We start from the raw sequence: 72089 nt of genomic DNA on the forward strand, positions 1-72089 counted from the left end.
CGTAGGCGCTCCACCTTGAGGCAAAAAATGTGATATTTTCTCTTTAAATCGCACTATTTTGTGGTAATAGAATAGAAATAAAGGGTGCAGTGCGCCTCACCCATTATTTACGTTTTTACTGCCTCGGACACATTATTTTCGTGTAAAGGATCATGCATTACCCTTTATTTCTTAAATATAATTTCGGTAGAGCCATTAATGATATTACCTGCAATAAAAATACGAAGCCAGCGTGGATCATTATAGAACGCACCCAATCACTGCCAGCATACGTTTTTGAGGAGATGATGCCGGCAACACTGCCAGCCACACATGATAAGCAAACGGATCAGACGAAACATTGCATTAATCAACATGATTCAACTTATGTTCCAGCACTGTATAAGTGCATTGAGCATACATATCAGGCAAAATTAGGAAAAGCAGTTTGATACGTACTTTGCCTGCACTTTCAATCATGATAGGAATACTTACTTTAAATGTATTGCTACACATTTTAGGACATATGTGTGCTTTTTCTACAACAAGTAATATCAGCATGGCAAGAAATATCGATAAAATTACAACATCTCCTACTGGATTGGAATACGAAGTTACACCATCAAACCTAACCAATGCAAATGGGACCAAGATTCCACTTTACCTCGGTGGATATTTCAGCTTGGGTGGTTTCTGGTATGGCAGTGATATTCTTATAGCTGTAGAGATGGCTTTGGACCACATCAATGACAGAACTGATGTTCTTGACGGCTACGAATTAAAAATGATTTGGAATGACACACAGGTTGGTTATCTTTGTTATTATTATTTTTTTTAAATTTAAAATCATATTTATACATGAAACTACATTTGGTAGAGACCGCTGACAGGTTAGCGCCAATATAACTATGAAGCTCCTTGTTGAAGCTGACCCGAGGTCTGATAGAGATATGCGCATTAGGAAGAGCATTCCACATGCTGGCTGTAGATGGTAGAATAAGATCTTTGATGGCAGACAATGCTTGATCGTGGTATGTCTACAGCAAGGTCATAAAAAAGCTTTGTCTCTCAAACAGTTTGCAAAAACGTTAAGTGTTACACGGGATTTGACTGTGGTGTCATAATAATGGTTCCGCCTGGAACAACATTTTAAACAAAGAATAGTTTGCAATAGCTCATATGTTTTATTATCTCGGTAATATCACAAAATAGGGAAAGGTTAACATGATTCAACAGATATAATACAAATTTTTATGGCAAATTATTACAAATTGATATTTTTGACATTTTAACAGTCCTCAAAGTAAAATTTATAAATCTAATGATATTTTCCTAAAGTGTATGTTGCTGGGAGTAAAAGCTGACGATCATTTGAAAATTTGATCTTTCGTATTGAAGATCTAGATTTGTTCTCCAAAACACCTAAAACATTTAGGTTTTTTTCGAAAAATAAATGTGTAGGGTCTATCCGCAACGTGAAATGCCGAAATTTTCAAATGATCGTCGGCTTTTCCTCCCAGCTTTAAGTACATATCATTAGACTGTTAAATAACAAAAAATATCGATTTTTGATACTTTGCCATACAATTTGTATTATATCGCCAATTTAAAAGAATCTAAATTATTTGATATCAGAAGGATATTCCTCGAATTTAGAATACAATTCGATATGTCTGATGTGCTCTCGTGTCCCACAAAAATAATGAGGCTGTTACCAGAGCCCTTTAACAGCTGAGTGATTTCTACAATCATTTGTACAATTTCTAAAATAATACATTGAACTGGTAATTTCCTTAATTGAACGGTCTTGGTGCCTAATGAAACAAAACTAATGGAAATATTTATTATTTTAATCAATAAAACTATAATTTATTCAACTGGATTTACAATTTTTGAACCTGCGACAATTTTCACCGATGGAACAAACCATGTGTAAATGCTGTTTGTTTTCATAAATATGGAAAACTTAGCTAATTGGAATGAAACCACTATCACACATTAAAGGAGACATACAGGGTGTCTGAATAAAATTGAACGTAAGTCGAGAAATGTACAATAGAATCAAAAAATTAAAAATGTAGCGCATAGCCTATTTTATTGTGCATCACATACGAAAATTTTATTTGATTCGGTTGACTGGTTGCGAAGAAATTAACTATTACATAATGCCCGCATCAATGCAGTTCATTCCAAGTTTGATCAGCAGGCGTTTTTTCATACTCGCACACCGCTTCCTAAAGTTTGTGTATCTCATTAAATTTAGTCCACATTATCTATTCTATAATCCGTCGGTGTTATATTTTTCATGCTTTCACTGAAGATCAATAACATTTTGTCCGAGAAAACTTTGATTTCTACAATTGGAAGCTTTCTAACTTGAATTCTTTAGGTTGTGCAAATATGTAACGTGTCATGTCAAAAGGAGACACTTTTGGGCAGGTTATCAATTTTGAGGTTTTTACATATCTTAAATATAGAGATATTTTGCTCCACAACGCCGTTTTCCCCAATGAAATCGGACATTCCTAAGCGAAGATATTGAGTTCGTAAGTTATGGTATTATAAACTTGGAAATTGAGATATCGGCCTTTAAAAATATTATTGACAATGTTGAGTGTAGGAATTACCTTGGGAAATGTCTCAAAAAATACAAGATGCCAGTTATATTCCGGTCGGAAACTATCAGACAATATTTTAAACATTAATAACATCACAAATTCGCAACAAACCCAAATTGTGAAAAAATTATCCCTGGGCAGATTTTTGGCTATATCTCCGTTTACGACTCTGCCCAAAAGTGTCTCCTTTTGACATGACAGGTCACATATGTTATATTTTAACTTTCCAAAAAACATTTGTGCCAAGAATGACAATGATCAAGTGCTTGCAGTTTTACGTGTGATTTTTGATACCATGCAACATTAATGTTTTGCAATACAATTTCTTGGAAATATTCCAAAAACATTCATGTGTGTGAGAAATTTTTTAAGCCAGCTAGAATTCTTTTTACAATTATTCTTTATGCAACATTAATATCAACATTAACGAAAAAAGGATATTTACAAGTATCGAGCATCATCGTACATGCAAGCTTTCATATTCAATATCGTGCAGGTTTTCAAATTTGAACCAAAAAATTAGATGCTTTGAAAGAAACAGATTGTTTAAAAAGAACGAAAAGGATTTCACCGAACAAAATATGAAGCCCAATGACAGTTTTAACCACTAGTGCGCATTGTGTTGAATGATCTCTCTTTCAAACTTGGAATGAAGTGAATTGAGGCATGCGTTATGTAATCGCTCATTTCTTCGCAATCAGGCAACCGATTCCAGTAAAATTAGTGTACAAGATGCGGAATAAGATGGGCTACACGCTGATTTTTAGATTTTTGGATTTTGGTGTCTATTTCTCGACTTACGTCCAAATTCATTCGCCCGGTAATTTTTTCTGGGACACCCTGTATTGTTGAGCTATTTGCAATTCTCGCGTTTCACAATATGATGCGCCTCCAACGGTCGCTGGGTCGATGCCAAAATACGCAGTGCATCATGGGAAAATGAGTCGACATCCAAAGCCCGCGTAATACGAATACAATACAAGAACATGCATCATTGTGGGTTTAAATGTCATATAAACATAAACATATTTATTATCACACTCGCGTGAAAATTCAATAGCAGCTAGAACGGCGATGTCGACACTAGAGTCGAAAATTTGACTGCCAAAAGCAACCGCTGGCGGCGCATCGTATTGTGAAACGCGAGAATTTAAGCAGGTTTAAATTTAACATGTTTAAGTCGTTTTTAGTCTTTCAATTTCCAAGAACAGTGAGGTAGATTGCTTTTTTACATTGGGGGTTGAGCTTTGGGAAAATTTCTTGAAGTTTAGTGAATGCAGAACCTTTTGGCGAGAGAATAATTTTGTGGTACAAATGCGCGCCAAGCGCGTGAAAGTTTTTTGCATCAAAATTGCAAAACATCACTGGGTTTCCTTATGCTATTTCAGTTTTAAATTTTGATGTACAGATTTTTAGATATTATCTCATATTAAAGGGGTAGGGGTAATTAATTTTTAGCAGATGTTTTGTAGTTCTTCTGTGGGAAGCAAAGGTGGGAAACAAATGGAAGTGGGAAGCAAATGAAGAGAATGAGTAGGGAAAAAGATCGTCGAGCATTTGATCTTTGCCGTTTTATTCGTTAATGTGACTACTCCGTGATTCACGGTTTAACAAAGTAGTCTAATAAACGTTTGGGATCTTTCAGTGCACTTCTGGATTTGGCACTCGAATATTTATCAACCAAGTCTTCAATAAGCCTACTAAGTTATTGTTAATAGGACCGCCGTGCTCTATTAATGCTGAACCTGTTGCAGAGATGGGTCATTACTGGAATCTAATAACGGTAACTATGAATACATTAGGGTATACACTGGTATACTTTGATATGATCTTCTATCCAATAATAGGTCGTGTATTTATAATTGGGTACTTATATATAATTACCATCAGAAGATCCTATTATCAATTACAGGGTGTCCCCCCCCCCAAAAGAGGCCCCTCATTGCGCCCTCTTTTTCGCCTATTTCTGACAAGTTGATCAAATATATTTTGGTATGTAAAGAAACCTTTAATTGTTAGCTTTAAGGGGATACTACACCCCTCGATAAATTTGTGTCTATTTTAGCATTTTTCTCAAAAACTAATCACACACTGGTAACAAAATCTTATGTACCTGAAATATTATAACTTGAATGCGCCATTTACTCCAGAAAATGTGTGTTACGATTATTGTAAATAGATGCCCTGCTATGCCAATGAAAGAAGCGAGAAATGTTGTGGTCATTCTTTCATACTATGACATATAAAAACAGTTCAAATATTTTATATAATATCTACATTTTCATAATACATTTAAGATATTTTAATAGTTATGAAATTAATGTTAATGTCAAAAATTTATGTTACCATCCGGGGTTATGTTATGAAAGTAGATGCAAAAGCGTGCTGACTTCAGATGTTTACATTCATCCAATTTGGCTTCTTCTATCGAAGGGATGATTTCAGCACAGGGAATCAAACAGTACCTTAAGTATCGGTCCGTATGTGTGGCTTTTCTGTATACTGATGTTGAAAGTGTGCAGTCTGCCTGATTTTTTGACGAAACAATCCATAAAGGATAACTTATCATCGTCCGTACTTTCTTGGGTGAACTGGATGTTAGTGTGCACTAAGTTAATGTGATCAAACACGGTTCTAGTTCGCTCTTTTTGATCTTACCGAAAAGTGTCATCAACATAACGGATCCAATATGACGGTAGAATACCACTGAGTCTAGTGCAAATAATGTTGTACTCTGGTGGCACATTATGTGGCAATGCTGAATTGTTACACTTGAGTGTGGAATATTCAATGTTTTACCCTAATTTATCCATGTATAGTTAAACCGTCATACTTTTCCTGTTTAGGTCTCTTATGGTGCCGGAACCCCAGCTCTTTCAAATAGAGATAAATACCCTTACTTTTACCGGACTAATCCCTCTACGGTGGCATTCCAACCACCAATTATTAGTCTGATGAAACGAATTGGTTGGAAAAAGATCGCTACTATTAATGAGAACAGTGAATCATATAAATCTACAGAGGTACGTTCTGATTCGCTGTTTCTTAATATTATCATGTAATGTATAGGTTTTGCGTAATAACACCAACTTTTACACCAATGCTTGCATTTATTAAAAACACATTACAAAGTACATACTATCAAAAACAGCGTTTATAGTGCAGAGCCGCGTTAAGACAAGAATTAGACATGTTTAAATAAATTGTACAATAAAAAACAACATTTTGAAAATATTTGACGACGGAAAATATATTCAATGACGGAAACGTTTACAATATAAGCTGAACAAAATAGACAATTTTGCTGCACAAAGGTCTCATGTTGTACCGCCTTTGCATTCAAATGTATAGGAAGACCACCCGCTATGTCACTTCGAGACTCACTGTCTAAAAGCTGTTATGGTAGCGCGGAGATGGTCACGTGCGTATTTATAAATATAGTCGAAGCATACTGTCTAAGATAATTGTGTCTTGCAACGCTTAAGAGTTACGCACCCACGAGCTCCTCCCGCCAAAAACTAACACATACACACGACACTGCCCGGGCATAGCAATATGATTATGAATATTTTTGAATTTATTTTCAAGGAGTTCGAGGACTTCATATCGCTCGCTGAAGCCTCCGATTTAACCATTGTTGCATCAGAACTGATTTTTAATGATTTAGATCCTCACATACCAGTGGCGAAGGTCAAGGTAATTTAGATGTACAAATATTACTGTAATACGGTTTATACTACCCTGTCTCATATATATTGGCGAAACTGAGACTTTGCTACCAAACGTTTCAGAAATTAATGGGCTTTCCAGTGACAACAATGGACAACAAAGACTTGTGTTATATTTAAAAGGCCATTGCAAGTTGCTAGTGCAATAATAGGCCAGTAAAATAAGCAAAATCAACCTCTGCGAAAGATAGATAAATCGACTTTTTCAAAATGGCCTCCAAAATGATTAAAATGATTGACAAAATAATAGAAACAGACTCACTATGTCACTTTTTAGTAAAGGTAACACGATGTCCCAAACCATGCTAAGAGAGTGTGCAATATGAGGCATCAACATTTACAACAAAAATAGATTTCCTTTTGTTATTTCAATTTTTTATTTTGATACATAGATTTTAAGTTATTATCTCACAATAAAGGGGGTAATCAAAACAGGGAGAAGTTTATGATTTCAAGATTGTCATTTATTTCTCTTTCAGCAATTGGATGCAAAGATACTCTTTCTATTGATGCAGAAACATATGGCGAGAAAAATATTTTGTGAAGTAAGACATGATCTTAATGTATGCTCCATTAAAGTATAATAATAGTACTTGATAAACATTATCATAAGAAAATGAAAATAAAAAATTATAACAAGAAACAAGCTGAAGCGAGTTTGTGAACAAGCTGTGAAATGTTTTTATCCCTTTTGTTTGTATTTGATTTATTAATTTTTGGTCAGATATCTATACTACCTACCTATACCAGTCAGCTTCATGCAATTCTGCGCATGCAGCCTGGCTCAAGAGATGCTTCCAATTCCTACGGTTCAGAGCTGCAACCTCAGCCTCCTTTACAGTCCACCCTAGGTCCAGCCTTGAGATCAGACTGAGATGTCTCTGCAGATGACGTCTCTCCATGATGTCTTAGGTCGACCAGGTTTGCGTTTCCCATGGGTTGGCTTCCAAAGATAGAGCCTCTTGGGGGTGCGGTGTTCATCCATTGGTTGCAAATGGCCAAACCACTGTAGACGGCGCTTCCTGATAACTGATGTGAGTTGGGGCTGTTTGGTTTTGGATCGTATACAGCTATTTGATATATGTTGAGACCATATCACTCGAAGAATTTTGCGTTGACAGCGCATGTCAAAAGCATCCAGTCTAGCCTCGTCCCTCTCTGTGAGTGTCCAGCACTCAGCAGCATAAAGGAGTGTGGAGAGTACACAAGCATTGTAAAACTTCAGCTTGGTCTCCAGGTTGATGTTACGATCCTTCCACACCTTGTCCAGCTCTATGAAGGCTCCTCCTGTGGCTCTACCAATTCTGTTGTTCAGTTCTTTGACATTAGACCCGTCAGCACTGCAGTAGGCACAAAGGTACTTGAAATGGTCGACTACTTTGATGAGACCTTCATTGCCTAGGGGGACAGCTGGTTTTGTAACATTGGCTCGACTGATGGACATGATCTCTGTCTCATCTGGAGTCCTAGTTTACCGGCAATAACACGGATAGCTTCGGTTGTCTCTGCCATCTTGACATCAGTCTCTTCAAAGAGAGCTGTATCATCAGCATAATCCAGATCAGCTAACTTTTCTTCTGGATATCTTGAACTCCTCCGTGGCAGTATGGTTAATCCTCTGTTGATATCACCCTGTCTGACTCCAGTGATGATCTTGAACCAGCTAGAAAGATTCCCTTCTGCTTTCACTGCACAGGTTGTGTCCCGATATGAACTCCTTATGATGTTGATTATCTTGGAATCCACAGGGAAGGCTTGTGCACTGAGTCAAAAGCAGACTTGAATTCAATTAAATTAATGAGGCAGGGTAGCTGTTGGTCCAAGCACTTCTCAATGATCTGGTTTAGGCTGAAAATTTGGTTTTGACAGGAACGTATAGTATGTTAGAAAAAAATGAACAAAAGATAATGATACATTCCATAAGCACTCAGGTGAACAAATTTTACGTCGTATTTGCAAAATGAACTTGTTTGGTTTGTTTTACCTGGTTCACTTTCTTTGTATATACAATATTATTTGTTTTTCTATGACTTTGTATAGGCATACAGGCTGAGTCAAAAATAAGTAAACTCATGTTTGAGGGGCTGTAACTCGAGATCTGTAAGGAATCTGCTAAAAATGAAAATACCACTGGAAAGAGCAAATTCTACACGTCTAAATAAAAGAAAGAATTGTTGCAATTGCTCACAGCAAACTCAAGTTATACTCATTTGAATACAACCACCCATTTTTGTAGCTGCACACGGTTTCACTTCCCAAGTAGGGGGTCTACCTATTATATTGATTGGTAAGGCGCGATATTCAAATGCAAATAAAGTTCTGTGGCAGGTGTGGTTTCGATCAATAATATTTACATGTTAAAGGGCTCTTTTCAATATGAATTTTACCTTATTGCACTACATTATAATAAAACGGGCCAAATGACAACATGACACCACAATTTACCGCACGTGTCTGTCGACGAAGTATCATGAAACTAAGAGTCCCACTGAAGTTCAGTGTCTTTTTCTTCTCCTATTTCCTACAGCTAACCGGGTTTTATGTAAGGAGCAGACGAGCAGTATAAATAAGAATATGAACAAGCTCAATGTGCATGGGACACTAGGGAACAGATAGCAGGAAGCTTCAAGCAGACCACGAACTGCTAGATCACAAGTGAACATTGCTAGAGTTAGACATGCGTTACAGCAAGACCAAAGATCAGCTCAATTCTTTACCTAACATTCCCCAATCAAGCTTCTGCCGGATCGTTCGTAAAGACTTGAATTGGTATCCCTACAAACTATAGTACTGTCATGGACTTTGTTAAATATTAATTAAAAGCAAAAGTTGTCTTTTCAACAATAAATCCTTTTAGCACTTTGCTGATTCGTCGAAATTGAAATGGATGAAAATCAATCAGCCGTGTGCAGCTACAAAATGGGTGGTTGTATTTAAATGAGTATAACTTTAGTTTGCTGTAAGCAATTGCAACAATTCTTTTATTTATTTAGACGTGTAGAATTTGCTCTTTTCAGTGGTATTTTTATTTTTAGCAGATTTCTTGCAGATCTCGAGTTACAGCTCCTGAAACATGAGTTTACTTCTTTTTGACTCAGCCTGTATAAACAAGACATGACAGGTCCGGGATATGTATGGATTATATACGATTGGTTCGATAAACTCTGGTGGCTAGAAAAAGACAATACAATTGACTGCACAGTGATGGAAATGGATGTAGCTATATCTTCTGCGACAATCCTCACAATTGGCGTGTTTCCTTTCAGTTCTGAAGAAGGACCTACTATTTCAGGACTGGTAGGTCTCTATAATTATTTAATAATAATTATTATTTGATTTACCTATTACGAATTTTACCTTACCTAATCTATCCTCTTCGGGCTCTTTTAACCTGCACCCTTTGTTTTTCCTTTGTTCTTGCTCTATTGTTTAGTAGCTCTTGAGGTACAGGGAATCATTTTGACCACCATATCTCTACTTTTGATTCCCTATTGTCATTCTGTTCATTGACCATGTCAATATATGTTGAGTTGAGCTATATCTAATCTAAAGAGCTGGATGGCTGTTACACCCGTATGCTTAGGGCAGTGACAACATCTACTGGAAACAGCACATAAATAAAGAGCTGTACGAAATCCTTCCAAGACTTTGAGACTGGACATTACTTCAGGAGTAAGAACGAACCTATCCCCAATCTGAACAATGAATACAAAACCCACCCAAGTCCATGGGAAGTGATTTTGAGAGAAAAACCTGTGTATCATTTTAATTCCTTCAGTTAGATTTACCTGGTCAATATGGTAAGTTTTACGTGCAAATGAGTGGATTAACCTGTATTAGGTATGACGATTAGCATTTCAGGGACTTCGTGGGGTTCATTTTAAATTTTGGACTTGGGTGGTTTTTTAATCATATACAAAGACAACAATGTTAGAATGAGATTACCACTAGTAAGATAATACAAAATAAAGCACACAGGTATGTATAATGTTGATAAGCATTCTGCAATGTAATATAAACCACACACCTCCCTTTATTAAACCCATTTTTTTTTTTCAAAAGTCACTCTCCCGCAATGAATGTGTTACAGGTGGACTTTTATACATACTGGATTTCAATCAATGTGTTACAAGACTAAAATCCTGGACTTGGGTGGTTCTTTCATACATGCTATTTTACACATGCTCAATAGACACAGAGGATGAATTTGAGTTGTTCTTTCATACATATGACAAGCCTATGTATAGCAACAATTGCCCATGCTTAAGGGGAAGCTGCACCAGGATTGTTGTGAAATAGGGGTATTTTAGTCTTTTTATGTTTTTCTAAATTAAAAATCTATAGAATTTGGGCCTTTATTTGCTTTTTTATTTGATTCAAATCGGACATTTGGTTCAGAAGTTGCAAGTAATCAAAGGGAACAACGTGAAGCGAAAAAGTCGCGAATTGAATTCTGTCCTATACTAATACACGTAATGTATTTCTTATGTATTGTATTGTTTTCAAGGGGCGATATTTAAGGAATTTCCAGCTAAAAATTAATTTCTGAATAATGTAATATGTTTATTGTCTATAAAGAGTGCTAATAATTAGTATAAATGTTATTGTTGTCAGAAACATGATTTTATAACATTTGATATGCATAATTGCTGCCTAATTAACATATTAAGTGTTTCTAGACTTAAAATGCCATTTTCTGCCAGATGTTGTTTAGCGTCATTTTTTACCTTATGCGTCACTTTTCTTGGTAATGGTGTATCTGTTTGAGCTTATTTTTGGCAAGTATGTTGGACATACCTGTATCTAAATATTTATAGAAGGAAATTTTGATAAACATCTGGTAACCATGGAAACGACCCGTTTTTGTAAATTTTCCGCCAAAATGCGCAAATTTACCAATTTTAATGCACCGTAGCGTAACCGTACAACCTTTTTTTGAAAATTCCCTCTATACATTTTTTAATTAGACCTAAATTTGTCAAATAAAACAAATTTCAGAAAAAAATACCAAAGAACGACTGAGAAAAATGACGCGCAACAACATCATGTGAAAATCCAACATGGCCGCCGTTACCATGGCAACCGTTATAACGACGATCATTTTGTTGGCTGGAATCGCTAAGTTTGATCAGCACACACATTCCCACCAATTTACAAGTGCACAGGTCAAATACTTTAGAAAATCACTTTTTTCAGTGCAGCTTCCCCTTAACTCAATTTAGCCAACGTATGGACTTGGTGGGGTTTGTATTCATATATTCAATTGGAAACCCAAACGTAGAGCACGAAACCCTGGTAGACCGCCCGTCCCAAGTAATCAATCCATATATAGGTGGTTTAACAGATTACTAATAATTTACTAATAATTAAATGTTGTCACTCTTTAATACTTCAAACAGACGCCACAAGAGTTGCAATCTCAGTTAACCTTGACCCCAGAAGCATCTTTAACGTCTTACAGTCCTTACGGATACGATGCAGCTTGGCTTATTGCATTAATGTTGAACAAATCTGTAGAGGTTCTGAAAGAAAAAGTATTTTCTAATGGTAAGAAACGCCAACTGGAGAATTTTACTTACCAAGACGGGGAGATGGCTCAAATGTTTCTTGATCTTATGAATGAAATAGAGTTTGATGGAGCGTCGGTAAGTCATAGATTTCTCTCAAAATTGTATTTGAATTTGAAGATAACGGTGCTCACTGTACTGCCCACGGTACTCGGTACTCGGGCAACAGAATAAAATAATTTAAGAATAGTTTCTCATTGATCTTTTATATGTTAATTATTTACTGCTTTATAGGCTCACGCTAACTTCATTACAGGTTCTTTAATATTTGTCTGTTCGTTTGTTTCTTGTAGGGGTATGTTACTTTTAAGAACGGAGACCGTTTAGGAGATCTTGTTATTTCCCAAATGCAAGGTTTGATATTTTTTCTCCAAACAAACTCTTAAACAGCAGCGTATAGTTTGCAGACAAGCCGTTTACAAACATTGTTTTTTTACTGTGAAATGCAATAACAGGGTCTCACTTCAAAATACCAAATATTTTCACATTATTTTCACAACGGAATAGAGTGGATGGCATATAAAACAGATACATTTTGTTCCGCAAATAAGTTCATCAGGATTGTCAATGAAATATATAGCAATATTTTTCTTAGCAAATCCAGAAATAGATGTTACATAGCTCGATCATTGACAGTTTCGTGCTAACACTTAGAAGGAAGAAGGGGCCAAAACACTCAACAGAGACCAAGGGAACTACTTTCTTCCGCATATTTATGACCATGTCCTAAAACAAACAGCGCCACCAACGTCAGTTCCGCCAGGAAGCTGCCGTCGTCGAGGTGCAGGGATTGGTCATTCAATTGGAGAAAGTGCTAAGTGTCAGCACGAAACTGTCATTGATCGAGCTATGTAACCCTGTAACATCTATTTCTGTTCTGGATTTGCTATGAAGAATTTAGCTATAGATATAATTTGTTTTTCAATATCTAACAGGGAATTCAACGCGACGCATTGCACTCTATTCAACTCGGAACGAACGCCTTAAGTGGATCAACAATATTACATGGAATGGTAAGATTTCCCCGGTTATATTACAACAGGACTATTATGTTTGGTAATGATCAATTTTATTTTATTGCACTACTAGGCTTTTTATACACTCTAGTTGTCATTAGCTTGTATTATATGTGAGTGGACGCGGCGAATCAGCCGTAAACTCGGCAAATTGTATTCTGAGTTAAAGTGTAAAATGTCGTATTCATAGGTGTATCAATTCGTTGCGACAAGTATCTTATCAAACGCTGTTTAAATCAATCAATAATACTACTGCTGAAGAGGATAATAAGCTTCTACCTATTTCTATAGAATAGTTCTTGTCTTTGTTTGCTTTGGCTAAATCCTGTTCAAGTGGTAGATAACAAAGCATTGTATTTTGTCTATATAGGTATGTATAATCAACAATGAACAATGAGAGGATATTTCTGAACCTCGTTGACTTGGAGATGATTTGAAATGACCGCCAATTATGACTGCTGGATATTTATTACCAGAAATGTAGAAAAAGAGACACATGTAGAACCGATAAAAAATACCATTTTGTCGAAGGAACAAAATTCAACAAATCATAACCCCGCTTTTGGATATCGTTTGAAGTCAAATGATATACCATTTTAAAGCTTATGGTATATATTTTCTAAACACGAAATAAAACAAAATTGACCGGGGCCGACTTAACGGCTGATTCGCCGCGTCCAGTCACATATTGTAGTACATGTGTAGTATCGAATGGTAGATAATAGGGTATGTCTAGATCATTGCACAGCCGCCATCGGCGCTGTGCATTGTTTTTACCGCGTTCTTCTTCTGGTTTCTTCTGGCAACATCATAATCAGCCATCGTAGCCACATGCTTTCAGGCATGATGACCATACTTGGTCAGTAGAACCGTTTGGTGGTGCCACAGATGTCACATGATCAACTTCCGGTAAAATGTCATCCACTTCCGGTCAATGGCCAAAACTTGGATTTTCACTAAAAATGCTACTCCTCCCACATATTACATAGCATCGTGACATCACTTACACACATGCATCATCTATATCCAGTGTCTAAAAGTTGTTCACAGAATTGGGATCAAAGGTCATTAAGGGGTCACTTCCGGTAAAAGTCTGAAAAATTTGTAAAAAATATTCAAAAAATCACTGTCTTTACAAATTACATAGCAGAGAGTCGCCATTAGCACACATGCATCGCTACTAGCTAGGGTCTTTAGGATGCCTACAGTTTTGGGGTCAAAGGTCATTAAGGGCTTACTTCCGGTCAAAAACCAAAATTATCAAAAAAGTTTAAAAAAATTTTATCTCAAAATATAAACAGACCAGAGTAATATAATCATCATACATGAGTCAAAGTTACATGATGTATGCATGGTATTTTTATTTTGGGGGTCAAAGGTCATTAAGGGGGTCACTTCCTGTTTTTAGCTAAATACCTTTAAGAATTTTTATCTCGACAAATAAACATAGTAGAATTTTTAAATTAAAATTGGAACAATGCATTTTGTCGGTGTACATGTGGGTTTTTTTTTCATTGAGGTCAAAGGTCAATCATAAATTTTTAAAAAATCAAAATCCATGTATAAGTTCCGATTAAGCTGAAATTCACCAGGAATATTCCTTATGACATCCTAAGCACTATGTAATATTTTTGCGGGGTCAAAGGTAATTAAGGGATCACTTCCGGTTCTCAGAGATTCGGGGTCATAACTCATTTGTCACTGCTGGCTGTGCATCCTCGCGGTCGCAGGCGAACGCAATCAGATCTCGTTATTGTATTGTTTTGTGTTTAAATCTTTTCAGCCTGACAAATGACATTGTGTATCTTTTTATTGTAATTTCATCTTCACTATTCAATATGATATAAGTTACTTTAATTCTATATCAGGCGGATCCATTCCTTCTGACCACACAGAGATTATTCGATTACGTCATGGAATCGGTTGGCGTTTGTACACAACAATGTGCGTTTTGGCGGGAATTGGTTTCATATTAGCTTGTTTCTTTTGGGGCTTTAACATCAAATTTAGGAAACATGGGTATGTGCTAAAATGTATGAACAGATTAAATATATTACAGAAATGATGATATCGTTCGAATGTAACGTCGTGTCAACAAAAATTCCAGTATTTGATTCAAGTCTAATATTTTTCTTTTCAGTATTGTTAAGATGTCAAGTCCTAATCTAAACAGCATCATTATTATCGGGAGCACTTTGGGCTACCTCAGCGTGATCGTAGGAGGACTTAATGGCAGCTTTCTTTTTCTTGAAACCTCCTTAACGTCTTGCCAGGTTAGTTCTCTTTTGTACGGCTATGTTTCTTCTTTTCAATCCCCGTATTTTCGATGTATCTAACCTTTTCTTCATAATCATGATAATGATCCAAGGTCAAGTGGTATGATATATGAACAAACCCACTTTCTTGAATTAAAATCTCAATAAAGGTAAATTTACACTCGCCACTTCACTTCAACTGATTATTGATGGTTCAATACCACCATTTCTCTATCACACAATTTGCAATGGAAAAATATAACTTCAAACACGATTTCCTCATACATGAAACTCTCACAGGGAAGAAACATATTATCAATTGAAAGTAGAAAGTAGAATCCCAACATAAACAACATTTTATCTTACAATTACCCGAAATGTTTCTAATTTTAAACCACTGCACTGATGGCCAAAAATAGTCCCTCTTTTTTCGTCAAGCATTGCCCTGCAATTAATGGCATTTCACTATATATTGTTTTTTAATTTTTACTCTTTGTTAGGGGTATGCATGCACTGTTAGAAAAAAACCTGTATTTTACCGGTAAAAACCTGTATTTTACCGGTAAAATACAGCAACCATAAACAAGAATTGACCGTTAATTGAACAATTCGTTTGTTTAACGGATGCTGTATTTTACCGGTAAAATACTGGCAGCTGGGACGCCGGTATTTTACCGGTAAAATACAGCAACCATAAACAAGAATTGACCGTTAATTGAACAATTCGTTTGATTTTTTAACGGTTGTACGTTTTCTCCTAAAAAACCGTTTTTTTTTTCCTTCGTGCCCGTTACTGGTAAATTAACAGTGGAATAATGCAATAATACGACTTTTAACGTTTTTAAGAGGTCCTTAAATTCTAATAACAACGTTAATTAACGATAACAGTGTTATTTTATGGTACTTTCTACATAAATGACCCGTTATTTGGAGTATCTGGGCAGTATAAATGCCATCTTCAGCCGTAATATAACACTATACTATCTCTTAATTAACAACATTTTAGGTAAAATGACGCTTGACAATGTCAACAAACGATGTTTTAATGTTATTTAACAGTTGGCGTGAACATACATGATAGATGTTATTTTACTGAGATCGTGTATAATTTCAGTTCTACTGTAAATAAACGTGGCAGAATGTTATTCCATAGTAAAATTGTATATTTCAGGGAGTAACGTAAACAAACTATTGTACTGTAAAATAGCGTTGAAGGCGGTTATTTTACAGTCACTTTGTATATTCCACGTCAGGTCGTTATTTCACAGTCAATTTGTATATTCTAGGTAGCAACGTAAATAAACTTTTGTTCTGTAAAAAAATAGCATTGAAGACGTTATTTCAGGGAGTAACGTAAATAAACTATTGTACTGTAAAATAGCGTTGAAGGCGGTTATTTCAGTCAATTTGTATATTCCACGTGAGGCCGTTATTTCGCATTCAATTTGTATATTCCAGGTAGTAACGTAAACACAGGTTTGTACTGCAAAATTTACAATACAAACTAGTTTATTTACGTTTAATTGCAGACGTTGCTACAGGTAACGTAAATAAACATCTGAAAATTAAAGTTGTTGACTGATCATTAATTGTTATAAATCATGCCTTCGTAACACATTCATGCTGTGAGTACTCAGCAAACTAATTTGAAAAGGAATAAACAACAAATCACACGAAGGTGTTTTCACAATCTGTTTATTAATCAGCACAGCTGAGATAAACAACAACAAACAGATGAACAAGATCAGTAAAATCTTATAAACATTGGTTTCCTCAAAATGCAGAGAGCCCTTTGTTGAACTAAACCCTCGAAACTTACTACATGCAACAAATACAATGTATCAATATACATGTAAATCTGTCAGTCTATATCAAAACGACTTTTGGTACAATAATACAGAGTATGAAAAATGAAATTAAAAAGATTAGTCGTGTCCACACAGTAAGGTTTAAGACATTTAAACCCAGGTTTAAATTCAGATGGATTTAGCGGCGGGTTTAAATTGCTGTCTGAACGATCATCGGATTTAAGTCTAGCCCCGGAGTCTAGCAGATTTATCGAGCCCTAAATCCGCCAATTTAACCCTGCTTTTGACCAGGGTTAGTAGCGGGTTTAAGCTTAAATCCGCTGTGTATGAACGGTGTTCGTAGAGCTGTCGGGTTTAAGGGGGTAAAAAACTAACATAATGCCCATTGAACTACGCAGTTTAGATAGAAGCGAACTCTATTACATGTATTATGCCTATAGGGTGCCGATTTCATGATGGAAGCAGGTATTACGAGTTGAGTTATAAATTTTAGAATTTCATGTTTCATATTTTGATCGCGTTAGGCCCCTACTATATAAAAGTCACGGTCAACGTTTTTAGCTATTCGGGGCAGCAGAGGAAAGGGCAAATTTTCATCATGCTGTAGGCCTATATCATTCGAATTTCAACAACGGGTATTTTCGTGCCAAAGTATTGCTTTGAACTTGAAGATAAAACATCGAAAATTGTCATGTGCACACTTGTACATTTCGTATAATCGAAAGTTCTAAGGAAATATGCTCAAATAGCACATAGTCTAAACCCGGGTTTAAGCTTATTGGATTTAGGCACTAAACCTGACTGTCTGGACGTGCAGAGATTATATCGGATTTATTTTAATTGCAGCGGATTTATAGGTGATAAGATAAACCTGGATTTAAATACATGTGAGAACGCAGCTTAAGTTGACTTATTTCCTGTGTAACTAAGTAAATAAGCATTTAATTATTACAAATTTGGTAGCATTTTTAGGAAGTGAAATATAAGTAAAAGTAGGCCTTGATGATTAACTAAGAGTATCTGATTTCTTATTCTCAGACCAAGTCCATCGTTTTGATATGAATTGACACAAATAGCAATAGCAATATAAATAACGTGCTATTTTTTATATTTTCAACAACTTCACTTTCACATAATTTGAGGCCAAAACTATAAACTCAAACATAGAAAATCATGTATAGGCCTGCACTGTGAATTCCCTTCTTGGAATTTGTTCATTGAATACTTCTTGATATCTTCTTAATGTTATTTTTGATATTTTTATCAACTTTACACTTTCACATAATTTGTGAGGCCAAAAATATAAACTCAAACATAGAAAATCATGTATAGGCCTAGGCCTGCACTGTGAATTCCCTTCTTGGAATTTGTTCATTGAATACTTCTTGATATCTTCTTAATGTTATTTTTGATATTTTTATCAACTTTACACTTTCACATAATTTGTGAGGCCAAAATATAAACTCAAACATAGAAAATCATGTATAGGCCTAGGCCTGCACTGTGAATGCTCTTCTTGGAATTTGTTCATTGAATACTTCTTGATATCTTCTTAATGTTATTTTTGATATTTTTATCAACTTTACACTTTCACAAAATTTGTGAGGCCAAAAATATAAACTCAAACAGAGAAAATCATGTATAGGCCTAGGCCTGCACTGTGAATTCCCTTCTTGGAATTTGTTCATTGAATACTTCTTGATATCTTCTTAATGTTATTTTTGATATTTTTATCAACTTTACACTTTCACATAATTTGTGAGGCCAAAAATATAAACTCAAACATAGAAAATCATGTATAGGCCTAGGCCTGCACTGTGAATTCCTTCTTGGAATTTGTTCATTGAATACTTCTTGATATCCTCTTAATGTTATTTTTGATATTTTTATCAACTTTACACTTTCACAAAATTTGTGAGGCCAAAAATATAAACTCAAACATAGAGAATCATGTATATAAGCCTGCACGGTGAATTCCCTCTTGGAATTTGTTCATTGAATACTTCTTGGTATCTTCTTAATGCTATTTTTGATATTTTTATCAACTTTACACTAAATTCATATAATTTGTGAGGCCAAAAATATAAACTCAAACATAGAAAATCATGTATAGGCCTGCACTGTGAATTCCCCTCTTGGAATTTGTACATTGAATACTCCTTGGTATCTTTTTAATGATATCTTTTATATTTTCATCAACTTAAGGAGGAGCTGACCCTTCGCGTTTTTTTTTTCATGCACCTAATTACTAACAGTATTCCTGACTATATTCTGAAGAATTGGGAAGGGCTATAAAACCAAAGTTACCATGACTATAGCCAAGATTACCATCATCATGTCTATGAAGTTTGATTTTGTTTAGCTTTTACAAATTTTCTTCGAGAGTGTAAAATGTTCGAAAAACAAAAGTTTTGAACATTTGACACTATATGCGAAAATCAATAAAAGCTAAACAAAATCAAACTACATAGGAAGGATAGCAAAACCTTAGCTATATTCATAGCAACTTTCATTTTCTAGCCTTTCCCAATTCTTCACAATACAGCCTAGAGTAGTACCGCTAGGTGCACGAAGGGTCGGCTCCCCTTAAAACTTTCACAAACTTTTGTGAGGCCAAAATATAAACTCAAACATAGAAAATCGTGTATAGGCTTGCACTGTGAATTCCACTCTTGGAATTTGTTCATTGAATACTCCTTGGTATCTTCATAATACTCCATGACTTAAACAGATTACAAAGACTAGAATAAATACTTGATGACAGAGGCCAAGTCCCAACCCAAACTCACTCCATAAGTAAGCAATGTGCTGGTGGTATGATTTGAACCCAGAATCTCCTGGTCACTAGTCTGTACAATTAACATGATTAATGGTACGGTACTGTAGAACTAATCACAGTAATGCTAGACAAAAAGCATTGATCACTTTTCAATTAGTTTTGAGTGGAATTATCAATCTGTCTTGAGTTTTGCCATAGAGTAGCCCATGTCTCTCACTGGTGAACTATCAGTTCATTTGTAATACTTTTAGCTCCCTTATTTGTGAGTCTCACTATGATTGGCTACTTGGGCAACTGGTGTGTTGCAACTGGTTCGACCACGTATTGTTCGTGTATTACACAATAAACAGTGGCGCAATATTGAACCAGCACTTTTGTTTCACGATTGCCGAAGTTTGAACCCAATCATAGCTCTAGTAACCAGTCACATTTCTCAATTGTTGATATAGATATATGCAACAACCTACTCTGAACAGAATACATAATTCAGAACAGAAAACATCAATTCGACATCTGAGGATTTAGATGATAAGATATAGCTTCCTTTATCCGTTCAATTTCAAAGTCTATAGCCAATCACTTTCAAAGTCTTTCAGTTTGTTACATAGTTGGAGGACTTGTGGATGAACGGCTGTCTTCTTGCCTTTCTTTTTACTTCTCTTGGACCCTTGACTAGGGTTGATGCCAAGGAAGCACCTGAAATTAAATTCATACATTCATATCAGTTCATTCAATATCAGTGACAATACATTGTAATTTGTAGTTTTTATTATTGAATAATATTCTATGTAAAAGATTTTCATAGACATTGAATGCTGTTAACATAAGTCACAAACATCTAAGAATATGGTTCATTCATATATCAAAAGGGTTTTGCACTAAATTATTACAACGAAAGGTATTTAAGTTGAAACTTATGCACTACATGGATTTTTCATATTAGTTTATTTTGAAGGACTGTATAATTTTAACATTTTTGACCTACTGTGGACTAACCACTCTACAAATTATGATTTTCCCACTAGTTACAGGCCCATACACATCAACTGACACTGATTGATGATCACATGATTCAGGTGTTTCTGTTTAATGTTAAGGTTGGATTCAGGTACAGCAATTTGTCCATTTGAACTGTTGTTGAAATCTATACAGCAGATTTGCCAATAATAAAATGAATATTTTAACTTGTTTCCAGCATTACTAAATACTATTAAAAAAAATATCATCAGACATTGGAAGCAATCAAAATATGCACATTATTTAGTTTTCATCATTGTTATTATAATTAAAAAGCTACAAGGGCTACAATAGTACATGTACAATGAAACCAGTAATGAATGACACATTATTTGAATTCCTATGATCATTTTACATAAAACTCCTCAAATCTATTATAAAAGTTTCAAAATTATTGCAAAAGTTTCAAATAAATTGTGAAATAGCTTCTTGCACCCTCAGTTCATCCAATCCATAATGTGTTGGGCGGTACAAAATGTTAATAATGAAAAACACATCACACAACACCTCAAAGCAAATGAAGCAGAGAAATAAACATCCTTATATATAATCTTACCTCTGAATAAATTCCAATGTTGCTCCGATATTCTCAGGGTACTCGAAGTTAAAGACGTAGAATGTAGAGAACCACAGGGCCAATGCTGACAGCTGGTTGGTGATGAGATCAATGACTACCTTCCCATTTATTGTCAGTGAGAACTTGTTAGTGTCAAATGGTGAATCTCCTATTTAAAGTAAAGAAAGATAAAATGCATTGCATACACACAATGAAAGGAATGCCAGTTAAAGGGACAGTCAGTGATTGTACAGAGATTCAACATCCCCTTTTAATGTTATGTATAGGTAGATATACCAAAGATCACTTTAATTCCAAACTTTTAGCCAAGTCTGACCTTCCGTTTAGAAGTTATGCAATATTGTGTGCATTGCATTGTTCCATAGGCTTTTATGGCGAATTTCTGATGCCCGCGCATCAGAAAATAAAGATTTGACTCTCGTTCACAAACTGTATAGTTTGTGCAAGATTCCTTTTCAGGCTAACCTTCCCCAACAAGCAAAAAAAAAAAAAAGGTATGTGTGAAAAAAGTTTGACCTTGACCCGCAGATCTCTGACTGTCCCTTTAAGCATTCGCACATGATTTCATATTGAAAACAATAATAAATTCCAAAGCGATTATTGTTTCCAAGTAAAAGTACTACTTTTTCTGAAAGAAAATTTGATGAGGAATTCAAATCTGTGACTATTTTCCTTCAAGTGTAGAAGAAATTTAAAACAAACTGATTTAAAACTATGACAAAATTACATATTTTGGATCTACCTGTAACTTGGTTGGACAACATTATGTTTACATTACAAGTTTGTCTCATTTGAAGGGCTAGTATGTCCTTAACTGATGAACTGGCATCTGTGCAGTTTGATTACTCTCTCAAAATTACATTGAATTAATTTATGAACTGACACAATTAGCAACCAAGATTGGCTCCAACTTTATATTGGGTGATAATGAATAAAACTTAACTTCTAAACCTCCTTTTAGCTACTAGGCCTATGTTTTAAGCTAAAGCAATACTGACATGTCAGGCTATATATTTAGTTCAGAAAATGATCTTTCTTGGCTTTTGTCAGTTAGGCCTAAGTGTTTCCTGACTGGATTATGAGTGTTTGTTGCAAAAATCCACAAGAGAATTTCTATGCTTATTCATTTATTCCCAAAGTTTCATGACCAGGTTTTTGCTCTTTGCTGGATAAAAATCAAATGTGCAAAAATTTAGGTACTTTCCAGAAAAATGTAATTCAAAGATTATTAAAATGTCAATTTAACCTCTCAATGAGCTAAGTCAATTGTCTTTACAAATTTTAAAGGTAGAAAGCAAATTGATTTTAGAGCTTATTTTTTTAGACTACTCTCAGAAATAAGGGTTCTAAAAGGGTTCTTCACTTGTCCTCTATATGGCACCCTTTAAGGTTCTAAAAGGAACCACTAAGACACTCTAGGGAACCTTTATTGGTTCTTAATGTAACAAGCTATAGAACCTTAAAGGGTTCCTGAATTTTCTGTAACCTTTTTGAGGGTTCAATAGCCAGGGTTCCATATACTGGACAAAAAGGTTTCAGTTGGCACCCCCTTCCTCTTATAGTGTAAGTGATAATCGATAGCCAATAAAGCCACAATGAATAGAACTTACCATGGGCAACAAGACAAGGTGTTGCCGGTAACTCCAGTGTTTCAATGGTAGAAGCTGAAGTACTTGTCAAGGTCTATTTGAAATATAAAAGAAAATCAAGTTCAGTAAAACATAATTACAAAGTAGCAATGGTATCAATGTGTACATGATCTGATATCGAACATTTAAATAATCTCTCCCCTGAAATGTGGCCACTTCACAGCACTGAAAAAAAGCTAAAGGAAAAAAATCAATTCTAATGCCTTTCACTAGGAATGCGACAAACAGCGTTTTGAAACTAAACTTGCAAATTAAATGATACAACATAATATTGTAGCTCAATTTATTGGGAAGAGTATTGTCCTAGTATACAAAGGTTGCCAGTTCAAATCTAAAAATGCACTATTTGAATGTAGGTGTTTTTTTTTTCAATGTTATGCACCAGCCACGTCTCTGGGGAAAGATATAATATCAATCCAGAGGAAAAAAGGTACTTCTTTCCTAATTATCAGATATTACTTTTTGTTGTTTTTTTATTCTTCCATTGACTGTAATTAAAGCATTATTATATGCAATTTGCTCACAGCTCACTAGTGTGCCCTCTATGTACATTTTACCCAATAGTTTTCAATTATTGTTTACATAAAACAGAACATTATAATATGTTGTGAATACAACAGCTGTACGAGCTACAGTTATGAAGGAATCTGCAATTACTTTTCCTTTACCAGGATCCCAGTATACCTTGTACTGTAGTATTGAATAGGAAATGTTGTAAATAAAATACTTCCAATTTACGCAAAGAAACCAACATGAAAACACTGAGGGCTTAAAAAATAATATTTGTTTTAAATTTCATTATTAAAAAGACAAAATATTGGTAAATAGCAGGTTAACTAGGTGGGTGTAATTTGAAAAGAAACAGTTGGTACATATCTGTACATTTTATGCTTATTCACCTCCCTAGTAACAACACAATATATAGTTAAAAAACAATTTGAATGGCAATCAATTTTTAAATTACAATATGTAAAACTTGAGTGACTGTCAATTTAAAGCTCACCTGTGTATCCATTATCCCAGCTTCGAAATCCTCTTTATAGAAGCTTGTCAGAATTGCCACACTTCCAATAACTGTTGGTGTCTTATCTTCTGCTTCTTGCGTTGCCTTATTTATTTCTTTCATGCAGGAAGAAACTTGTTTGTTATGAATCTGATCAGCCATGAATGCCATGAGCTTTGGAACCTTCAGGCTTGCTGCATTCTCCATTGCACTGTACACATTAACTCCAGTGAGCTGCTCAAAATGACCTAACATGCTCTTCTCCGTGAACAGAAAAGGCCAATCATTCAACATAGCTGGGATGTTGAAAGTAGTGCTGTTGATGGCTTTGCGCTGACTGGCAAATGTTTGTTCCATGTTAACGGTGACATCATCTGTTTCACCCTTCTTGTGTTGCTCTTGCATTTGTCTCTTCAGATTGAGTTCAGCTTCTTCACTACCCACAAAGTCCGGCATCCAATTGATGCAGCCATACGCATCAACAGCTTTAACAGAATCCTTGTCAGATTCAGCTGACAGTTTCCTCTTATTCACATTTGGTCGTGTAATGTTATCAACCTTGTTGACAAGCTGCTTCAAAAAACTGTCATAGCCTGTTCCAACATCCATACCCCCTACTTCATCACGAAATGATTTGGGGTATTTCTCAACAATGGCACGTGCCAAAAGTCCAAGTTGTTTGGTTCGTGGCAGTTTGCTCCCTGGCTTGTTGAGATTATCAACGATGATGCGTATCATTTCCCTTCTCAGTCTTGGTTCTGGCCGCTGACCTGCTTCCAATGCTTCCATTAACTTTGGTGGCATTTTGCTCCATGGGATGTTATCTTCTGACTCGGACACTGGTAATTTCTTAGCTCTGGTGTTAGTGCCAGCACCACTAGTGCTTGCACCACTAGGGCTCGCAACACTCAATTGGCTCTCCAGCTCTAAAGATGAATCTAAAGATGAATCTAGAGATGACTCTAACCACGATTTAATTGGGAATCGCCCTGATGAGGCTGGCGTACCAGGCGTAGATGCTGATGGTGTTCCCTTTGATGACTGTGAAGATTCTGAAAAGAAATTTAACAGACAACAATCATTCATTTTTTGTAAATAAAACAATATAAATTTTAACTCCAGGGGATGAGCCTTCTCAAATGTAGATTGTATCAGTTTTTTATCAGAATATTGGCGTGTAGAAATAGATTTGACTTGATACTGGAATGAATTAGTACATGTATTTCAATGTCGTTTGAATTCTGCTGTGCATTTCTGAATAGTCAGTGCAATTTACACTTCTCAGCAAAAATGGAGTTATTTCTATAAAATACTAGGCCTACATGGATTCTTGGATATGGGTAAAGTCAAAAATAATGGCACCGTTTGGTTTTTGATGCCTGCTATCCAAATGAAAAAGACCAGCAAAGAAATTCATCTTTCAAAAATTGTGTTATGATTTTCTCTTTAACCACAGCAATTTGTAGTGTCATAGCTGTCATGTAAAAAATAATATGCCCAATTTTCTTCCCCATATGGTCAGGAGTGTTACACTTTAGCGTGACAAGAAAAGAGGTACTTGTTTTTTAATCATGCACTGTAAAAAATATACAAGGTGCAAAGTGTTGCATGGGTTTTCATGGCATTTTGTGAAGTGTCTGCTATTCATAGTCGCTTAATAGTCTACTTAGGAACATGTGAAGATTACATGGTGCGAAAAATAAAATATGTTCCAAAAATCACCTCTCGCCAGATTGTGTAGCATTGTAAGGTTATGATGACAGTAATAATCTATTTCAGTCTGTTTAAAGTAAAAGCAACATTTGGGCTAAACTTGGAAAAATAAAACTTGCATGATATCCAAATCGTTTTCTTTTTAGAGCGGGTTGAAAAGAGAAATTCTGTCTCGTCAGGAGTGTTACATCAGAATTCAACTTGATTTTTTTCATACACCAAGTTGGCAATATTCATAGTACATTACTTTTTATTTTATTAGTGCATTGGGATAGGAACTCAAAAACAAGAAAAATATTTGCCATTGCTTGAACATGTTTGCTACAGCTATCTAAATAGTCAATGTCAGGAGTGTTACACAGAATTAATTAATTGGCAATAATTCAAATTTCTGAAGAAATTACCAGTCTGTTGGTGTTCTTTTAGCCCTGAAAATATATTCCTGAAGCCAAACTGCTGCAATCATGATGTAAAGACATTCATATTCAAGAAATATGTACATAAAAACATGGTTTTCATAGCTCGACCAAAATGTTACACTCCTGACAATCAATTGTAAGTAATATAGGCTCAACAATAAAATTGAACTAATGTAATTCAATTTTTGCCCTTTTGAGATAGCCATAGATAGTGTCACCATAAAATTACAAAAACTACTTTAGAAAATGTGATTTGCAAATTTATATATTTGAGGCTATACAGTTACTGTAGCAAAGTGTCAGGAGTGTTACAAAAACATGCAAGCTGGGCTCGAAAAACAACAATGAACGTAAATCACCTAAATTCTGTGCCTTTTTTGAGAGGGCCATAGATGTTGTCAACAAAAAATTACAAAGACTGTTTTAGAAAATGTAGTTTATAAAATATTTCAGGCCATACAGGTAGTGTACAGTGTCAGGAGTGTTACACAATAGTACTACTTTGATGGATCCTTACACCAATTTGAAGAACAATGTGATGCTAAAAACCTCAACACAGTTTTTGCACATCATATTGCATGATATAAACTTAAACAGAAAATAATTTAAGATGTTTCTTTTGACAAATAAAAACTTTTGTTCCTGATTTCCACGAATTTTTAGGTGTTTAAATGAAAATTTTAATTTTTTCCAAAACTTTGTTTCCATGTGAAAAATTCTACATGACTATTTTAGTTTAGTGTCTAAGTAATTAATTAAAACTCAAAGAATTACATATTTGCATAATTTTGTCAAAATATAACAAGGAATGACATGGATCTTTTGTGTTATGTTTCTGAAGATTTTGGACTACTTTTGCCTATAAACCAGTTGAAAAAATATATTTAGTAATATTACTGAAGTAATTTTTTTATTTTTTCTTGAATTTAGATATGTTTTGCTTACAATAAGACAACAATTACATCTCTGAACACTGTTTGTAATTTTGACACTTTTGTCACACTTAGGTGCCATTATTTCTGATTATACCCATATGCATGTGTTTTAGATTCTGAACAGAGTCTTACTAGAAAAAAATTATCAGTCTACATCATTAAGTATCCTTTGTGTTATTTAAGATCACAGAATTGATTCTACTCAAATGGTACACATTTTAATTGCATTTTTTCAGTTTTACATTTCACAGAATATTGCAAGACATCCAGTAGCATAACTGTGGGTAAGGGTGCCCGTGGGTGACATTGGACGGATCACGGTTGCCCTCTCAGGGTACTGGAGAGTAGACCCAAAATAAATTACAGGTGCATGCAGTGATACATGTATAGGTGTATTGACTGTATTCCCAATTTTCTTTACATTTTAAGGTGGTACTACACCCCCTGATAAATTTTGTGACTAATTTTGCATTTTTCTCAAAAAATAACTACACACTGGTAATAAAAGTTATGTATATTATAGGGCAAGGAATCCAACTACTTCACTGAAATTTCAGTGATTCAAGACAAGTGGTTCATTATATGTGTTAAAGAATTCCCAATTTCTTATTTCTCGACCCAAGGGCTAAGAGTAAAATTGTACTTTTGATTTGTTGGGAGTGGCCTTTCTTTTCCTTGTTCTTTTTCTTCAATCCTGTTTCTCTCTTTTCTCTTCATATAGGCCAGCATGCTTATATAAGCTTTTAAAGCTTGGCTTAGGCATTTTGCTTGAACCTGGTCCCATCAGGACCCAAGTGTGTGTCCGCCCGGACCGACCGGTTAAACAAACAAACAAACAAACAAATGAGGTACATCCTAGCGGTACCTCTTTTCTTATCATAAATAACGTACCGCTTGTCTTGAGTCACTGAAATTCCAGTGTAGTAACTGGATTCCTTGCCCTATAATATACATAACTTTTGTTACCAGTGTGTTATTATTTTTGAAAAAAAATGCAAAAAAAGTCAAAAATTTATCAAGGGGTGTAGTACCACCTTAACATTTTTCTTACCTGCTGAGAACTTTCCTTGCCACGCATGAACTAACTTCCTGCTTTCAACTAGTGACAACATAGGAAGGTCTGATGCTTGTAGAAAGTAGAGGTCTGATGTGCTTGTGACTCCATTAGCTTTGAAGAAATCTTTCAGTTGCCCAAGTTTTGCTTCTGTTATATTTGGAAGGACAGTCATCACTTCAAGTTCAATTGAAATTTCTTCTATAATATCAGTGTCAGCATCACTAAGTGTTTCAGCAGTGCTAGCCATTCTGCATTGAGAAACAACTAAAAATATATAAGTATGCAATATAAATTCAAACATAAATTCACCAACAATGGCATAGGATATGTATTTGATACACTTTGTCTTGTTTTGTTTTGTCACTTTGGAAATTAATGGTACTGTAACCTCTAGATGACCTTAGTGACCTTTGACTGCAAAAATGAATCAAACAATCAAAAAAGACATACATGTATTTATACACTATTAAGACATTTTCTGGGGGAGTTTTTTCAGATTTTTCTATTTCTTTAACACTGAGATAAGGGATTAGATTTTTAAATGTCAAAATAAACTCCAGATGTTTTTAAAATTCATTTCTTTTTGAAACCGGATAAATGATGATTTTCATAATGTGATTTTTTACACAAATGGTGGAAGACTGTCAATAGACAAAATAGCCAAATTAGGGTGTAACGAGCTTGTCTTGAATGCCACTACATTTACAGTGTTTGATCATTCTGTTCATGCAACAACATAATGTGCATACACGGTCATACACCTAATGAAAACTTGGTTGGAATATAACTTTCCCTTTATTTTCGAGACAGTAAAAATAATCAATGTTCAAAATGTGACAGGTGCCTTTGTTTTCACATTCATGCTTCCTTTGGTTCCCTCGGTTTATTTTTCAAGGTGACAAAATGTGATCCTGATACCTTGTACGACAACAGAGGATAATAGTCTAGGAGATCATTGTACTTCACACAAACAACATGATTCAAATCATCATCAGTTGCTGAAATTCTGTAGATGTTATAGTCAGGCAAAAATGTTGATGTGTACAGTCTAACCACAAAATGTACCTCAACGTTTTCAACTAAGGAAAGAAGAATTCTAGCAAATGTCCACCTTTCACTAGCATCAATTTGCACAATAAGGAACTGGCCTTTCTGGTACTTGGTGCCAAACACACAGACTTCATCAGTAACCAAATACTGTTTTATGTCATGATTGAGATGCTTGACAGCGTTCTGGATATTTACTGCATACAAATCTGGATGGAAGGATGTTCCTTTATCTAGTAACACATCATCAGGGAACATTTGACCATTGAAACAGTAAGCTTGCAACATCTGGTGGCGATGGGCAAGTGTTAATGTTATATTGATGAAATTCTGAGCATACCGTGCACACCTCTTAAAGTAAGAGTGTTTGCTCTCGAATCTTAATGTCCAGAGTCTAATCAGTGGCCCAAACATGAGAATATTCCATGCATAATGGGTCAAAAGTGGTGCTTCGGTCTTAGTGGCTGAGGGAATAATGCTTTCCTATCTGCAATGTACTCATGGATTAGCACCTCCAAATAGGCTACTTGTGATGGTTGAAGATTGGTTGAAACAACAAATTCTACAATGTCCTTTAATTTAAGAACTAACTGCCAAACACAATCTTCTGTGTTTGGGATCAAACCATACACCATGAATGGAAAAAATCGCAGAAACCACCAGTTCTGAACGGCTTGTCCTCCTAATTTCACTTTTGAGACTGCTGTGGCTGGTCTGTTTGCAGCATCATTTCCACGAAATGGAAATCGTTGTAGGTTTTGATTTAGCAACTCCAGAGTAAACCACTTCTTGTCAACAAAATAACCTATGAACAGAGCCATGTCAAAATCAACTATTCCTTCAAAGAGGTCATGCCCTAAGCATGGTGGCAATCCTGGATTGGCTACGTGGAAGTGGGAGAGACTGTTGAATAATGAGTCTACTTTGATTCCATCACAATTCTCTCCCTTCTGTGCATCATTGTCTTGTAACTCCTGTATTGCCCTTTTGTATGATTGAGGAGTTCTATACTCCCCCACAATGTTTGCAGGTCCTGTGATAATTTGGGCCTTGCTAAGCGTACAATACCGGCAATAATAATGAGCTTGAAAACTCTCTACATAACCTCCAATGGTATGTGATCCCAAATTGTCACCACAAATAACCAAAATAGTTCCTTTGACAATTATACCACTATCTAGAACAATTCCTGTGTTCTCTAGAGTTTTAATATCTGTAAGAAGTTGGCCAAAGATCTTTTTTGGTCATACTTTTTAAGATACTTCTCTTTGCACAACATCACCAACTGTATCGAATCTATTTGTGATCTGCACCTTGGATCAATATTTCCCAGAGTTAAATACACGCCTACAACTTTATGCTTATTTCTTGATGAACCAAGAGGATTCACTAATTCAAAGGCATCTTGAAAAAGAATAATCTGTAATGCGTCCGGATTTGCTGAGTAAAATGGATTATCTTTGAATGCTTTTCCATCTTGAACATCTCTAAATTCATTGTAACCATAGTCAGTTTGTTGAGTGTGGCTTTGGAAAGATTTATCTTCGCACATCACTTTGAGTGTTTCCAAAATTGGCACATAATGACAGCAGTGCTTTTTGGTTGTTTTTGTCTTTTCTTGAAGAACAATTTCCACTGGGCTGACAAATTTCATCTTTTCCTGGTAGTATTTCTGTCGTAAATAATGTGACCCAAGGGTACCAGATTCAGGGTATTGCTCTCTGTCTGTATTAATCAAATCAGACTTTGGACTGATAGAACACCCTAAATTTGCCACACCTTTTGCAATATCTTCAACAAGGTCTTGATCTGTACCATTTTGATGTAACTTGCTCTTATAAATCTAGTGATATGATCAAGTGAACACTGTTGCAAGAAGTGCATTTCATCAACAATCACCTGGATTGTTGAATCTGGGATCATGTACTTTGCCTGTAATTTCAACAAAAATATGGCTATATATTTTGTATATTGTGCAATTCCTGGTTCATCAGTGTCATTATCATCACTAGACCAATCTTCATTATCAAATGTGTTTTGATCATCATGTAAATCTTGTTGCTGTGGGTCTTGTGCACCTGCGTGGTCATGCTGCAGTACACCAACTTCAGGACCAACAATAATATTCTGATCTATGATATACAATGGATTTACATCTTGCACACAGTAATTTTTGTGGCAACGTGATATGTGAGAGCTAAATGAAGACTTCTTGTTAAACAATTTATCACATTGACTAAATGGACAGCTTACTCGCAAACCTCCTGTTAAATGTTCTTTTGAGTGAGCAAGCAATTCTTTCAGATCTGAACATTTGCGTTGACAGAATTCTAACGTACATCGGACAGTTATACCAACATTTCTGTATTCGTTCGCCTGCAACTGATTTGGCCTATATGTAGTAAAGTAGTCATTGTGTTCTCGTGCAATGTGGGACGTTAGCCCTTTGTAAGTATAACATGTCCTTATACATGTGGGAACACAACAAGGAAATCTTGAATTTCTGTCATGGATGTGACTTCTACAATGATTTACATACTTTTTAATAGTGAGCGACTGTTTACCACAAATGCTACAAGTAGGTCGAACAATTGGCATGTTTATTGTACTGCCACTAGGCCTACTAGCACTAGTAGGCCTACTGTCTGGTCCACATTCTCCTGCAAGTTGTGCAACTGAAAAACTGCGAAATTGAAGTTTGAGAAACTGACCCAAATGACCCACAGAAAGATAAGCATTGATCTATGGTACCGGTACATGGGCATTTAGATCGTACCATGCACTTAAACCATGTGAACTAAAACAACTAGCGTTTACTTGCCTGTCTCTGTTAAAGTTGACCAGCAAAGAAGCGATCTAGCAAACTTATCAAAGTAAAACACTTCGACGCCACGGTCGTCTTCTTCAAGTCCTATCGGCCGATATACGTCTCATTACAGCGCGCAACGGCTACTCCCCGGGGGCTGCTCCTCTGCATGCGGTATTCTGATACTAACAGCGCATCCTCAGTTCAATCAATTATGCATAATTACCCAGGGAAAACGGTCTATAAAGTATTATTACAGGAGACCTGTGAACTTACGGGTTTTCAAAAAAGAAAATACATTTTTTATTTGTTTGTTTCTGTAAATTTACGGATTTACCAGAACATCCATATTTTTTCTGTAAAATAACATTAATTCCGTAAAAATACGGAATGATTCCGAGTTGTTTGGAATATTTACCGTTAAAACTCTACGGAATATTACGAATATTCTGTATTTTTAAGGAATATTTTCCGTAAGAAACCTCGTTTTATTCTGTATTTTTAATGAATAAGTTTTACGGAATGAATAAATTACAATTTACGGATGTTCCGTAACCCTGCTGCCGGAATGTTCCGTAAAATAACGGAATAGTTTGCTTCTATAAAACTATGAAAATATATCTCAAAACACTTAAAAAGTGAAGTATAATGTTGAAAAACAATTAGGGTCCTATGTGTTTTTACCTGCGGTAGGATCAATTCACATTTATATTATGATTTAATTTGATATTTTTAACAGTGATGGTGTTAATTAAAAAAAAAAAAATGGTGAAAGTCATATTTTACCTGTAAATTAACTTCATACTAATATTTTAACGGTTTAAACGTATGTTTTATTTGTAAATAAACAATAAATTACATTAAAATTAAATTATAAAAAATTTGCAGATTGTATCGTTAAAAAACAAACTAAACTTTAGATTGACAGGAAAACGTTAAATTGATGACTTTAGCGTCTTGAAAACGGTAAAACTGTGAATTTTTCATGTAAATTAACGTTGAACTTCAATTGTGGTACGGGAAATTGTAAATTTACGGTTGTTTACCATAATGTTGTGTAAAATTTGTTCAAATATAGTATAAGCCGTATTTTTACCTGTAAATTAACATTCTAACAATTTTTAACAGTGTTAGTAATGCACTTTTAAAAGAAACTGTAAGAAAACGTTCAAACGCATGTTTTTATATTTAAATAAACAGTAAATTACATTAAATATACAGTCATTTGTTTAATTTTGCACATTACATCGTAAAAAACCGAAACATTACATTGACAGGAAAACGTATAATTATACTGATTTTTTAGCGTCTTTTTGTATATAAATTGTTTTGAAAACGGGAAAAACTTTTAATTTTTCATGTAAATTAACGTTGAACTTCAATTGTGGTACGGGAAATTGTAAATTTACGGTTGTTGACCATGATGTTGTGTAAAATTGGTTAAAATATGGTATAAGCCGTATTTTTACCTGTAAATTAACATTCTAACGATTTTAACAGTGTCTGTAATGTAATTTTAAAAGAAACTGTAAGAAAACATTCAAACGCATGTTTTTATTTGTAAATAAACAGTAAATTACATTAAATATACAGTCATTTGTTTAATTTTGTATATTGTATCGTTAAAAAATAAACTAAGCATTACATTTACAGGAAAACGTAAAATTGCTGATTTTTAGCGTCTTTTTTGTGTAAATTGTTTTAAAAACGGGCAAAACTGTTTAATTTTCATGTAAATTAACTTTCACTTATTTGTGATACGGGAAATTGTAAATATACGGTTATTGACCATAATATGTTGTGTAAACTTTGTTTAAATATGGTAAAAACCGTTTTTTACCTGTGAATTAACATTCTAACGATTTTAACAGTGTCGTAATGTACTTTTATAAGAAACTGTAAGAAAATGTTCAAACGTATGTTTTTATTTGTAAATAAACAGAAAATTATATTAAAATTACAGTAATTTGTTTAGTTTTGTATATTGTTATCGTTAAAAATAAACTAAACATTACATTTACAGGAAAACGTAAAATTGCTGATTTTTTAACGTCTTTTTTGTATAAATTGTTTTAAAACGGGACAAACTGTTAATTTGCATGTAAATTAACTGTCACTTCAATTGTGGTACGGGAAATTGTAAATTTACGGTTATTGACCATAATGTTGTGTAAACTTTGTTTAAATATGGTAAAAACCGTATTTTTACCTGCAAATTAACATTCTGACGATTTTTAACAGTGTCGGTAATGTACTTTTAAAAGAAACTGTAAGAAAACGTTCAAAAATATGTTTTTATTTGTAAATAAACAGTAAATTGCATTAAAATTACAGTTATTTTTTACTTTTGTATATTGTATCGTAAAAAAATGGGATATTTGATAAAAAACATTACATATACAGGAAAATGTAAAATTCCTAATTTTTCACCGTATTTTTGTATATAAATTGTTTTAAAACGGTAGAAATTGTATTTTTTCCCTGTAAATTAACGTTCATTTTAACAGTGTGGTTGCTTTCAACAGGTTTTGTACTGATGTTTGGATCAATGTTCAGTAAAACATGGCGAGTATATCGCTTGGCAGGTTTTAAAATACAAAAGAACGTGGTAAGTCATTTTGTCAGATTCGTAAGCTTTTATCGTAGATTTAACTTATTTTAGTCCAAATTAAGCAAATTCACCAAAATAATGAATTTCTACCAAAATATTGGATAAAGATATAAAGATGCGATTACTAAAAAGAGAGAACGAGCGGAACGAGCAAGAAACCGGGTGACAGGCAAGCGAGCGCAAAATGCAGTGAGTGAGAAAGAGAGCCGGCGGGAGGTAGGGGTGTGTGTGTGAGCAGAGAAGATCTTCTCTGGTGTGAGAGAGAAAACCTGCATATTATTAACTTTGGAAACAAATTATGAAGAGCAGAAAGTTTATATTTATGAAATGGTGGAAAAATAAAACTAATAGGCCTATGTCAGTAGTCCGTGAGGCTTTGATATTCAACACAACTTTTGTAAAAAATAAAATTTTACAATTACAATTGCAATTTAAGCATTTCTTATCCAAAAACCCATACAACTTCAATGGACACAAACATTGACAAAGGAAGCGTTTACTGCTTGAGCAACAAAGTTCAAGCTGATTCAAAAAAAGAAGTAAACTCATGTTTGTGGCGCTTCTGTACGAAATCTAGAAGGTATCCTCTTTAGGCTATGGCCCATAAAATTATTGTTGATCGAAACCACTCCTGCCATACAACTTTGTTTTGTATTTCAATATCGTGCCATACCAGTCAACATACTACCATAATCATGCTTGGGAAGTGAAACATAAGGAGAGCGTGGCGCAATGGTTAGAGTACTTGCCTTTAGTGCATGAGGTCCCGGGTTCGATTCCCGGCGGTGGCAATTGGCTGGGATATTGACTTGGAAAAAAAAGTCTGAAATTAATTAGCAACATCTGTAGATTAAAATTCAGACTTCCGCTCTCCCCATGGTTCATTTAGAATTGGGTAAATGAATCATGAAAGTACTCCGTCCTTCGGAGGGGACGTTAAGCCGTCGGTCCCGTGTGCAGAGAGCCATACCTGTACATGTATCTCGCAGCCAGTTTCGAAAAGAGTAGGGTGTTAACCCCTGACTGTTCCCAACCCGTCCCGGCGTTCAAAATGGACCCCAATGGAAATAAGCTTCAATAGAGGCTTTCTTGGGTTATCCAGGGTTGTCACAAACCGAACAAATCAAAAAAAAAAACATTGTGCAGCTACAAAAATGGGCTTTTTAATTAAAATGAGTATAACTTGGTTTTGGTGTAAGCAAATACAACAATTCTTTTTTAAATTTAAATGTTAGGAATCTGCTCTTTTTTCAATAATATTTTCATTTACGCGATTCCTTCTAGCGTCATAAACATGAGTTTATTTCTTTTTGAATCAGCCTGTATGATAATACATTTAGTAAATGGAGAAATAAAAATAGGCAAAAAGCCTACACCGGACGTATGTAATGTTTATCATTCGACTGATTGTGTCATGTTGCATGGGATTCGATACTTATACAATTGTCCTGAAAGCATTTTGTGTATAATAGACACGGATTGCGAGAATCATGATTTCACAAACGGCAATATCAATAATTTACAATTTCATGCAGTCACTTTTTTGTCACATTTATTTACCCTGGATATTTCATTGTGCATGATTAATTCAAAGCTCAACGTTTTTGTCATATATATGTCAAATAATGGATGTACAAGTATTTTTGCAATAATATGATATCAGGCCACAAATTTGAATGCCATTAAAGCCTTAAGGGAACAAATAGCAACGTCTGCACAGTGCTCCTTTCTGAATACGAGGAATTTTTTTTTTAATTCGTGATACAATATATAAGTTTTGATATTTAATAGTCCTTGAAATTAACAATCTTATGATATGTACTTAAGGGGTGGGGTATGAACGTTTGGACAGTATTTATTGTGGAACATTAGAGCACATTAGACATATCGAATTGCATTCTGAATACGAAGAATGTCCTTCTGATATCAAATAATTTTGATTTTTGAAATTCGCAATGTAATACACATTTTATGGCAAATGATTAAAATTGATATTTTTGATATTTAACAGTACTCGAAGTAAACTTTATAAATCTGATGATTTATACTTAAAGTGTATGTAGGTGGGATGAAAAAGCCGACGATCAATTGAAAATTTTGACCTTTCGTATTGAAGATATGGATTTTTCCCAAAAACACCCAAAAAAATTAGGTCTTTTTGGGAAAAAAACCCATATCTTCAATATGAAATGTCAAAATGTTCAATTGATCGTCGGCTTTTCCTCCCAGCTACATACATTTTAAGAATATGTCATTAGATTTATAAAATTTACTTCGAGGACTGTTATATATCAAAATGTGAAAATATCAAATTTTAATAATTTGTCATAAAATTTGTATTATATCGTGAATTTCAAAAATGAAAAATATTTGATATCAGAAAGACATTCTTCGTATTCAGAATGCAATTCGATATTTCTGATGTGCTTTCATGTCCCACAAAAAATACTGTCGAAACGCTCAAAACGCTCATTCCAGATCCCTTAAAGTGTATGTAGCTGGGAGGAAAAGCCTGCTATCAATTGAACATTTTGACCGTTCGTATTAAAGATGTACATTTTCCCCCCAAAACACCTAAAAATTGTAGGTCTTTTTGTGAAAAAATGTATATCTTAAAGTATTAAAAGTCAAAACCGATGTTTCTACGCTAAACAATGTCGTAAGTCACAACCACAGAAAAATGAGAATTGTAATTTTCGTCATGTAATGTTACCAGTGTACTTCGGTTATATAAATTTATATAAATGCGCTTTTATAAATACGCACGTGACAATCTCCGCGCTGCCGTAACAGCTTATAGACAGTAAGTCTCGAAGTGACCTTCTACATAGCGACTGGTCTTTCTATACATTTGAATGCAAAGGGGGAACAACATGAGACTGCTGTGCAGCAAAATTGTCTATTTTGTTCAACTTTGTGATTATATTGTAAACGTTTCCGTTGTTGAATATTTTTTCCGTCGTCAAATACTTTCAAAATGTTGTACTTGATAACATATCACAAATTCGGAATTGCAAAATGTGTAATAATTTTGCAATTCAATTAATACCTAAATTTGATGATATTTATCTACAGAGTTTCTATCCTTTTCTGTGTAGTGGTCAATGCATGACGATTTGGTCACGCTTGCTGGTCTTGGTATGTCGTGCCCATGGGTCACGTGCGTATTTATAAAAGCACATTTATAGATATAACCGAAGTGCACTGGTTACGGCCATTGAAACTCAAATACCACGGTTTCCTGTGATTTACTCAACATTTTTACCAAATATATTTGTTGTTGTTGAAAATAAACGAGTAAGGCTCAGAAAACAATCACTACTATATAGCCTTTAATATTGGTAAAATCCTAACAATTCCCGTCCATACGAGCTGATCAAACCATAGCCTATTAGACAAGCATAAAATGACAGAGATCAAAACTAATGACGTCTGTAATTGAGGAAAATATCCAATACTTGTGTTCAATGTAATTGAGAGTATTTTCTTTACTTTTAAAATACCACGAAGAGAGTGGGTATATCTCCCGGGTGTATCTGACGATACTGTTGACAAATAACATTGTCAAACCGTTGTCGGACAACTTATAGAGCTCTAAGTTAAGAAGAACAAAATTAAACATTAAGCATTAAAAGCAAAAGACGGAATTGTCACATGGTTCGGTTTAATTGTTCGTTTGAATTACAGGAAGATAGTCCGAATTCATCCCATGACATTTCCACCTTAGTTAAGGGATCTGGAATGAGCGTTTTAGCGTTTCGACAGTATATTTTGTGGGACATGAGAGCACATCAGACATATCGAATTACATTCTGAATACGAAGAATGTCCTGCTCAAAGCACATATTGCTCAAAGACAATATTGTTCAAGGTTGCGCCGCGGGCTTACAAAGAAACAATGTTGCTCCAAAAACAATAGCAAATAAGCTTACACTATACATTAGCACCCGATAGAGGGCAGGGCCTGAAGCATGAGGGAAATTATGGGGGTAAAAGTAACAAAAGTGAAAAGTATGAAATGGGTGACGGCCTGTCTGTAAGTATAAGTATTAGGGGGGGGGGGACAATACTTATACTTATACTTGGCCTTGATGTTTTCCAGTATCTTACCGGTGGACCAGAAAACAGTAAACCGGTTTAGGGCAAAGACATATTAAACCATCATTGTTTTTGTATAGCTCAGTACGTGTCTCTCTATTATATTTTCTTTCCAGGCATTGATGGACAAGCATTTGATTCTAATGGTGTTTGCAATTTTTGGTATCGATGTTGTTATCTTGATTATGTGGCAGATACTAGATCCAATGTATGTGAAAGAAACTGAAATCTATGATCATGTGAGTTCGCAATAGCCATGGTATTGATTGATCTATTATCATTTCAATTATTGTAAGCTAGAAGTAAATATTTGTGTGATATACATTTTCTTTCATCTTTCTATCATATTTTACTACTGCCATCGTATATATTCTTATGTAAATAATACGTCCTACGTACAGGGTGTCTCAAACAAACGTAACATAAAAACTGTGATTTTATAAACTGCTTTCATACCAAAATATATCAGTGATACAAATGAGTGACATAATTTTACCAACTGCTATAAAATGCTTTTGTTCAGACTTAAATATTCCAAATCTAACATACTTTCCGTAATTCATGGCACTTGTCTGTCGGTTTGGCTTCTAGTAAGTATAAATGACACCCATTTTATCTCTAAACTATTTTGGAATACCATTAAGTTATGGATAAAATGTCAAACTTAACAATTATGTTTGGTTCTAAATTTGATTTGACTTTAACCCTTATAACGACAATGGCAAAACTCATATCTATAGGTCAAAGATGATGGAAAACATCATCATCAGTCGGCTGCGGCGACTACAAGCTTTCTCCAACTGTTGCGATCTTGGGCAAGCAAAACAATTTTGTTTGGCTGCAGCATTCCTTCAGTATCTCCCAGGAGGTGCTGTACATACTGTATGTACAGTGTCCGCGGCCGTCCCGGTTTCCTCTTCCCATGTGGTGGAATATAAAGGGCATATTCTTTCACAGGCTCGTCATCTTTAAGACGCAGTATATGGCCGAGAAATTTGAGTTGATGAATCTTGACTCTGGCAACCAGTGGAGTGGTGTTGGTCAGATTGTAGATGGTTTCATTTGGGATCCGATCCACACGCTTGATGTTTAACATGACTCTGTAGCAAGATGTTGCAAAGGCATTGATCTTGTTTTCCATGTCCTTGGTGATTACCCATGACTCGCACCCGTACAGAAGGATAGTGACGCAAGTTGTCTCAAACAGCTTGATTTTTGTTTCGATTGGCAGGGATGGGCTTCTCCAAAGGCGTTCCAGTTTCCAGAAAGCGGCCCAGGCTAGTGCTTTTCTTCTGGAAAACACCCAGATTAAAAAACTTTTAAATAAGACATTTTAATGATATTATTATAATATCCTGAAATATCAAGAAACATGTAATTTGGATTTAAATCAGTTCTTGAAAAAATGATAAGTGGACTGCACTACGCCAGGATTACGGTGAAGGACACCGGTTCAAATCCTTTGTTTGGAGCCAATCAATTCAATAATTTCACACACAACCTCTCTCTCTCTATATATAATATATAAACATCTCATAAAAGTAACTAACCCCCTTAAATAATGGCCATTATTCAAAAAGGTGCTATTGTATTACAAATCTGTAAAATGCGTTGGAAGCAGAAATTATTTCTGCGCATTTGACACCTCATTTGATACGATAGCCCAGAAAACAATAAAGCACCGGTAAATTTAATGCAGTGAGGTCCAGATTTGAAAGTTGCACTTAAACACAAATATTGACAATACAAAAACACTTAGATATCATTACAAAGATTTCCTTCCATTACACTGAATGCAAATTCAATACAATTTACTGCAACTTTCAAATCTTGGGTTACATTGATTTAAATGTACGCAGTGATGTCAATTTTAGTCAATTGCTACAAATGAGGTGTCAAAATGTGCAGAAATAAATTCTGCTTCAAACGCATTTTACAGATTTGTAATACAATCACCCGTTTTTGAATAATGGTCATTATTTAAGGGGATTTGCTACTTTTTTGAGATGTTTATATACATGTATATGTGTGTGTTTCAATAATTCTAATGAAGGACTATTAACTGTGATTTCAAATCAATATTTTTGATAACATAATCAATATTGATCATACATCATGGAAATCAATAACTGTATTTCCACCATGCCTTCTTTCAGTAACAAGACAGAGGAATTTACAGGTTGAATGAGTTTCTTACCTATTTTTAGTCAGCTGACCAGTAGACCACTTTGAATTTGGATCCTTTTTAAATTGACCATAGCTCATGAGCTTAGCAGCTAACTACCTGAAATAACCGAGAATATGAAGCTGAGTGACTGTAAATATCAGATTTGAAAAGAAATATATGTGATGCGATCAAGCAAAATCAGTCGGAACTCGGAAATATTGATTTTGAGATATAGCCAAACAAAGGAAATATTTCCTTTTGTTTCCTATTGTTTTGGAAACTCTTTAATTGCTTATATCTTTGGAACGGAATGTTCAATTTCAATGGGGTTTTCTGCAAAATGCAGCTTTGTGAATGCCTTTTACTATCCTATAATAAACTGCAAATTTTATATTTCCGAGTTCCGACTGATTTTGCTTGATCGCATCACATATATAGTTCGATGGAATTTTCTCTATGTATGTTACGTTTTTAGACACCCTGTATTTTGTTTTACTTCCAGATGCACGAAACAAAAGTAAGTGAACTCATACAATCATACATAGAGGAGTGTACATCCAATCACTTCACCTACTGGATCATATCACTCTACGTGTATAAGGGACTATTGCTTATATTCGGAACATTTTTAGCATGGGAAACAAGAAAGGTTAGCAAATTATAAAATGATATTAGCAATGAACGCAATTGCTTTGCTTGTTGTCAAAAACGACATCATGACTGCCATTGACGAGAACCAAGCTGTTTTCTTAGTCATGCTCGATCTTTCTGCTGCCTTTGATACCATTGACCACACAATTTTGTTTAACAGACTTGAATGTGACTTTGGTATCAAAGGCACAGCACTCGAGTGGTTTCAATCTTATATGACTGATCGTAATTTTCAAGTATGTGTTGGTGGTAATATGTCTGAAAGGCACTATCTCAAATTTGGAGTAGATAAGATATTCACAATGTACTCCCAACCTGTTGCTAACATCATTCGTAAATTTGGCATCCAGTTTCATATTTATGCCGATGACATCCAATTGTATGTTTGTTTTAATCCCACAATACCTGGTGATAGTGCTTGCGCTTTATTTAAGCTAACTGCTTGTGTTGACGAAATACATCGCTGGATGAACAGCAATAAGTTGAAATTAAATCAATCCAAAACTGAATTCTTTATTGCCGCCTCTCAACATAATATGAACAAATTACAGGACACTGAAATCCACATTGGATCTGACATCATTCGTTCCTCTAACACAGTAAAAAACCTGGGTGTTATTTTTGACTCTACCATGAACATGTCATCTCATATCACATCATTATGTCGCTCTATAAATTTCTCTCTTTGGAACATATCTCGTATAAGAAGATTCATCAACAGGGACACAACCAGCCATGCCATGCGAGCCCTTGTTCTGTCCAGATTAGACTATGCCAACTCACTCTTAATTGGATGCAACTCTAGCAACATCACCCGCCTTCAGAGATTGCAGAACAGGGCTGCTCGCATAATCTTCCAAGTTGCTCGCCGCCATTCTACAACTCCTCTTCTCGCTAGTCTTCATTGGCTCCCAGTTAAAGATAGAATCGCCTTCAAGACACTTTTGTACATTTTCATGTCACTTAATGATCAGGCTCCTTCATACCTCACAGACTGCATTACCATATATGAATCAGGTAGACCAGGTCTACGATCTGCTGCAGACACCACACGTCTTGCCATCACTCGGAATCACTGGTTGGTGGTGGGGCTTTCAGCATTGCTGGTCCCAAGCTTTGGAACAACTTGCCATCATCCATACGGTCATGTCCCACTGTCAGCAGTTTCAAGAGCCATCTTAAGACTCATTTGTTCACCTCATAAGATTTTTTGTTGTTGTTTTCCTCTTTTCTTTTTGTGTAAAGTGCTATGTTCATATTCCTTGAATTTGTAATAGCGCTATAGAAGTGCTGGTATTATTATAATGAACAAGCTAGCTTTCATGAAAAACAGCGGCTTTTTTTTCGACGGGAATAAGCAAATTATGATGCAATTTTATCAGTTTCGCCGTCGAGCAATGATTAAAGGAGGAAAGAGGAAAAGTGATCCCGCCCGGGAATTGAACCCAGGACCTCTGGTTTACGAGACCCAGTCAGCCAGCAGGTCGTGCAGCGAGCGTCTAGTTTCTAACTTCCACGACCCGTGCACACAGCGTGACCTCGGTAGCTCAATGCAGTTGCGTGGTCGAAACCCCAAATTGGAGTTCAAATTTCTCCTTAAAATATCATAAAATAATTTGCTTTTCTGCAAAATATTATATCTATATACTATATATTAGTGTTTGATGATAAAATTATGGCTTAAAACATATTTTTGAAGGTCAAACTTACCTCGGAAAAAAATCATATGATTCGCCTCAAATTTCGGTCAAGAAATGTGGTTATTTTTCACATAATATCGGATCATGATCCAGAAAAACACAATATTTCCAAAGTTTGATCTGTTTTCCACGTAATACAAGTATTCAATTTACATGAAATATTTTCGCCCGGATAATAACACAAAAAATATCTCAACTGTCGACATCAAAATTATTTTCGTCCATGACAGAATCTAACACGAGGAGAATTGTTTATCAGGTCACGACAGAGGTCAAATTTTGCGTTTACGTCATGCAAATAACCGATTGTGATTGGTCGATTGACATACAAGATCATGAATATTCAAAATTACGTTAGGTAAATAAACCGGAAATAAACAATGAAGTAAACAAGCTATGTTTACCATTTTACATGCAGCTGAAGTAATTAAAAGGAAATGTTGAAGTGTATGCATGAAAAAAATGTAACCAGGTGGAAGTGGGGAACATTACGCTAGTTCTCCTTTATTTACTTGAAGCATGAAGCTTTGCACTGCAGAACTACGGCGATCGCGATCATTTTATTATGATCGGGGGTCAAAACAGTAAGGTACCGTTCACAAAGACTTGTTGGTTGGGGGGGGGGGTGCAAAAAATTTCATCACGAAAAATTTTCGGGGCCCCCTTTTCAGATCTCAATAATTTCAGGCCCTCCCTCATTTTTAAAATGAAAATTATAGGTCAACCCCATACATAAATAAACTCAATTTTCCTGGGAAAATTTATGGTCATATTAATGTTCCGCCGCCCCCCCCCGAGGGTCAAAACTTTTAAGCCCCCCCATTTTGTATGAGCACCCCCAGGCCTAACAAGTGTTTGTGAACGGTCCCTAAGCTTAAATTGATTGAATGGATGTCACACTGCCAGGCAAGATACCACACTCTTTTCTAGAAAGATCTGGGGAAATGGAATATGTTATATGTAGGCCCTATTTCTTGCACTCTTGCATCTTCAGCCCAAACTAACTTGACTTTGTTCTTGTTTAAGCAGGCTTCAATGGTTTTATCAAATATTCTGGGGTAAATCAGGGATGGGTAAATCAATGATGCAACATCACACTATCATACATAAAAGTTGCGGAATAAAGCAAGATATTATTGGTCCAGCTTCGGTAAACACAGCAAAGCCGCAAAGCCGAACAACGAGGCCGAAGGCCAAGTCGCCTCGCTATTAATAGATTTTAACCTAAGCCGATAGTCATTCTTGAAGGACTAGCAGATCAATGAATTCAGGAAAAAACATCTGGGGATTACTGGGCTTGATAAAACAATATTTTTCAAAAGCTGATCCTGGATAGGAAAATTGCTAATTTCATGTTCATTGTGGACATTTTCGTACCGGTACCCAACACAAGGGCATACAGCGCAGCTGCAACATTTTCAGAACCGACTAATCGTGTTTGTGCAATAACAAGTTTTCGCGTCTGCGTTCTACGCTGTATACCCCATGTGGGAAAGTTCTACGATGAACAGGAATTAACTAATTTTCATATTGATAGTTTATACATGAAGGTGAAGCCGAGTCAAATGAACAATCCAAATCTGATGTAAATTTATGCAGGCAATTGTTCAACTATACAATGCAATAATATTTTCTTGGCGTTTTAAATATTTCAGTCAAAATCAATAAATTTAGGCAAAAATAAATAAGGCTGATTTTACACAATAATTTAGCACAATTAAAAAAAGAAAATGATTTGTGATTTCAACCTGATATTTTAAATTCGTTGACGATGAAGTATTTCCATTGTATTCCATAATCATAATTAATAAATCAAGATCATCGTATAAACTAAATATTTATTGTTCGGATTTGTTCCATTCTACGTTCCAAGCCTCTGATTTCTTTCTGCAGTACGGTGCAGGTCCAGGAATAAAATTCACAATTTATTCCAACCACAAGACGATGCACGTCTTTGACGTCATTTCTCATTAAATACCGTCTCGGTCTCAGTCAGAGATTTGCTTCCATAATTTACAATTCAACAGTCCCCTTAAAAATAATGACAGTCTACAGTCATCATGACAGTGTTTTAGAGATATTTAAATATGAATTGTAGTTCCTCATCAACCACTGAAGTTCCATGTTTGTCTCTGTTGTTTTCCTCTTTGTTGTGCGGTTTTTCGTGCCTCCCGTCACGCGTCACAGATCCTGGAATTGTAAATAATATAAAAAATAGAACAAATAAATTAATATAAATAATAATTAATTAATTATTTAATAAGATAAAATAATTATAAACTTCAAACAATAACGATTTAAATTAAATTTGCAAGCCATATTATTAATGTAAAATGCTCCACATTGCTAGCTCCACAATATTATAATCATTGATTGATTTCGAGTCCATTTCAAAATCGACCCCAATTGCAAATCGTGTTTTTGCAAACTGAACCAAACCACGATGTAATGAATTTGGTATCACACGAAAGCTTACATCCTTCGCTACGTGACTAAATCACTCGTTTTTTCACATCGAATTCCGCCCGGATAATAACACGGTTTGAAGATTCCAAATTTCAACACCCCAAATTTTCATCGGAACAACTTTTCATCATCAAACAAGAACAAAAACATGTCGAATTTGGTATCATTCTACGGCAAATTTTGTAAACAAAACTACTCACCGTCCATGTTGACTCTGCTTTTGCAATAGGGGTCACAAATCGCCCTCAAAAGTTCAGACATAGTCTTTTGGTCCAGTCGCAAAGCGACTGATTATACCGAACTCGCTGTTAGAAAATCGGTGACCTCGACTGTGTGTGTGTGACCTGCTGGCTGACTGGACCAGCGCCTTTTAAGTGGTTAAAACCACTTGGCCACGGGAGCTTCATGATTAGGCAGACTGGGAATTCAACCTATAAGCGGTCACTTAACCTACCACCTTCGTGCAAGGTATCCCAATGTGGCTCGGTCTTTGACAAGCGTAAATAATGCCATCCTCCTCATGTTATGTCCCTCTACACATTTATTATCTATTTTATTTCAAGAGTTCAGTCAGAAATGTAAAAACAAACAGCAGCGATTTCAAGTCAACAAAATCCAAGCAAAGCCTATATGCAAAAGATTGTTATTCATTTCACAATGTTGATGACAGGAGATACAGCGTGCAGAACTTCTTTCACCAAAAACATATTCTTCTCTAATGACCATCTTCCTTTATTTGTTACCACCAAGAGTCAAGAAGCTCTAAAACTGATTTATATTCAGTGTGCAATATTTAATTTTTCAATATGTTTCTTTTGTGCAATAAGTTCAACAATAAAAAAATAAGAGAAACATAAAAAGTAATAAAGAAAAAATCTCAAAACAAAGGGTGCTTGTGCTCAACTTTCGTTGTGCGATATTTTGATCGTTAGCCACTATTGACACTCCAGTCATCTTGCGCTCATAAGTTTTAACTTAAAAGTTGCTTTAAAGATACGGTATTGAAACTTAACAAACAGTTACAAGAAGGATAAATAAATAACATCTGAAATAATGACATTATTTTGTTGCACCATGGCAAAATGCGGTTCATTTTCTACATGTAACTTTTTTATCGGACACCTTGTTTATAACCATATAATAACATCGCATCGCAATTTCGTACGGGTTAGACCGCGACCAATAGCAGTGATAAGCAGTAGGGGAATCCAGCTGGCTCAATTTTTCACGAGAACAGATATTGACACTATGGAGACTCGAACTTGTATGTCACGCCCCAGTCTAGCGCCTTACCGATTGAGCTAACTTGACTGCATATAGACTCACTTCTGATCGTTTCTCACAAGTAAGCTGAATGAGATTATGTGAATGCGCGTGGCATTTTCAATTACTCGATTGTTTGCTCAATGGCGAAAAGCATCCTGGTCCTAATTTGTAACGCAATGCATTATGCCCAGAAGAAGATCTTCTCTGGTTCTTCAGAGCATCAAGAGTAATTTTGACAAACTCGTTTTATCAATTTATTTTAAAGGTGACCGTTCCAGCCCTTAACGACAGCAAGATGATATGCATTTGTGTTTACAACACGGTGGTGTTATGTATTCTAGGGGTTTCCGTGAGTTACCAGATAACCAACGATCCACAGACACTATTCATTTTTACATCAAGCATCATTATCTTATGTGTAACAGCTCCACTTTTATTGCTATTCGTTCCAAAGGTACAAAAATCAAGATTTTACCTCATTTTATGCCAAACCTACTTTAAATATAATTCATTCAGTAAAGATTTTTGGATTAACATTTATGAAGAACAGTGGCTATCGAATTCCTTTATCTTGACAGGTAATTGTGGTATACAAATACCCACATGGAGTACCTTCTAATGGGGTGAAAAGGTGTGCAGATATTGGAATGAGAAGCGAAAGACGGCCTAACGAGGTCAGCACAATTGATACTAGGAAACTGCCAAAGGTAAACATGTACATGTACAGGTTAAAATAAAAGAGCGTAATTAACCCCCAGGCCAGTGAGACCACCTTTGGATCCCTGCGTTTAATGCTAGTATCTTTGGCACAATATTTAAAATAAAACAATACACGAAATAAACATTTAAGGTTTTCTTACCTCCCCCCTTTAAGGTTTATTTAGTTTATTTATTAGGAGTTACAAAAATGTCAGCCTTATTCAGTGGCATAACCCAGTATTCCTTTATTACCGTAACAGAAAGATAAACAGATGACCCCAAGCTCAAATCTAGACTGCTGCCCTCAGTCGTCAACCGTCTGGATTGACGACTGAGAAAACTACGTGGAAAAAAAGTGACGGATTTTGCAACAGGATTCCTGTGGCATAGAGCATGCGCAGTTGTGTCCAAATTGACCTTTTGACCGAGTTTGTTGTTTTTAGAAGTTCAGAGCGCGATCTTGTCACAGCGGCGCGGTACAGCGACGCGGTACACGGGCGCCACTAGTCAGTCGCGCTACGGCGCACAACCAAAGTCGCATTGAATAGTTTTCAGAAGTCCGTCATGATATTGGCTGTAAGATTATCAGTCGTCACTACGAAGCATACACAGTACATGCGAAGTGTAGACGGCTGATTGGAATTAGTCTAGCTCAAATCCAGGATTGATTGATTGATTTTATTCGATTAAAATTCAACATACACTACAGAGACGAGAAAGCAATACAGTATATACAATATAAATATAAATTAACAAATACAATGTATCAAACAATGCTGAATTAAAATCTGGGATTACTCAAGAAAGCCTCCAAAAGGAGGCTTATTTCCATCGGGGTCCAATTGTAAAACAGGTATAATTTCACAAGAAAAGCACAGAAAATTCAAAACAGAATCCATAAAAATATATATTTATATTAAAAAAGAAGTTGAAAAACAATCCGTAAAACAATACTGAAAAAAAAAAAAGATATCACTTAGGTAGATCTTGAACTGATATCAATCATGAATTATGAATTGGTAAGTCCAGGATTATTAGCGAAGCGTTTCTGCTCATCTGGTACCTATATACAAAGATTACAAAACTAATAATTTCAAATGGACGATTGGACCAACCCATTCTTTTAGATTAGCAAGCAGATGTACAAGTTGAGTCTTTTCGGTTCTTGGGATGTTAATTTTACTGGCGTTGACTCATAATTATGGCGTTTTCTGTTGTTGTTATATATGTTTTAGCCAAGATCCCTTCAGAAGACTCTGTCGCAGCCACTCAATCAGATACAAAAACTCCAGCTAGTATATGTACCATGTGGTGTGGAAATGTTGCATGTGGGTGCTTTAAAATACCTTCACCATCAGATGATGTTGGCAATAGGAATCAGCCAGCAGACGCTAATGCTACACCGACATTAAGTTCTGTATAATTTTGTGTTGTGATTAAATTTTGTGGTGCTGATTGCTGAAGAATATATGGTCACCGACCTGGTTTGAATCAAAGTGTCGTCTCACAAGGCTCCTATAACATCACTCCAAAAATGTATCAATGGTACTAGATGACGTTAGAGACAAAATTTACCATTGACGCTTCTATACCATGTATACACTTCCTTATTCATATCAACGGGAATTATGTTATATATGCAGAGTTATCTGATGTGTATTAACATCTGTTTAATACAACACACGACAATGGAATTTTATAATTTGTATAATCAAGAAAAAATATCCACTGAAATGTTGCGTGTTTTTATGTGTATTTTTATTTTATTTCATCACACACCACAGATGTAATACTTAACCTTTTTGATGGTATAATCAAACTGAGACATTTAGAAATAGCAGTCACTATTCATCAAGTGCTGATAAAGACAACAGGTGTTGCTGAAACGTACACACAAGTAATGCAATTTCTGGATCAGATATTAAGAACCTTGTCTATTGCACTTAACCTTGTTTGTTAATAAAGTAATAAAATAAATTAACCGCTCGTCTATGACAAATAAAGTGTCCATCAGTTATAAACTTCATAAGATGAGCAATTTGTCAAATGAGTTTCACAATATTGTGGTCTAATTTTTCAGAGTCTCTTCTTTTAGATGACTCCTGTTGTGGGTGCACAAATTTTAATGTGACTGGTGATATAGAACCTTTCCAATTAGCTAGCATTTGTTTGTACAGCCTGTCTCAAAAAAATTGTGCAAATGGAAAGCGCCATCTTTGGCAATTAGAAAATACTGTTGTGACATGATGCTTACGTCAACGTAAAGGGAGCAGTCCTAGCTTTTAAATACCGTTTCATTCATTTTGGTTTCGGCAATTCAGAGATCTGCTTCATTAAACACAAATAAATGAAAACCCTTTTGTTCCACTTTTTAGGAAATTGAATCGAATGTTATATCCAAATACCTGTATAGTGCAGTTAATAAAAGAACATTCATTTGTAGGATTAGAAATGATTATGTAACAATTGCTCAGTATAATTCCTCATCGAGGTCAGCAAGATGCATTGCTACAGGTGACGGTCAAACAGAAGGAAGGAGCTCTGAGTGACCCATGTACATGAACAATACCAAGGATTATTAAATCAGGATGTGACACTCCGTAATTTGCATGTGTCCAATTCATATGTTAATAGCATATTGTTATTAAAATGATGGTCTGACCTGGCCAGAGGGCGTTAATATAATAGACGTTTGATCAAGGGACAGAGTAGTTTCCGTTTGTATCGGCTACCGAACGAAACATAATTATTATTCACATTCCGACCAGACTAGCTTTGCCAGGCAGGGTAGGCCATGACGCGTAGGCCTATTTGCCGAACGTACATTTTAAAGTATTTGCATAACTCTATTGCATGAAACTGTAATTGTCATCTAAAACAAACAAACAAAAACAATATTATTTGAAGTTTTAATTTTAAAAAATTGCCCTATTTTACTACGGTAAAGATGGCGGTAAATGACCATGTAAATTTTAGTATTATTTAATAATATTATTTTCTCTATCGTTTGATGTCTGGTACAGGTCGGGGGGGGGGAGCAAAATAGTTTTGTACTTAATATGAGGGTGGGGGTCATAACAGTTTTAGGTCCATTAACTTGTGAGACCGGGGGTCAACAAAGTTTTGGGTTCACGAAGAGGGGATATAGGGGGGGTTAACAAATTTGTAACACGAAAAATATATTGTCCCCCACCAAAGTATTTCTGAACACTCCCTAAACTTAGTTTATTTGTCAGCAAATGTTATTTTTCAGTGAGTTTTGCTTTTATTCCGTGTTAAATTATGGCAAACGGAAACAATCAAAATATGATGTAGCTAGGAAACAAATACTATATAATCGCTCCTGGGCGTCACCCATGCATAGGCCTACTTTTTAATGTAGGCCTACCGGTATCGGTATAGGGGCCTATTGCCAATCACAAAGTTTGAAATTGTAATTCTTTAATGTAGGCTACTCCCTAACAGAATACGTTTATACGCACGCTGGCGAAGTGACGTGCTTAAATCGGATTAACTACCATAACAATAGATGAATACAATTTTGACTATATCGCCCGCACTCACGTTCATGCGGTAGGATCTACCGATGCATTGAATCATAGATGTCAAAGAAATGCTAATCACTTGCACCTGTAAGATTAGTCTCTTTGAAAAGAGCGGTATGAATGGTATTGTATTCAATCTATTATATGATTGAAGACAGGTGGACAGACGGCTTGACGTGAGCCTGTGATTTTTTTTCTGGGGTCCTGTGGTGTACGCTGGTTATCATCGATGTTGAAGTGCCTATAATAGTTCAATGTAAGAAAATGAGCCAATAGACGTGATGAATAAAGATCGGATTTTTGGATTAATAGTGGCGGTACACACCGACACCGCCTGGCTAATAATTATTTGGTGGAGCAGAGACACTAAAATGAATACACGGGATCGACACATATCAGACGAAAATCTTCGAATACTGGGTTAGAAATTGATGAATATCTCCCGCAAATGAATTTTTCTCAAGAAACCAGATGTAGTCTCATACACTTGAAAATACGTGTTGAACAGATATGATGCTAGAATGCGCTTTGAAAATTGGCCGTGCGCTTTGAACTCAAAATCTGACAATTTTATATTGCGTTGGTCCTGTCCTGTGTATGGACTTATTGGACTACAGCGTGTAGTACAGCTGCACTCACTGTAGGCAGTATAAAAGTCGATGACCATTGACCTCAATGGGGTATACAAGCTTATTCACGCACAACCAAGATCGATTACCAGGCTATTGTGAGTAGCCTTAGTTATGTCCCTCGACTAATTATTAGTTTTAAAGAGCTTTAAAGGTTTGAACCAAATGGCTAATCGTGGCTGTGGATTCACCCTACCATGGCGATTCCTGCCATGAAGATATAGGGTCGGTGACACTGTGCGGTATACAATTAAATGTCAAAATTACGGTGCTATTCTACTTTTCAACAATAATTCATACTGGCAGGCTACACCAATAAGTGTATTAGTGCAGATTGATATTTTTCGGGATACTTTTCCACAGGGAGGAAGCACATGGCAATACTATTGCCGCGGGCGCCATTTTGGAAGGTCACGTGAAGTGTCAAATGATTTTTGTGACTTCAAATACTCACTGTATTTCATATCTTATGCTTGTCGTATATTTCCTTTGCATTATTGATAGTCTTAATTTCGACATTACTATATGAACAAGACATTCCCTTATCAAAATAAAAGACTTTCTTGCAGAAACAAATCACTGTGGCCTGATGGGATTGTCACGGTGAATAAGATCTCAATACAAGTCTACAGTACTTTAATATGGGAAGTTGAGATAGACTGGAAATAAATCTTGGATTCCTTTGTTATAATTTGTGTGTGAGCATTCAAGCAAAGAAATGATACATGGATGGCTAAATCTCTCCATGGAAAATTCCGGGTCTGAGTTTTGTTCTATTCATGAACCTTGAATGAAAAATGCACCTGTTATTTGAATGAATATTGGATGCATGCTTTTTGTAGAAAGCCAACCTCACTTGCTATCTGGACACGAGGGTGATAACATCAATATGTAGAGAATTCACAATTTACCCATAGGGTTGTGACACCAATATTTTAATTTTCCACTTAATTGCAACTTGGATGCTGAGATCCAGGCTCTGCAGGGAAAATTTAATTTGTGCTTGCGCGTTCATCTTCAATTATGTTACTGACGAGAGTAAATAACCAAGTATACTTGAACTTCGGCGAAGATGTGAGGAACGGCAGCCATGACAGACATATTGTTGGTGTGATGTTACAAAGTCATCTCCGGATGCAAGTCATATAATTTCAAGTTTTATGTAAGTTCACTTTTCATATTATGCTGGTGTATTTTTATATAAATATCATGTTTTGGATTTACAAACTAGCTTTGCAGAATGTGCGTAACATTCTGCAATGCAAATTTATCCTGATATTTATCAGACCGAAACTTTACCAAATTAAACCATGAAAGAAATTTAGGCCCATTATTTTTCATGTTTTATAGCAATTTGAACTTTTTCAGACAAAGATTTATTATGATATTTGAGGCAAAGACTTTAATGATAAAACTATCCAAAATAAAATGTTGCATTTTATAAGATTTATCATGCAGTCATTGAAAAGATATTCACAGAGTGACATGTTTTGGAAATCATTAATTTATAATTTAAATAACCAAATGTCAATCATTGTTTGAATGTTTGGAAACCTATTTGGACATAATGAAATTGACAAATTAATGTGTCTGGATTTAAAGAATATATAGATTATGTTATTATGTATGTGGTAAATAAACTGAGTATATTGGGTAAGGTGACAATTTTTGGTGGAGAATCCGGGTATTGTACTCAGTATTACCAAATTTCTTTCCAATTGGGATTTCAAATTTTTTGATGCGATTAGAATAGATGTAAATTAATTCCAGAGTAGTTGTCAAACCATTGAAAAAATATTTAAAGTGTAACCCTTGATTTTTTCACAGGTAACATCGTTCCAACAATGTGACTGATCAGAAGTTACCCAAGTCTGCAGTTCCTGTGTCATCCCGAAAGTTCAAGCACAATATTTGGATGGGGTATGTAAAGTAAAACTTGCAGGCGCGATTATATTGTGAGAAAAAAAAAATCTTGGTGTCATAACTGATTGTGTCCATTATGAATATGTTGGCTTATTTGATACATTTTGCACAATTTCTTATGTGATTGTTAAGCATGTTCATACATTGTTCATGGTGTGAGCGAAAACATAAATTTTGAATTTATTAGTGTTTCAATTATATGCATAGGATATTGATTCATTGTCATCATGTCAGGTCATTTGGAGATAGAAAAATTAACGGCTTTAGGCGAAAAGGCGGGTCTTAAAGGTAAAGACTTATTAGATTTCATTGATAAAGAAAGAGCGATATTAAACGAACAGCGCCAAAAAGAGCGTCAAGATAGAGCCGATGAGCGTGCACATGAGAAAGATTTGGAAGAAATGCGCATGAAGCGTGCTAGCGATAAAATTTCCCAGGAGCAGGAATATTTGGAAGCGCAAAGCAAAGTTAAAATTGAGGAAGCAGAACGTGCAGCGGAAGTTAAGGAGCAGGAACATGTGAAAGCATTAGAACGCGAACAAAGAATACTTGCAATGCAAATTGATTTGGAAAAACAGAAGCGCGACACCGCTGAAGCGATGCGACATGCCAATATTAGGGGTGCAGATTTTCCTAAATCAAATACCAGAGTGCCCAAACTTCCTACTTTTGATGAAAGTAAAGATAACATAGATGCCTATTTGCTTAGATTTGAGAGGTATGCTGTACAACAAGGTTGGTCACCTGATAAATGGGCGGTATATCTAAGCGCACTTTTGTCTGGGAAAGGGTTGGAAGTATATTACGCACTTAGTGACATTGAAGCAAGTAATTATGACGTTCTAAAATTATGTATCCTGAACAGATATGAATTGCATGAGCAAGGCTTTCGTAAGAAATTCAAATATTCAAAACCTGAAACTGGAGAGTCAGGACCACAGTATGCAACACGTGTTCTAAACTACTTCAACAGATGGGTAGAATTGGCAGCCAGGAAAACAGATAGAGAGGGTCTTATAGATTTGATAATTTGTGATCAATTTATAAATAGTGTACCCAAAGATATGGCTATATTTATCAGGAAAGGAAACCTAAAAATATTCAAGCCATGACTGAACTTGCTGACCAATATATTGAAGCTCATGGTAGTTGGGGTTTTGCATCAAATGGAGATAAAGGGAAGAGTAACCATGGTAACAAAAACTTCTCCAAAAGTGGTAAAACTAACACTAGTATGAAGCCAAATGAGTCAAAGTATCAAAGTACAAACAGAAATACAACCCAACAGCGATCAAATAATAAGGCTAGTACAAGTACAAGGTTCAAAGGTACATGCTTTATATGTAATAAACATGGTCACCAAGCTCGTGATTGTACAACTAGGCCTAGATTAAATGCCATGTTTGAGTCAAATGATGAAAGTAAAATGAATAGTTTCATCGATAGTTCTACATGTGACAAAAGTGATGGACATACATGTACACCGACAATAGAGACACAAAGTAGTGCAAAAGCTTGCAACGATAAAGCTGCATTCATGATGGTATGTACGGATCAAAAAGAGGTGATTCCGAACAAAGGTGTGTACAAATTGGATTGTGGTCATGAATTGACGGTAATTACATGTACAGCTGCATGTTCACGACAGTCTCATAAATCAGAAATGGTTGTAGTCAACGGATATGTAGGAAACCAGAGAATGCCGGCACTAAGGGATTCAGGGTGTGATGGTGTCGTCATCAAAGAAAGTCTTGTGAAACCAGAACAAAAGACCGGTGAATACATCACTTGTATTCTAATTGATGGTACAGTTCGCAGGTTCCAGACGGCTGTAGTTCACATAAACACTCCATTTTTCGTTGGAAAAGTAACTGCAAAAATATGTGCTACGCCAGTGTATGACCTTATTCTCGGTCAAATGCCAGGAATGCGGAGAGTGCATGATCCAGATCCAAATTGGATCGATAGCCCAACCATCACAAAGTTGAGTAAAGAAGTCACAGTCGACAAACAGGTCAGAGTCGGACAAGATGAGGGAGAATCATCAGTGACAAAAGTGGAGAAAACACGTCCAATAGTCGTCCTTCCAGAGAAGAAAGACATTGGTAGTGCTGTGGAGACTCGAGGTCAAGCTAAATTGCGAAACAGACCATTCAAACCACTTATAGTTCCTCTAGCACCGGATGAAGTTGTAACTCCAGCATTGCTACAACAAAAACAAATGGAAGATCCAACTTTGAGGAAAATGCATGAAGCTGCAGAGTCCAACACAGTGAAACCGTGTCGAGGCGGCGGTACTTGTGTGTTTGTGAAGGAGAAAGGAATCTTATACAGAGAATTTAAAGCTCCAAACATCGATTATGGGAACCAGTTCAGACAAGTGGTAGTACCCCAGGAATATCGAAAACAGGTGATGAAGATAGCACATGAAGCAATATTGGGAGGTCATCAAGGAGCAAAGAAAACTAGTGACAGAATTAGTACCAATTTCTACTGGCCAGGCATGGGAGCAGATATTAGACGGTATTGTCAGTCGTGCGACATTTGTCAGAGGACAATTCCTAAAGGAAGAGTTACGAAGGTACCATTGGGTGAAATGCCAATTATTGACACACCATTCGAACGCGTTGCCGTAGATATAGTAGGACCGATTAAACCTATAACAGATAGAGGTCATCGTTACATACTTGTACTGATTGACTATGCAACTCGTTATCCAGAAGCAGTTCCACTCAAATCTATAGAAGCAGAGGTGGTAGCAGAAGAACTTCTAGTAATGTTTACTCGTCTTGGTGTACCCAAGCAAATATTGACAGACCAAGGGACGCAATTTACGTCAAATGTCATGAAGGAGTTGAACAGATTATTGTCAATCAAACCTTTGGTAACTACACCTTATCATGCCATGTGTAACGGAGCCGTAGAGAGACAGAATGGAATCCTAAAAGCTGGACTCAAGAAGATGTGCGAAGAACGACCAAGAGATTGGGATCGATACATTTGCCCACTCTTGTTTGCTTACAGAGATACACCACAATCGAGTACAGGATTTGCACCGTTTGAGTTATTGTATGGTAGAAGCGTAAGAGGGCCAATGACAATTCTGAGTGAACTTTGGACAGGAGAAAGTGAAGAGGGTGAGACCAAGAATACTTACCAATACATCATAGACCTCCAGAAACGTCTAGAAATGACATGTCAACTCGCCAGAGAAGAGATTAAGAAGTCCAAAGATAAGTACAGGACTCAGTACAACAAGAAGGCTAGACCACGTGCACACAATGAAGGTGACGAAGTTTTATTACTTCTACCAACAGATGCAAACAAACTCTTGATGCACTGGAAGGGACCATTTAAGATCGTGAAGAAATTCAACAGAATGAATTACCAGATCTACTTGGGTAGCCGAAAGCAAACTTTCCACATCAACCTACTTAAGAAGTATCATAGACGAGAAGAAATAGCAGCAGTAATGGAAGAAATCGAAGAAGAAGATGGTATTGTATTCGAGATTGCGGCAGTGGCAGTGATTCAAGAAGAAATAGATGACGAGCTCAATGAGAATGTCAGCAGTGAAGAATTATTATTTATTCCTCCTTTAGCAGCAAAAGAGACAATCAAAGATGTGAAAATCAGCACAGACTTGGATTCTGAACAAGTGACAGTGGTCAAACGCATCTTAGGGAATTACAAAGATGTTCTTACTGACATTCCAGGAAAAACTAACTTAGGAGAACACGTCATTGAACTCACTGACGAGGAGCCGGTTAGATGCAAGCCATACCCAATACCACATGCAGTACGAGATGAAGTTCGTAATGAATTGGATACCATGTTGGAAATGGGGATAATTCGACAAAGCAGCAGTCCATATGCATGCCCATTGCCTGTTGTAGCCAAACCAGACGGATCAACTCGGATTTGTTGTGACACGAGATTGTTGAATGCAAAAACCGTGTTTAACGCCGAACCTATATCGGACCAGGAGGAGATTTTTGCCCAGATTTCACAAGACAACTTCTTCTCCAAAATAGACTTAAGCAAAGGATATTGGCAGGTGCCAATGGAAGAGAAGTCAAAGAAGTATACAGCTTTCATAGTTCCAGGTGTCCAAGGAGGACATTTTGAGTTCAACTTTATGCCATTTGGATTAGTGAATTCGGCACAAACGTTTAGCCAGATCATGAGAAAACTTCTTCATGGGCTGAAGAACGTTCACAACTATATAGATGATATATTAATCCATACTACAACATGGGAAGAACATATGGAACTCGTGAAAGAAGTGATGAGAAGATTGAGAAAGGCAGGACTGACTGCAAGACCATCGAAATGTCACATAGGATGTAGTGAAGTAGAATTTCTTGGTCATGTTGTGGGAAAGGGAGTCGTCAAACCTAGACCAAACAAAGTGGAAGCAGTCAGAGATGCAAAAAGACCAGAGACGAAAACCCAATTAAGATCTTTCCTTGGATTAGTTGGATACTACAGAAAATTCATCCCTAACTTTGCATCTGTAGCATGTCCACTTACAGATAGGACCAGGAAAGGAGAGCCTAATAAGATAACTTGGGAGGAAAGTCAGGAACAGGCTTTTCGTACTTTGAAGAATAGAGTAACAAGTGCACCAATTCTGCATTTACCAGACCTTAACAAGACATTTATCTTGAGAAGCGATGCTTCAGAGAATGGACTGGGAGCAGTACTTCTACAGGAATTGCAAGGAGAGCAATTTCCTATTGCCTATGCTAGTAAGAAGATGACGAAATGTCAACAGCGATATTCAGTAATGGAGAAAGAATGCCTCGCCATCATATGGGCAGTTCGGAAGTTCCAAGCATTCTTATTTGGAAGAGAGTTCATTATCGAGACAGATCATCAACCTCTAGCATGCATCAGGAAGTCCAAAGTAGCTAACGGCAGAATAATGAGATGGGCACTAGCTCTACAACCGTACCGATATCGTTTGGAAGTCATAAAAGGCAGCCAGAATATCGGAGCAGATTACATGAGTCGGGTGTAAGAAACTTCAAAGAAATGATACATGGATGGCTAAATCTCTCCATGGAAAATTCCGGGTCTGAGTTTTGTTCTATTCATGAACCTTGAATGAAAAATGCACCTGTTATTTGAATGAATATTGGATGCATGCTTTTTGTAGAAAGCCAACCTCACTTGCTATCTGGACACCAGGGTGATAACATCAATATGTAGAGAATTCACAATTTATCATGATATTGTGACACCAATATTTTAATTTTCCACTTAATTGCAACTTGGATGCTGAGATCCAGGCTCTGCAGGGAAAATTTAATTTGTGCTTGCGCGTTCATCTTCAATTATGTTACTGACGAGAGTAAATAACCAAGTATACTTGAACTTCGGCGAAGATGTGAGGAACGGCAGCCATGACAGACATATTGTTGGTGTGATGTTACAAAGTCATCTCCGGATGCAAGTCATATAATTTCAAGTTTTATGTAAGTTCACTTTTCATATTATGCTGGTGTATTTTTATATAAATATCATGTTTTGGATTTACAAACTAGCTTTGCAGAATGTGCGTAACATTCTGCAATGCAAATTATCCTGATATTTATCAGACCGAAACTTTACCAAATTAAACCATGAAAGAAATTTAGGCCCATTATTTTTCATGTTTTATAGCAATTTGAACTTAGTTGTTTTCAGACAAAGATTTATTATGATATTTGAGGCAAAGACTTTAATGATAAAACTATCCAAAATAAAATGTTGCATTTTATAAGATTTATCATGCAGTCATTGAAAAGATATTCACAGAGTGACATGTTTTGGAAATCATTAATTTATAATTTAAATAACCAAATGTCAATCATTGTTTGAATGTTTGGAAACCTATTTGGACATAATGAAATTGACAAATTAATGTGTCTGGATTTAAAGAATATATAGATTATGTTATTATGTATGTGGTAAATAAACTGAGTATATTGGGTAAGGTGACAGGGATCATAGTAGTTGACCCACTTCCGCCCGGTCTAACCTTGCTTGGGGCGCTTTTTACTATCTTCAACAGGTTCGATTCGCTAAACTTACGACACCTTTATGTGGTGACCTCAATCACATGGGCTGAGTAAGAGTTGATGTGAATTATTCATAACCGATCGATACCTTGCCTCACTTTGTTGAGAGCAAGCCAACAAAATTTGCCATAGCTTTGCGTGGCTAAACAAAAGCCGTGAATTTAGTGTCACCCCCCTGACATTACTGTTAAAGACCAAACAGTAGAATTGACCAAACTGTTGATTACAAGCAATGTCGGATTCAGCTGCTGCATACTCGGAAATGTGCTTATGATTTAATCATTAATGAATTTTAAATCGTTAGTGTAAAATTCCAAACGTAAAATTATGATGTGCAATATTTCGTTCATATGATTTAAATTTTACAACAGAGTGTGCAATATTTGTCTGTCTTTTAACATGTCTTGAGTGACAAAAAGAACAGTATTTACCATGATAAAATCATTGATATAGTACATATATTTAATTTTATAGCAGAATGTGAAATATGTATTTATCTTTTAATCTGTTTTAAGGGTAAAAGAGAATCATTATACCTGTATCATGATAAAACAGTAAAAACAATTTTGTATTGTTGTGTAATCGATGCATTCTTTTGATTTCACGAAGGAACTCTTAATATTAAAACTTGATGCTATATTTACATATACAGCCCTCTTCCCTAATAAGAGTGGCACAATTGTGATTTTACCCTTTTACCGAGAACTAAGACTGTGCCCTTGACGATGATGTAAGCATCATTTTTGGAGACTATTATATTATACTCCCAGCAAACACATAAACGTTTTTAAAACGTTTTAAACAAGTTATATTTTGGGTTTTGGTTTAGGTAAAAACGATTTAATAACATTAAAATGTCGGGTTATATAATTAAAGGTCATGAAATTGTTTTAAAACGTTTTGTATGAAAACACACTACAACAATATTTTTTAAATGTTTTCGAAATGTCATTGTAAACTATTTTTGGCCAAATATTTTGTCAACACTTAAATAACATTATTTTAAAATATTTGCACCAGCAAACACAGAAATGTTCTTAAAATGTTTTTTACAAAACGTTTAAATAACATTTAAATGTCGGGTTATATAAAGGTCGTGGAAACATTTTAAAAACGTTATTGTAAAACGTTATTGGGCACACATTTTTTGCAAAATATTTTTCAACCCCAAAATAACATTCTGTTTAGAATGATTTGTACCAAGATTTCAAAAATGTTTTTGAAATGTTATTAAAACGTTTTTATACCCTTTATATAATCCGACATTTAAGAGGCATTATCTGTTATTTTGGAGAATTTTTTTAAAATGTTTGCCACGGTCAAAAAATGGATTTCCTTTAAACTTTCATATTTGATGCACCTTGACCTGAAACAAACACACATGAATAAATTTGGGAAAAATATCCCCGTTGCCATGGTAACAGCCAAATTTTCATTTTAGGCCTATTTTCACAATTTTTGCATTTTTCAGCAGTCAATTTGTCAAGTTTTGAAGCCAGTGTTACTAATATACACAATATATATATACTGTTTTCTTTATAAGGTATGAATAGGTCAAACCTTAGATGCCGCATTAAAAGTATAAAAATAATCACCAGATGTCAGGGTGGGTTATACCATTTATTTGAAATAGGGTGTTTTTCAATTTTTTCAAAGTATGAAAATATACCAACTTTGTATAGCTCATAAACCATATGGTAGTGCTCCGATTTCAACATCGACCACAGCATGTTGAGATGATACATTGATCTTATGAAAAAGTTACATTTGAGCTTGGGGAAAACACATCTGTATATACAGTGTTGCCAGACATTTTCCTATTTTTCGAAATTCAACACAAATCTCACCTTAAGTTAAATGATGTGAAAATGAAACATCATCCTTTCAAGGAACATTTATTAGAAAGAGAGTTTTTATTCATATCAAATTTGATCAGTTATAATGGTCAGTGTTGTTCTAAACCACATGGGTGTTGCCATAATTGGGGTTTTATTGTGATTTGTGGATATTTTCAACTTTTTAAAAGTTATAAAAATACCAAAATGCATTTCTATAATAAAGAAAGAAACATCGACCTCGTCATGTTGAGATGATACATTGGCCTTATGAAAAAGTTATTTTGATCGGGGGGAGTAAAACATCAGTTTATACAGTGTTGCCAGATATTTTCCTATTTTTTCAAAATTCAACACAAGTCTCGCCGTAAGTTAAAAGATATGAAAATGAAACTTCACCTTCATATGGAACATATCTTTTAGAAAGAAAGTTAATTTCATATTCAATTTGATCATCTGGGATGGTCAGTGTTATTCTAAGCCATATGGGTGTTGCCATAGCTGGCGTTTTATATGACAATATTTAGATATTTCCAGCTTTTTACAAGTCTTAAAAATAGTACACACCTTTAAAATTATTGTGGAATGAACGCAATATTAAGGACACTTAGCCTAAGAACACTTAGTATGTGAATTTAAATTTTAAATTTGAGTTCGGAAAATATTTCCTTCTATACAGTATTGCCAGATATTATCACATAATTCAGAATTCAACGTATGTTGAGCTTTTTTCAGCTTTTTCAGCTTTTTCAGCTATTTTTCAGTCTTAAAAATGCCAAAATACAATGGCATGCATTCCTAAAATAAAGATGTGAAAATGAAACATCGACCTCATCATGTTGAGATGATACATCGGTCTTATGAAAAATTTACATTTGAGCTTTCTGTTTATACAGTGTTGCCAGATATTTTCCTATTTTTTCAAAATTCAGCACTAGTTTCACCTTAGGTTGAAAATGAAAGTTTATTAGAAAGAAATTTACTTTCATATTAAATTTGATCAGTTGTATAAATGGTCAGTGTTGTTCCAAACCACATGGGTGTTGCCATAATTAGGGTTAAATAGCGAGATGTGGTTATTTTGAACTTTTTACAAGTTTTAAAAATACTAAAATACCATGGTATGCATTCCTTAAAAAATATGTGGAAGTGAAACATATTTGGTCTTATGAAAAATTTACATTTAAGCTTGGGGAAAACATATGTTTATACAGTGTTGCCAGATATTTTCCTATTTTTTCGAAATTTAACACAAGTCTCACCTTAAGTTAAATGATGCGAAAATGAAACTTCACCTTCACAAGGAAAGTTTATTAAAATGAAATTTACTTTCATATTAAATTTGATCAGTTGTATAAATGGTCAGTGTTGTTCCAAACCACATGGGTGTTGCCATAATTAGGGTTTAATAGTGAGATGTCGATATTTTTATAAGTCATAAGGGTTCAAATAGCAACGTTTTCACATATTTTTTGTGGACATGAGAGCACATCAGACATATCGTTATGAATTCGGCAGATGGCCGAATCCGGATTCGGCTTTTGGTAAATTCATTTTATGCATGCATTACTTTTGAATTTGAGAACAAGGGATCAATACTTTGCCTATAGAGGGCAGCATATCGACTTTTTAACGGTTATCGTCGTGGACCGTACTGCAATGCACCGTTAGCTAACACTGTATACTGCCCTCTTTTGAATACTTACTATGCTGTTATCATCTGATCTCCGTTAAATAAATTATATGCTGCCCTCTATTATGTACAGCATTGATCCCTTGTTCTCAAATTCAAAAGTAATGCATGCATAAAAAGAATTTACCAAAAGACGAATCCGGATTCGGCCGTCTGCCGAATTCATAACGATATATTGAAATTTGCGATATAATACAAATTTTATGGCAAATGATTAAAAATTGATATTTTTGAAATTTAACAGATCTCAAAAGTAAATTGTATAAATCTAGTGATATGTATTAAAGTGTATGTAGCTGGAATGAAAAGCCGTCCATATGAAAATTTGACCTTTCGTATTGTAGATATAGATTTTTCACCAAAACACCTAAGGTCTTTTGGGGAAAAATCTATATCTTCACTATGAAAGGTCAAATTTTTCAATTAACATTAATTAATTGATTAGTGGTCGGCTTTTCATCCCAGCTACATACACTTTAAGTACACATCATTAAGATTTATTAAATTAACTGTAATGTCAAAAAATCAAAAAAATCAATATGCATAATTTACCCTAAAATTCTTATTGTATCGCGAATTAAAAAAAAATCAAAATTATTTTATATCAGAAGGACATTCCTCGTATTCAAAATGCAAGTTGGTATGTCTGATGTGCTCTCAGGTCCGACAAAATACTGTGCAAAGGTGGGTGACCAACCCCTTAAAATACAACACAGAAAACATCAAACATGTATACTTTAAAATATACATAAAAGCCATAATGTTTTTACCAATATACACATACTAGCTAGTCTAAAATAAATTAAAATAACATAAGATTGTTACATTGCAAAACGATGCATATAAGAGTAAGATAATGTTTAAATTACGCCTACCCCATATTATTAAAGCATGCACACATCCCAACTATACTTGCAAAAAAGATATGGGAAGAAATGGGCAAAAAACTATATAGATCCAGCAAATGTCTCGAAAGATATGAGAATAGTCAAAGACAATAACGCACAGAACCTTTTCACAGCCAGACAAATTAATGTCCAGTTACCTTTCCCGAGAGGAGCTCGCAGGAGAGTCGAAAGTATGAAGAAGAAATGACCATTGAAATGTTGCATGATATTGTTGCTAATTCTCTGTCATTCAAGTATCTCCTGCTCATTGATGACATGAATTTGTATGAGCTTGTAAAAAGGAAGCAACTAAAATTAAGCTTTCAAGACTGAAGGAGATTTATATGAACACTTTTGCAGATACTTGCAGGGTTAAAGCAAAATAAAAAATCACCAAATGTTGATAAAAGTTGTCTGAGGAAATATCCGTTTCAAGTAGAAAAAGAGTGAGTGGCGAGTGCACTGACCACTATACCAACTGGGCACAGTATACCTATGACATGACCCCGGAGGGTTCTCCTAGTTAAAGTTATACGGGGATGTGCCACGGTTTTGGGGGTACCTTAGCAATTTTGGTATGTCGATTGGTGGGTTTGCAGTGGAGACAATACACCAAATTGGGTGCATTAAGGCAAAAGTGCCCATAAAAGCGCCAAATTAGGACAAATTTGTGTGCTTTTTGTGAAAAATTGGAATACTATAGCTGTAACTTTAATAAGGTGTCATTTTAAAATTGAAAATGTATTCACATTTCACTATTAACTCCATTTATAGTGGCATCATCCATGTGGTTTATTCATGGCAGCGATTTAAACAATATAAATCCTAAAGTGAGACATACGTTGAATTTTGAATATATGTGATAATAACTGGCAATACTGTATAGAAGGAAATATTTTCCGAACTCAAATTTAAAATTTAAATTCACATACTAAGTGTTCTTAGGGTAATTTTTAACCTTAATATTGCGTTCATTCCACAATGATAATTTTAAGGATGTGTAGGCCCTACTATTTTTAAGACTTGTAAAAAGCTGGAAATATCTAAATTGTCATATAGACCTTTTTCCCTCTTTCCCATCATGCACTATTCCAGGGGGTATGAGTATAGCAAAATACATCATCTCCACGGGAGAGTACAGAGTTATGTTCATTATAGTCTGGAATACGGACATTTCGACTGGTGCCTTCATCACAAAAAAAGGAATCCCCGATAATGATGATAATGGCGCCACGATCACTGATACAAAAAAAAAAAAAAAACAACATTTCTATGCCTTATGGACATGGTGTATTCACCCAAAAAAGTTTCCCGTTATTGAAACCTAACTTTGTATACATTTTATAGACCTAATGGTGAAAAACTGATGACGGGACACGCAGCGGTATTTTACCGGCGTCCGTTTCACTTTTTTTCGGAGTTGAAAATAAAACGAACACAAAATCTCTTACACAGATGTTCTGCATCGCTCCGTAACTGCAGCACTCGTGTATTCAATAATTGCATAATTAGTAACATCGATGGTCTTTACGATAATCCGCATATATGGAATCAGTATGCCCATATTAAGACAAAATAATTGCAACGGCCTGGCAAAGACCATCGGATGCACACGATCTATGAGGTTGATGAACTACGTCATACCCCCCTGGAATAGTGCATTGTGGGATAGAGGGAAAAAGGTCTATTAAACGCCAGCTATGGCAGCACCCATATGGCTTAGAAATAACACTGACCATCCCAGATGATCAAATTGAATATGAAATTAACTTTCTTTCTAAAAAGATATGTTCCGTATGAAGGTGAAGTTTCATTTTCATATCTTTTAACTTAGGGCGAGACTTGTGTTGAATATTGAAAAAATAGGAAAATATCTGGCAACACTGTATAAACTGATGTTTTACCCCCCGATCAAAATAACTTTTCATAAGGCCAATGTATCATCTCAACATGACGAGGTCGATGTTTCTTTCTTTATTATAGAAATGCAATTTGGTATTTTTATGACTTGTAAAAAGTTGAAAATATCCACACCTCACAATTAAACCCCAATTATGGCAACACCCATGTGGTTTATCTGGCAACACTGTATAAACTGATGTCTTACCCCGCCCCCCAGATCAAAATAACTTTTTCATAGGGCCAATATATCATCTCAACATGACGAGGTCGATGTTTCTTTCTTTATTATAGAAATGCATTTTGGTATTTTTATGACTTGTAAAAAGTTGAAAATATCCACAAATCACAATTAAACCCCAATTATGGCAACACCCATGTGGTTTAGAACAATACTGACCATTATAACTGATCAAATTTGATATGAATAAAAACTCTCTTTCTAATAAATGTTCCTTGAAAGGATGATATTTCATTTTCACATCATTTAACTTAAGGTGAGATTTGTGTTGAATTTCGAAAAATAGGAAAATGTCTGGCAACACTGTATATACAGATGTGTTTTCCCCAAGCTCAAATGTAACTTTTTCATAAGACCAATGTATCATCTCAACATGCTGTGGTCGATGTTGAAATCGGAGCACTACCATATGGTTTATGAGCTATACAAAGTTGGTATATTTTCATACTTTGAAAAAATTGAAAAACACCCCTATTCCCAATAAATGGTATAACCCACCCTGACATCTGGTGATTATTATTATACTTTCATTGCGGCATCTAAGGTTTGACCTATTCATACCTTATAAAGAAAAAATCATATTTATATTGTGTATATTAGTAACACTGGCTTCAAAACTTGACAATTTGACTGCTGAAAAATGCAAAAATTGTGAAAATAGGCCTAAAATTGAAATTTGCCAGTTACCATGGCAACGGGGATATTTTTCCGAAATTTATCCCATGTGTGTTAGTTTGAGGTCAAGGTCCATCAAATATGAAAGTATAAAGAAAATCTATTTTTGACCGTGGCAATTATATTCTCAAAAATAACAGATAGTTCCTCTTAAATGTTTTCTGTAAAACATTTGTGTTTGCTGTGCAGTAAATTACCAACAAATGTTATTTAATGTTATGAAAACGTTTTAAACCATTAATGTACCCTTTATATAACCCGACATTTAAACGTTTTCTGACAACCTTTTATAACCTTGTCGAAAACGTTTTGTGTTTGCTGGGCTCATGTATCATAATTATCATGTATATGGTTTCACAGTGTGAAACATACATGATACAGTGCGTAACAAGTGAGGAAGAACCTCCACCATTGAGATCTGAAGTTGAGCTTGTTATGGAACAAATGAAAAATGCTAAGTCACCTGGCAATGACAATGTAGCTTCTGACTTGGGAAAGAATGGATAGACCTAATGTGGCGTCTATGTTGTATCATCTGGAAAAAGAAGAAATGACCGAGAGACTGGTGCAGGGCAGTATTTATTCCACTGCCGAAGAAGGGAAATTTGATGAGTGCGCCAATCACCGGACCATCACTCAGCCTGATTTGTCATGCAAGTAAAGTGCTTTTGAAGATCATCATCAAGAGAATGAGGAACAAAATGGAGCAGAAATATCTGATGAGCAGACAGGATTTCGTGAAGGAAGGAGGAGGGGGGACTACTACTAGAACTTCTGAACTAAACAAATCAAAACATTACAATCGAAAATCATGTTATTGGGCATGCCAAACCTAACCGAAGAAAATATATATATTTGCACGGGATATGAACTTTACAAATTGACCCCGAAATGGGTTAGTATGTTGGGATATGATGCTTACATCAACGTCAAGGGAGCAGTCCTAGCTTTTAAATACCGTTTGTTTCATTACACAGCCGTGACGTTAGTCACGGCTGTGTCTTTTTTCTTACAGGTTCTTACATACATACATACATACAACAAGGCTTTTATAACCCGCCATTTCATAAAGACCACAGCGGGTGTGATGATGCAGCAAAACAATATTAAATCAACAAGCATAAAAAATAATGACAGAGCAAACAAATATAAATGCAACAATTACAAACTTATTTTGGAAAGAGATATGATTTTAAATTTTTCTTGAAGATATTAAGCGATTTGGCAGTGCGCAGAGCAATTGGGATTTTGTTCCATAATCTTGGTGCATAGTAATAAAAAGATCTATCAGCAGCAGATTGGAGATTCCGTGGATGAATTTTGTGTTCCATAAGCCGGGTAGTATCTGTAGACGAGCGCAAGCCACTACGAGATGATGTGTAAGCAGTCAAGTTTGAAGCAAGATATGGCGGAGCAATGTTATATATACACTTAAAAACAAGAACCAGAATTTTGAATTGGATACGTTCCTGCACAGGCAACCAATGTAACTGTCTCAGGTATGGCGTGGCATGATCACGTTTGTTGGCACAGTGAATGAGTTTAACAGCCCAGTTTTGTAAACGTTGAAGTTTGGCAAGGTCCACCTGGTTTGATCCCAAAATGAGTGCATTTCCGTAATCTAAACGAGAGAGTACAAGAGCTCTAATGATGTGATGACAAGAATCTGTGTCTAGAAACCGACGTATGCGAGAGATATTGCGGAGTTGAAAAGTGATTGATTTGCAGAGTCCGGAAATATTAGGAGACATAGACATGGGAGTGTCAAACAAGATGCCCAGATTGCGAACAGTATCTGAAGGGTGGACACTTTCAGTACCAAGTTGGAGATGAACTGGCGGCATTTTGCGTTTGTTATTATGTGACACTGCTACAAAGAACTCAGTCTTGGTGTCATTCAACATGAGCATATTGTCCGTCATCCAGAGTTTTATTTCAGTGATACATGCAGAGAGTTTTGAAAGAGAGTTTTGAATTGAAGTAGCATCTGACGGATTGAAGTCAAGATAGAGTTGAATATCATCTGCATACATGTGATAAGAGATGTGATGTTTTCTGATGATGCGACCGATAGGAATAGTGTAAATCTTGAATGACGCAGGTCCAACAATTGAGCCCTGTGGGAGACCGTAATCCATGTGGCGAGGTTCTGAAAAAGCACTATTGATAACAACTTTGGTTTTCCTTCCAGTAAAATAAGACTTATACCACATAAGTGCAGTTCCTGACAGGCCAATCTCATTTGCTATTCTGCTCACGAGTATAGTATGCCTAGCTGGGGGTTTACAACCCCCACGCTAGGTATTCTAATGCTATCCGATGCTTCTTTCTTCTTCTTCTGGCAACAAAAACTAGGTAATTTCAAAATGCTTCTCCTCCTACATGTTACACCCTACAATTACGTAACTTGCACATATGTATCGGCTATATCCAGTGCCCATATAGGGTGCAAACAGAATTGGGATCAAAGGTCATTAAAGGGGCATTTTCGGTATATAACCAAATACCTTCAAAATGCTTCTTCTGCCACATATTACATAGCACAATGACGTCAGTTACACATGGGCATCGGCTTTACCCAGTGCCCATACGTTGCACTCAGAATTGAGGTCAAAGGTAATTAAGGGGGTAAAATCTTACAATTGCCTTATCTCAACATCTGTAAGGGGTGTGGGGCTCAAAATTAGTGACAACAAATCTCATGATCAGGGGAACATTTTACAGGGGTCAGGTCAAAGGTCATGCAGAGGTCAAATTTTCGAAATGCATTTTCTGGACATCTGTAAGGGATACGGGGCTCAAACTCTTGTGACAAGAAACTTACTGACTAGGGGAACACTTTGGAACGCTGTGCAGGGGTCAGGGCAAAGGTTATCTGGGTCAAATCTTAGAATTTAATTTTCTGGGCAGTATGGGACTCAAACTCGGTGACAACAAACCTCATGACCAGGGGAACATTTTTGGAACAGGGGTCAGATACCTCTAAAACACCAACATGCCCCAGCTAGGTTTGTGGTCTATGACCACCATTTGCCACTAGTTTCTTCTTCTTTACACAGCCGTGACGTTAGTCACGGCTGTGTCTTTTTCTTACAGGTTCTTTCTGCCGACCACTACATTTGCTCTAGCACTTACATGCTCACACCGATTTTGACCTAACTTGTTCACAACCATCATTGACCATGCCCCTACATGTCATATGAAACTCGTGGGGTCAAAGGTCACGCAGGGGTCAAAAACGTGATTTCAACTAAAAATGCTTCTTCTCTCACAGATTACGTAGGACAGTGACACCACTTGCACACATGCATTGTTATTATCCAGTGTCTATAGGGTCCTCACAGATTTGGGGTCAAAGGTCATTAAGGGGTCACTTCCGGTATAAAACGAAAAAACTTCAAATTTTTTTATTTGCTAAGAAAAACATAGGACAGTAACGGTATGTTCACACATAAATTGTAGTTACCCTGTGTATATGTGATATTTTTTTAATTTAGGGTCAAAGGTCATTTAGGGGCCACTTCCGGTATAAAACGAAATACCTTTAAAATGCTTCTTCTCCCACAAATTACGTAGGACAGTGACACCACTTGCACACATGAATTGTTATTACCCAGTGTCTATGGGGTCCTCACAGATTTGGGGTCAAAGGTCATTAAGGGGTCACTTCCGGTATAAAACGAAAAACCTTCAAAAATTTTTATTTGCTAAGAAAAACATAGGACAGTAACAGTATGTTCACACATAAATTGTAGTTACCCTGTGTATATGTGGTATTTTTTAATTTAGGGTCAAAGGTCATTTAGGGGCCACTTCTGGTATAAAACGAAATACCTTTAAAATGCTTCTTCTCCCACAAATTACGTAGGACAGTGACACCACTTGCACACATGAATTGTTATTACCCAGTGTCTATAGGGTCCTCACAGATTTGGGGTCAAAGGTCATTAAGGGGTCACTTCCGGTATAAAACGAAAAACCTTCAAAATTTTTTATTTGCTAAGAAAAACATAGGACAGTAACGGTATGTTCACACATGAATTGTGGTTACCCAATTCATATGTGGTATTTTTTTATTTCGGGTCAAAGGTCATTAAGGGGTCACTTCCGACCTGAGACGAAAAACCTTCAAAATGCCCCTTCTGCCACAAATAACATAGCAAAGTGATGCCACGTGCACCCATGCATTGACATTAGCCAATGTCTATGGGGTTTTCATATATTTTGGGGTCAAAGGTCATTGGGGGTTACAACACGGCTGTGTTCGTGGTCTTAGACCACAGCTAAGTCTAGTTCTTTCTTCTGCCGACCACTTCATTTGCTCTAGGACTTACATGCTTACACCGATTTTAACCTAACTTGGTCACAACCATTATTGATCATGCCCCTACATGTCATATGAAACTCGTGGGGTCAAAGGTCACGCAGGGGTCATAGGGTCAAAAACGTGATTTCAACTCAAAATGCTTCTTCTCTCACAGATTACGTAGGACAGTGACACCACTTGCACACATGCATTGTTATTATCTTGTGTATATGGGGTCCTCACAGATTTGGGGTCAAAGGTCATTAAGGGGTCACTTCCGGTATAAAACGAAAAAACTTCCAAAAATTTTTATTTGCTAAGAAAAACATAGGACAGTAACGGTATGTTCACACATAAATTGTAGTTACCCTGTGTATATGTGGTATTTTTTAATTTAGGGTCAAAGGTCATTAAGGGGCCACTTCCGGTATAAAACGAAATACCTTTAAAATGCTTCTTCTCCCACAAATTACGTAGGACAGTGACACCACTTGCACATATGCATTGTTATTACCCAGTGTCTATGGGGTCCTCACAGATTTGGGGTCAAAGGTCATTAAGGGGTCACCTGCGGTATAAAACGAAAAACCTTTAAAATTTCTTATTTGCTAAGAAAAACATAGGACAGTAACGGTATGTTCACACATAAATTGTAGTTACCCTGTGTATATGTGGTATTTTTATTTAGGGTCAAAGGTCATTAAGGGGCCACTTCCGGTATAAAACGAAATACCTTTAAAATGCTTCTTCTCCCACAAAT

At 35.7% G+C, this 72089-nt stretch overlaps 4 protein-coding genes and 1 long non-coding RNA gene across 6 annotated transcripts; 3 read left to right on the plus strand and 2 right to left on the minus strand.

Annotated features, from left to right (window-relative positions):
• Window positions 1-469: 469 nt before the first annotated feature.
• LOC140151963 (uncharacterized) lies at window positions 470-5615 on the plus strand. The gene is made up of 3 exons (XR_011859009.1): window positions 470-784; window positions 4243-4380; window positions 5444-5615. It is a non-coding gene; the product is annotated as an uncharacterized lncRNA (long non-coding RNA).
• A 3824-nt stretch (window positions 5616-9439) lies between these two features.
• Window positions 9440-16231, plus strand: LOC140152377 (gamma-aminobutyric acid type B receptor subunit 2-like). The gene is made up of 7 exons (XM_072174684.1): window positions 9440-9622; window positions 11725-11970; window positions 12186-12246; window positions 12828-12905; window positions 14777-14927; window positions 15049-15181; window positions 16223-16231. The coding sequence occupies exons 1-7, from the start codon at window positions 9440-9442 to the stop codon at window positions 16229-16231; spliced, it is 861 nt and encodes a 286-aa protein (XP_072030785.1).
• A 3397-nt stretch (window positions 16232-19628) lies between these two features.
• On the minus strand, window positions 19629-28784 carry LOC140153665 (uncharacterized). 2 transcript variants are annotated; one of them, XM_072176469.1, is made up of 5 exons: window positions 28115-28727; window positions 23997-25048; window positions 22955-23027; window positions 21324-21492; window positions 19629-20446 (listed from the first exon to the last, which is right to left on the minus strand). In XM_072176469.1, exons 1-5 carry the CDS (start codon window positions 28419-28421, stop codon window positions 20317-20319), a joined length of 1731 nt encoding a protein of 576 aa, XP_072032570.1. In that variant the 5' UTR covers window positions 28422-28727; the 3' UTR covers window positions 19629-20316. The 2 variants fall into 2 exon arrangements, with proteins under 2 accessions (XP_072032570.1, XP_072032571.1); XM_072176470.1 differs by lacking the exon at window positions 21324-21492 and having other exon boundaries at window positions 28115-28784.
• Window positions 28785-29604: 820 nt separating this feature from the next.
• On the minus strand, window positions 29605-31839 carry LOC140152378 (uncharacterized). The gene is made up of 3 exons (XM_072174685.1): window positions 31061-31839; window positions 30418-31010; window positions 29605-30220 (listed from the first exon to the last, which is right to left on the minus strand). Exons 1-3 carry the CDS (start codon window positions 31763-31765, stop codon window positions 29605-29607), a joined length of 1914 nt encoding a protein of 637 aa, XP_072030786.1. The 5' UTR covers window positions 31766-31839.
• A 22997-nt stretch (window positions 31840-54836) lies between these two features.
• On the plus strand, window positions 54837-58751 carry LOC140152379 (uncharacterized). Its single transcript, XM_072174686.1, has one exon. It carries the CDS (start codon window positions 54837-54839, stop codon window positions 58749-58751), a length of 3915 nt encoding a protein of 1304 aa, XP_072030787.1.
• The last annotated feature ends 13338 nt before the right edge of the window (window positions 58752-72089 follow it).

The sequence above is a fragment of the Amphiura filiformis genome, chromosome 5, assembly GCF_039555335.1.
Source record: "Amphiura filiformis chromosome 5, Afil_fr2py, whole genome shotgun sequence".
Lineage (NCBI taxonomy): Eukaryota > Metazoa > Echinodermata > Ophiuroidea > Amphilepidida > Amphiuridae > Amphiura > Amphiura filiformis.

Bases quoted from the DNA above. Each gene is read 5' to 3' on its own strand.
- LOC140152377 (XM_072174684.1), top strand. From the start codon at position 9,440: ATGACAGGTCCGGGATATGTATGGATTATATACGATTGGTTCGATAAA. The intron at 11,971-12,185 runs GTAAGTCATAGA...TGTTTCTTGTAG, and splicing joins TAGAGTTTGATGGAGCGTCG to GGGTATGTTACTTTTAAGAA. The intron at 14,928-15,048 runs GTATGTGCTAAA...TTTTCTTTTCAG, and splicing joins ATCAAATTTAGGAAACATGG to TATTGTTAAGATGTCAAGTC.
- LOC140152378 (XM_072174685.1), bottom strand. From the start codon at position 31,765: ATGCCAATTGTTCGACCTACTTGTAGCATTTGTGGTAAACAGTCGCTC. The intron at 31,011-31,060 runs GTTGATGAAATG...TCATATCACTAG, and splicing joins ATTCAACAATCCAGGTGATT to ATTTATAAGAGCAAGTTACA. The intron at 30,221-30,417 runs GTATGACCAAAA...TTGTACGCTTAG, and splicing joins AAAGAGAAGTATCTTAAAAA to CAAGGCCCAAATTATCACAG.
- LOC140152379 (XM_072174686.1), top strand. From the start codon at position 54,837: ATGACTGAACTTGCTGACCAATATATTGAAGCTCATGGTAGTTGGGGT.
- LOC140153665 (XM_072176469.1), bottom strand. From the start codon at position 28,421: ATGTTTGAATTTATATTGCATACTTATATATTTTTAGTTGTTTCTCAA. The intron at 25,049-28,114 runs GTAAGAAAAATG...ATTTCTTTTCAG, and splicing joins GCAAGGAAAGTTCTCAGCAG to AATCTTCACAGTCATCAAAG. The intron at 23,028-23,996 runs GTGAGCTTTAAA...TATTTCAAATAG, and splicing joins CTGGGATAATGGATACACAG to ACCTTGACAAGTACTTCAGC.